This window comes from Schistosoma haematobium, chromosome 6, assembly GCF_000699445.3.
Source record: "Schistosoma haematobium chromosome 6, whole genome shotgun sequence".
Lineage (NCBI taxonomy): Eukaryota > Metazoa > Platyhelminthes > Trematoda > Strigeidida > Schistosomatidae > Schistosoma > Schistosoma haematobium.
The window spans coordinates 10,136,184-10,204,244 of NC_067201.1; the positions used below are offsets into that span (position 1 = coordinate 10,136,184).

Here is a 68,061-nt window from a genome sequence, read left to right on the forward strand (position 1 = left end):
AGCTGTAAACACAATATAAGATACAGTGCAAGGAGAATTAAGCACGAAAAATTATATATTATCATTTCTTTTTCAATGAAAAGTCGTAAATCAACAGATACAATCTAATCAGAGAAATATATCAATTATTTATCCTAATTAGGTTTCGTCTAGTTTTATGGATTGTTTTTCCAAAACATAAGACTTCTGTCATTATTTCTAAAGCTGTTAACTGTTTGAATGATTATAACACCAGTGATAAACATCAGCTATTCATTTTCATCAGTGTAGAGTTGTGAAGACTGTTGAGTTTTGACTGAGATTATGAATTAATCAATGTTAGACCACCATTGGGAACCTCGAATCCCGCGTGCGGGATCGTGGATGAGCACTTCTGAAGAGTCTCTTGCTAGGACGAAACGGCGTCCAGAACTTCCAGGTTTTTAGTGCTGGTCTAACAGTGATCGATTCATAATCTCAATCATTATTCGTTTTATTTATAAAATTCATAAAACTATTTTATATTATTATTATTAGAACAGTTCTACCTTACCCTTATTACACAATCAATTTTTTTAGTGATTGTTTCTAATCAACGATTTGTGATCGATATAGTTTTTGTTTAGCATTTTTTTGCCGATTGAATTCAATTGATCACACTACAATGTGTCCACTATTCCCAAATGTTTTGACATTGGATGCACGATATTTAAATGTTAGGTGGTTGGAGATAGTCTGCAACCAACGCTACTTGATCTGTGTTTCATGCTAGTTCACATTCATTAGCATGGTATATGCACAATCTTGAGAGAACTGATAATTTGTAGTGTATGATTTGAACCCTGACCATCAGTATCACTGTATAAGAAGTTAGGATGAAATCCCTGTCTAGACTTTCCTATCGACTGCATTTAATTACATTGGCCCTGAAGTACGTACTACCCGTAAACAATTTTCGAATTTACCTTTCTCAATTAAGTCTTTTTCAAAGATTTCGTTCAACCTTAATGTAATGTATAATGCCCGAGTTAGTGTTTTTTTTACCAATCAAAAATAATTTGTAAATGTAGTGCAATTTTATTTAGAAATTGACTATTTATCTTAATTTGAGTATGTTTATTGCGTAGGTTGAGAGGAAACATGTGATTTTTATTGAAGAATATAAAAAATTGTGATTAACGGTTCAATAGTAGTACTTTTGATGTATATTTTCTACAAAAACTACAGTGGGTGATGATAAGTAAATTTGTTAAGAGCTCAGCATCAATATATAGAGATGGGTGGTCCTAGTTCAAAAAATAAAGAAAATACCAGTTCTCTCGTAATTGCAGGTACGCCTTCCTAATAATTGTCAACCAGCATGTAACATTGATTCAGAGCTTCCTGTTATCTCCTACTAAAGGGCGGCCTGCTTGAGTATCTGAGCTACCTGTTCCTGCCATCTAGATATTTCAACAAGTTATCTATTTTTGTTTGTTTTAATATATCATTATGTTTATTAATCGCATAACCTATCCTGCTGCGTTTCTGAAAAGTATACAACCTTTCGTTGTCAAATTTACAAAAAACTCAATAAGAGACAATGTGGTTGCTGGCAATATACAACGAAAAGAATGCACATTATTCAGATGTTCATTTACTGAACTGCTAACATCTGACTGGCAATCACTCAATATTTATCGCCAGGACCGACCAAGAAGTAACAAACGGAAACTCGTTGAAATACTTTACGCTGAGAATTCTATATTGTACCAAAAATATAATACTGAATAAAGCTGATGATAATAATGATGATAATAATAATAATAATAATAACATATTTAAGTCAAAACCTAGACCATGATAATAAGTTTTATTGACGTTTGTGTTTTAATTACAGTTATACATTAAGTTACCTATTGTTCAGTGACTTTACAATAGTACATACGTGTCACACTTAACACAAAACCTTAGCCAAACATGATTTCTTGTAGACTTCCTACCTTAAAACTATGATACAGTACACACTTTGTCCATTCGCCTGAAATAGTGACCATATTACAACGTGGTCTATAAATTCGATCGAAATTAACAATTAATCAAGCATGACTTCGATCTCTACTCCAGTTATCAGATAATTTTAAAAAAATCGATTTAGTTTATCATGTATACAGCTTAACGCAATATATTACGATATGAATTTTACTCATACCGATATGTTTTTTCTGGTTTTTTTCACCTGAGTAGCCTTTTACGCGGTTGGCGAAAAGTTGGCGAAGATGCTTGGCCAGTCGGTGCTAAAGAATTGGATTCCTCTTCGAATGAGCATATTCGTGATTCCACTGACAATCCATCGAATGTATCTTCTGTCATTAGTAAACATAATCCACCTATTCCCTTACCTATCGATATGTTAAATGTAAGAAACCTTTTGTTGCCTCGCTATTGTTACTACGTTGTGTTGTTAATTTAAGCATGCAACAATTTACATATGATAATGAATAAATTCATATACGTGTAAGGGGTTAATGGAGGTTACATTACAAACCACTGACCTTAATGAAACATCTGTTGATGACCAGGAAGCATTTATACAACTGTTTCTTTTGAGCATTGGACTTTCTATTCTAATAATAACAATAATCACGTGCTCACTAGTTACTAACTTCGACAGGTAATTCCCGCCGAGTTCTAGTGAAAAGTTTTGACTAGTGTAGTTCAACCTTGTCGGGTTTGAGACGGTTATCCACCTCAGGTAATCAAAGATAATTGGGGAATATCATGAAGGTATTGAAGTTCTACGTTTGTATCTTTGGATGTGCTGGCTCAGACTTCTAAAGGTCAAGCGTCCAGTGGAAGGCCGAACTTCCCGGGTTCGGTCCTTGGTTGGGTTGTTGGTGTCGACTACTAAAAAGTCCCATACGAGGACAAAACAACTGTTCAGTACTCCCTGGTTCCCAATTGTTATCTAAGATTAGTCCATGATGTAAACTATGAAGAATTTAAATATCTCTACAAAACTAGTGTACTCATTCTGACATTTGTTGATAAACACTTTCATCTCTTTGATGATAGTTTCAGTAGTTCTCCAATTTTAAGCTCCTTACAATATAACCATATTGACGTTTTTATTGAAAATTCTGAGTTTGATTTTAGCTGACTGATATGCTGAATCAATTATCATATGCCTATTCATGTCTAAACTCTCAGTTTTTCTCTACTCTGCAAACATTACATGGATTGTGTATTAACTGAACAATTATTCTTAACTAATCGTGTTATTTTCTCTAGCTTTTATTGATAATCAGTTGATATTTTTTCATATCAGTCATCATTTTCATAATCAGTATTTGTAACCCTGCTAGTTTATCTTCCTAATTTACCGTTGCCTGACAAATTTGATAGATTTCAACGAAATGATAGGAATATGTAAATGAATAGACGTATTGTTAGGTGTTTTATATATATATATATATATATATATATATATATATATATATTACGTAATCTAGTATTATAACCTTTTTATTAACTGTGTTCACATTTCCTCACGGAATTAGTACTTTTACAAAATTTTACAAAATTTTCATATATATACGATTGTACAACTAGGTTTGTGCATCAATGTAAAGCAATAGGCTTTGTTTAACACTTAGTAATGATTATACTTAACATTTTAAATCGAATTAAGTTCAATATGATTCTAAATTATAATGGGTCAAATCATTTGGCTACAATTCGACTAACACTTTTATAATTCAATGAATTCTAAGTTGTTCAAGTTGCCTTTCAATTCAATTACTGCCTAACATCGCTTGGATACTAAATATTGTATAGTCAATTTAGGTGTAACTGGTGTTTCAGTTGTAACATCTGTGACTTTGAGGAGAGGATGATAACTCAAAAATAGTTGACAACAACTATCTTGTAAAATTGAAGTCCAGAGCCGCCTTCAGCTGATAATGATTACCTAGAACAATTAAAAACATTAAAATAATGCAGCTGTTCGCGTTTATCTTATTGACAAAACATTTTTATTTGTAATATCATAAAATCAAAGTGTTCACATTAGAAACTACCTCACTTCATGTCTCTTCAATTAAACATCAACTAAGATGAATAGGATTCAATTATATACCAGAAATTTTATGATATAATGTTATGAAATAGGCTTTCAGTACGTGGTAAACTCATTTTCGTTTATTGAATCGTTGAAAACTTACCATCCTATTAAGAAAAAAAAACAGAGTTATATAAACGAAGAATATACTTTTCAATCAACTCTCTTCTAGTTCTACATTTGTATTATCCTCAAAATTAACAATCCCAAAAAGTGGCCAGGTTTATGACAAATGCATCATTTGAAATTATAACATGAGAATTTTGGTTTATTTGTAAATTAACATGAAACTGTTAATGTTGAGATGATTATTATGAACTAGTGACTTGAATAAGTTTATACCTTAAATGAAATTGTACGATTCATGATCAGAATAAATATGGGTAACATGGGATGAAAAAGATAATAATGTAATTACAAATCAAAATAAATGTTTGTTCATGAATTACGTAATGCGTAAATAATAAGTATTGAGTAGGGATTAGTACATAGGAATGGGTGCTGAATAAATTTCTCAACATGTTTGTGAGCGTTATAATAATGACAATGATGGTAATAATAATATCATTGAAATCACGAACTAACCAAAGTAAGACAACCATTGAAAACCTAAATGAATTGGATGGCTGTTTCGTCCTAGATTGCAACTCCTTAATAGTGCACATCTATGAATGTACAAGCGGGAACCGAACTCAGGTCCTTCGGTTTCACTCTCGAACGCTTTACTTCTAAGTCGCTAAGTCAGAATCCAGTGGTTTGTAAGGCTTACTCCAATTTGTGCTTGAAGGAGGTATAAACTCATTCAAATTAATACCGAATACGAGTCATTTCAACATTAACAGTTTTATTTTATGATACAAACAATCCTAAATTTACATGTTCTAATTTTAAACGATGTAATTTGCCTTATCCATGGGTACTTTTTGGGATTATTTTTTGAATAATATGATTGTAGAACTTAAAGAGACTTAATTAAAAAGAATATTCTTCATTCAAGTAATTGTGCTGAATTTTAATTATTAGCTTATAATTTGTTTTACCTAATAATTCCCTATTTCCACATATCTTCATTTTTGCTTAGTTTTTATATTCTATTCAACTGTCTTTTCTCTTATCACATGTAGACATTGGAATTGAAAAAGTATAACGTTCTCAGCTTTTACGTGTTTTCAAGTTATTGAATTGTACATTTCTACCTCTTTCTCATAGAAATTAGTTGTCAGTTTGTTATTGTTAATTTAGCAGTAGTTGTAGATAATCTTGTAAGTTAACAGTTGACAGCAAATTGTATCCTCAGTCTTAAAAGAACTGATGATCCTTACGCAATACGAACCCCTTTCGCTCAATACCATAGTTTGGGATGTTAATACTGAACTATTCAAGTCATGATTGGTCACTTTTGGACTGAGCTTTGTATTAACGCTTCTAATTATACCATTAGTTCAAATTTCACATCAAGTCTTAGTTCTTTCAATATTACAGATGAATCTTGGATACGATTTACAGTGAGGTTCCTGTAAATTGCCTCCAATCATACGAAATCAATGCTATTATGACTTACGATTTGATGAATATCACTAGAAAAGATCCAGCACCTGGATTCAGAATTCTCTGTCTTGAGTAAACCTTTTCATCTACTTACTAATGTCCTTTTCTTTGACCAATGATAAGCTTCAGTTGATCTTGGGCAATGACGAGATAACTTTGACTCCTATTGGCCTAGGATATACCTTTCTCTTATCCCCAGTATTAAATCTTTTTAAGAGCACTTATCAGACAAAATTCTATTATTATGTTTCAGGCACCCAGTCACTGTAACTCAAACATTCATAAGTTTACGTACGTGAATGATTAGACCGTTAAAGTCACAACCTTTTCAACACTCTAATTGGTCTCACACAATTTACATTCTATGGATATGCAATATAGTCTTTTAAAAGTATTATTCGCATTGATTTTTAATTCATTTAACTTTGCATATGAGATAATCACACCGTGTATGTGTACGGTGACTTTGCTAAATCACGTGGAATTGACCGAAAAAGATAAAAAGTTCACGTGCTTTCAATTGTTCTACAAATCAATGTAAACTTTATTTTGTTGACTCAATTCTACTATGAGATATGTGAGTATATATTTATTACAAAATCGTATTTGCTTAGTGTATTTGAATAATGCATTTTTCTGGTGAACGTTGCTTAATTAAAATGTACTTCATAGAGTAATTATGACTTGTTAGAAATACTAAATGTCTTCGAAGCATTGTTTGAATATATTTGGATCACTGAGTGATCAATGTTAAGGTTAGGAGCAAAGTATCGACTGGAGTAATCGGGAAATATCTTAAATATGATCATTTACCGCTAACCTCGATGGTTTATATTGGCTAATATGGTCGGTGAGTAATCAAACCATGACATTACATCAGTCCATAAAGTCATTTGCTACTGAACTGAGCTTTGTTGGTAGGTTCAAGCTAACTAGTTAAAATCCCCCAGATTACTGGGATCAATTATTGGAAACCTTGTGTGACATTAGAATATCTATACCTAGTGTTTCCTACTTCCACTGATAGGTTTACTAATTCTACTATTCTGGTACTCTTTGTGATAATTTCATCTCACTTTTCCGATGTAATATGGCGGCTTGAACTGACGCACATATCTTTTAGGTTCTATGTTGGTGACAACTGGCTAAATCACTTTGTAGTTAAAAGAATTATTTACCACTATCACTATACCTCATTAGCGATTTGAAAATACTATGTTTATTAAACAATCAATTTTGGAGGGTTGTTAATGGCTTATATCTTTGATTTTCATAGGGTTTAAACCATAATAACAGCTGTTAATTGTCCCATGAAATGTATCCAGGGTAAATATATAATGTTCTTCCTTTGTCATTTGTTCTTTTTCTCCATAATATTTTTCTAAATTATATCATATCAATATTGAAAGCTCTACCAATCTTCATAAAATCATTTATATTTCCTTTTCTTTTGTTCGTTTATAACATTTTAAATTAAATATATTCTAACTTTTCGAATGACAGCATTAAAAGTTAGTCAGTTGTCAACTGTTTCTTAAAAGCTAAATACAAATTTTATATAATTTAACTCAATTCCTCGAGTGTGGCTTTATAACCTTTGTTTTGAAGTGATACTATTAGTCGGGGTAGGCTAGAGTATATTTGTGCACACGGTCCGAATCCGAAGCTCAAAGTATGAAATAATACTTCAACTAATGAATGATGAAACTATTTAGATTTATTCACCCGGTCATTCTATATCCCTTAAATATTTGTATTTCTACTCATATTGTTGATTATAGACAAAGATAATGAAGTGTTTGAATCGAAGACAGATTCAAACAACAGCCTTGGGAATACTTTTTCGAAATAAATTATAAGACCTGCTTACCAACTATCTCATGTCTATTATTGTATTTTATATTTGCCGAACTTTAACTATAACTAAATAATTGGACAGAATATTGTCACTGATTGATTAGTAATAGTCAAATTAGTTTTGTCATGAAAGTCCAGATTTTCGTTTATGTCCAAAACTCTTAAAATTTTCAGTATAAGGTTGTGGAAATTATTGGATTTCATTGAAGTCATAAACTGATCTAAATTAGACCACCATTGAAAACCTGGAAACACTGAACGTCCATTTCATTCTAGCACGGGACCCCTCAGCTGTACTCACTCACGACTCCACACATGCAGAAATCGAACCCAAGACATTCGGTCTGATGTACGAACTCTTATTCATTAGACCACTGAATCAGCGCTCAACAGTGTAATAATTGACTTCAGTCAATCCACAGTATTGAGGGATCATCGAATCAAAGGTGTGATCAAGACTGTAAACCGCTCAGTACTTTCTCATTTAGTTCAAACAGCCCATACTTCCAGCATAAATCAATCGCTTTTAGTGATTTATATTGTGAGTACTGTATGTACTGAAGTCTGCCAGATTCAAATCTTCTCAAATACACAAATATTTATTTATTATTTATTTGAACACGTAAATATTGGTAGAAGAGGCCACCAGATACATATGCGCCACACAAAACAATGAGAATTTGAAGAGAAGAGGGGAAAAAAAATAAGGAGCGTAAAAAAAATAACGTACAGATTAGTGTAAGTTAGTGTAATAATAATAATGGGGGAAACGAAAAGGTACAATCAGAGGAAATCTTTCAGTTAAGGAAGAAGCGACCACTTTTTATAAAGAAAATAAAAGAAGATTACTGCAGGATCGCCACTGGCTTCTGTTCTGAACCATATTTGATAACGTCTCTAGCCACTGTGTTGCGCCATATCTAGGACCCCAACCAGGTAGTCGTGATGGATCAACAGAAGCCAGCCCTTTGCAGCTTTCTTTCATACCACGACAACATGTCATACACTGACCACCTCTCCGCTTTTTCCAACTAGTCCCAGCGTCGGCAAATAATGCACGATGTGGGATCCTCTGGGATGACATTCGTAGAACATATCCAAGCCACCGAAGTCGATGTTTCAAGATGGTGACACCAATTGAATTATCATCTCTGCGCCCGAACACACGATGCCGAACCTCTTCATTACTAACATGGTGTTGCCACTGGATGTCAGCAATCCTTCGGAGACAACGATGATCGAACACATAGAGTCGTCTATAATCCTCAAGTATTCAGATCTAAAAATCGGAAATATAATTTACAAAAGAAATATATCCAACAGTTTCTTTCATTTTGACCAACATCAGACCCAATAAATAAGTAGTTATCTGGATTTTATAAGATGATGTAATATGAATAATGTGCATATAACATTCCTCTTTGTAACAATTTAATGTTGTTTGGATTATCCCTTTGTTGATATTTTGACCGAAATTTGATCATTCTTGTTTGGTATATGTGTATGATGTTCGAACTATTTCGATGTAGTCTCTATAATACAAGTGAATATAGAATAGATGGAGTATGGCTATCAGTGGAATCCAGGACGCGTGTTTCATCATGTTTAGGACTTTTCAACTGAATGGCACTTCATCCCAGATCCAATGTCGACTCTACTACTCGAACCCAGTATCGTTCGTGTCAAATTCCAGTCAAAATATCGATGGGATAATACAAGTCATTTTAATTTAAACTGGAACTCATACCCGTTGCATAAGTGAGTAACCTACTGAACTGAGTGGCTATGTAGATAATGCTATATCGTTCGAAGAGAATGACATTTGATTCGAATCCCGGATTGAACATCAAGTCGAAGATCCAACTATATTTAGCTGATTAGTCTTAAATAAGACAGAATGCTCGTCCATTCTATACAAACTTTCTCTTCGTATTTCCAAAAGTTAATCTCATTCATATATCATTATTTCTATATCTTCGTTTTGATGCCATTATTTATCTTCTCTATAAATGAAGAATTGTAAACGTTATTTACAAATTAATGTAATAAGACTCTAACACTTGTACGTAACTTCATTTTAGGAATCATAAGTAGAATGTTTGCTTACTACTTAAGTGGATAAATGTAAGTAATCTTAAGAATCAATTGACACTTTTAAACTTAAAGGGATCCGATTGCAAAGGACATTATTTTTTGTAATAATTGGTTCACTTGACTTTTTTTAACTGTTGAATTATGTAATAAAATACACTGTTTGTTTATTATTTTTTCCTTTTTCTGTCAAGGAGAGTTTATATGTATTTACTTAACTTACGTCTGTTACTCCTCGTGAAGGAGCATAGGCCGCTCACCAACATTCGCCATCCAACCCTGTCCTGGGCAATCATTTCCAGTTCCTTCCAGTTGTTATTCATCCTTTTCATATCTGCTTCTATTTCCCAACGTAATGTGTTCTTTGGCCTTCCTCTTTTCCACTTCCCTTCAGGATTCCAAGTTAGAGCTTGCCTCGTGATGCAGTTTGACGATTTGCGTAATGTATGTCCTATCCATTTCCATCGTCTTTTCTGAATTTTCTCTTCAGCTTGAGGCTGGTTTGTTCTCTTCCATAGTAGGGTGTTGGTGGTGGTATCCGGCCAATGGATGTTGAGTATCTTGCGTAGACAGTTGTTTATAAATACTTGTACCTTCTTGATGGTGGTTGTTGTAGTTCTCCAAGTTCCGGCTCCGTACAGTAGAACTGCCTTGACGTTTGTATTGAAGATTCTGACTTTGATATTGGTTGAAAGTTGTTTTGAGTTTCAGATGTTCTTCAATTGTGTATTTACGTTCTATGAAATATAGATTGCATACACCTTATCATGAACATATACTTTATGTTTGTGAAAAGCTCAATTTAACATTCTGATATTAATTTCTTGACATAATATAGATTTTCAAAGTATTATTTCCTTTAAATCATTTATAGCCAAAATTCGAAATCTGTTTATGCGAAATCTTTTAATCTCATTTTTACACCTTGTTATGTAATAGTTTTCTTGAGAGTTTACATGATTATCGTAACCAATATTTAACGAATTTGAATGATATGGCTCAAAATCGTTTGCCTTAGCAACAAGTGCATTCACTTTTTGTCTTTTTGTTTATCCGAAATTACTAAATTCCTCTGAATTTTTCCATAACAATGTCATCTCATTATGCTAATGGGAGAGGGTATGGCAACTTGAACTTATCTATACACGTATCAGGTTCTACGTTACATTTAACTAGATGGAAATCTATTAATTATTTTTTCAGAAATCTATGCTAAAATCGATGAAACTGAAAGTAGGATTTATTACCATCATCTCAGTTCACAAGTTAATTACACTGCACAAATTTGTACAAATTAAACAGTTTGATCTAATTAGAATTATCATATGAGGAAGGCATGTTAATGTGTTCATCTGACTAAATAATTAACTTCGATATTTCCAATTATTTGTATTTAATAAGAGTGTAACAATTAGTTGCCAGTTTTTTCTCTAACCTTCATTCAATACTACTTATACTTGATCATATTTTCCTTAATTTATGCTTTTTTTAACGAAAAATAATAATAATTCTAATTTCAGAATAGAAATGCTTTTCATTACAATTCCTCATATGATTGGTCACCTTATCTCTCAGAATCACCACAAATTCCAATTATTCGTCAAGATGAAGTAAGTTGTAATAATCAGTATAGACGTCCTGTATCTATAATGTTGATCATTATGAGTTATACCTTAACTGTCGATTTCATTTTAAGTAGTTCGTTCAATAGGTATTTGGTTATTAGGCTCATTCTAATGATACTACCCAATTGGCCAAACTGAAATAAACCGATCGGGACTTCGTGGCTGGAACTTGATTATCTTAGCCACTAAATCATTACTCTTTCAGGAAAGATTTTATCATTTATTGATTCTACATCTCAGAGACTTCTTGATTATTTATATACTGGAGTCATCTGATATTCGATGTGTGGCAAGCGTTACGTCGTTCTTAACTGTATTGAACATGACATGATGATGAATTTAATCGAGGAAGTCATTAGATTTACTACATACTAAAAAATTACCGCCTATTAACAAATCATAATATATACACTTCGTGTAGTCATTGCGTAGAGTAATCTCAACGTTTATTTATTAGAATTTTACTCTACTAAATAAACACTCGATCCGAATTCTTAGCCGCTTCTATTGACCTCAGACTAAACCTACACGGAAACCTGAACACAAGAAAATAGACGCGAAAACCAGTGTTAAGGATATATGAATACATCACATTTCATATATCTTATAGTTAGGTTAACAGTCAGATTTGTATAATTTGAACTGAGTTGTGTCTAACAGTAATAATTCAACCACTTACTATATGAGCACATATTTCCCATGCTATGCAACTAAGCATCTGTAATCCTTCTTAAGATTTGATGAATAAATGTCACACATAATTGGAGAAAAAGCTAATTTCATATGTCATTCGCATTCCGGTTCATTAAGTTATTACTCACCATATCACTAAATCTAATATCTGTCTTCGAATCACTTGAATATTGATGCTTTCTTTCAGGTATCGAGACCAGATATAGTCAGATAAAACATATTACAGTAAGTAGAAGTAATAGTTCAATGTTTTCTTTTTTCTTTCAAACCTTCTTAAAACACCTCTCTTTTCGTTAGTCCCATAAATAAAATATATTGTCTACAATTGGTTTTATCACTGAGAACAGACCAATGACCATATGTGTCTAATCTTTTAGTACTGATAAACTTCAATCAATTTAGTTTCAATGTGAACACTGGTCTGAATGTGCTGACATTGACACCGTGTTAAGATGCTAAATATTTTTGGAGGTAATCGACACCGAACCCTATTTAGCCATATTCCTGTGCTAGTTGGCTCTTGTCAGTATGGTGTACCTGTAGTCTTGAGGGAGTTGATACTTTCCACAGGATTCGAACCTAAGTCATCTAACTTCATAATTTTCACCATTACCACTGGGCTATTCCGATTATGGCTAGTTAGTCTCATAAATAATTAGGTATATTGTTTTCTCAAAGGCTTTAGCTAACTTACTGGTGCAGCTTATCAAAACCAGATGGGAATTTATCGATTCTCTGAGAAAAAGTTTGAATCGATTGAAAATCAAACAGTTTTTTGAAGGAATCTAGCAATAGCACTTAAAAAGAAATTATAAAGAGTTAGTAGTATATATCAAACTGGTCATAGAAGATGACGAGAACAGATCGACATTAGACTATCTACATGGAATAGTACATTCATTTTTAGTTTTAAAACAAAGATGTGTTTTTAGCTTTTAAAACTTATTCAAAAAGAGAAATTCACCAAATATTACTGAAACATTTTCAAAGCATTCCTCTATATGGACTATCCCCTAACTATTCGAAATAGATGTACAAGATAACATGACTAGGGTAATAAAAGAAATAATTTGTTGTCGAATTTGAAACGTCTCAGTATTTATTAATAGTAGATTCTTCAGTAGACGTTTAGAAAACAACTTTTTTGAATTGTCTTGGGGTATAGGGACAGATAGGGAATCGAACAAATTGCGCATCATTAAAAATGTTATTCCCCATTTTGAAGTTCACCTTCATTAATATGCGACTTTTTGGTGATCGTCTTTTTGATAGTCTCCCTTTTAGATAGATATCGGTCACTCATTCTGTTAGACTGTTAGGCTTAATACTTGCTTATCATTATATCACTGATACCCGTAAGATTTTAACTCGGACCATTTAATCTCATAATTCGAAATACGTTATCGTTAGACAGCTATTCATTCCTTAACTTTGCTCCTCGGCATTGTTATTATTATCTTCAGAACTGAGAATGAGTTTATCTTTTGTGGAAACGAAATGTCAATTTCTTGTCGTTATTTTGCAGTATAAGAATCTGTAAAGATTGTTGAATTTTAAAGTGATCATAACTAGCTCATTTTAGTTAAGTCTCTGTTGAAAGCTAGGAGGTAATGGACATCTGTTCCTTCCTTATGTTGGACTCATCAATGATCCACGTCCATGACCACACCAGAGGACGAGTCTTAAAGAAAAAGCTTAGCTTCTTTAGACTACTGAACCGACATACAATGGTTTACGTGTTCAGTATTATTTTATTCAAAGAAAATAATACGTTCTACAATGATGGTTAAGTATTTCATTTTCTCAATATCTAAGAGAAAAAAAAACACTCGACCTAAAAACATGTGACACTATTAAGAAAAAAAAACAATGTTGCATTGAAAATAAAACGTACTTTGTTTTATTCTTTGTCAGTGTACTGGTTTGATTAACCTGTGCACGATTAATATATTCGTGTTACTAAATTTCTCTTGATTCATCCTCTTTCTCTTCCAAATCTATTCAAAAAAAGAACTAAATAAATTATTGTTTCGTATGTAGTTTTGCGTGTATGTTCAAGAGCATTACTGTAATTATAGTACATACTACTTATATAGATATATAAAGATAAACAAATAATTATTTTAAGTTCGCTATGTAAATTCGATAAACTTTACATCATAAAGTAAATCGATGTATTGAAGTTAATAGTCATATGAGTTTTTGGCAATAATAATAATAATCCTATTCAAACACTTCCGGTAATTCTTCTGAATCGAATTCTGTACGAATCTCTCATTAATAGAAAGTAGAATTTATCGATCTTTGAAATAAAAAAAACTACTGTAATTTAATTTGGAAGTAGTATACTTATTGATCGTTAGTTCGATGCTTCATGATTGGGTGAGGGCATGTGTGCACATCGCTGAAGAGTGTTATACTAGGATGAAACAAGCTGTCCAGTGCCGCTTGGTATTCAATAAGTGTCAGTTTAATTAGGTCATTGATGTAAAAAAATTTAATCTATTATCATTTTGTTAAAATAATTGTAAATTGCACTGAATAATGATGAGCGATATAAAAAAGATGAAAAACTTTTGAATAACCGTCATACTGATAAGTTATTATAAAAATGTCAGTCGTGGAGGATAGTTACAAACCGAATAGCTCATTGTTAATATCTCAAACTATGATGCTGGATGATGCATACTTGAATCCCCAAAGGAGCACCTGTTCCCTCACGTTTATAGGTATGGATACTTGACGAGAGTCAACCACCACAAAACATTTGTCGAGCAGGGTCTCCTGTTGACAATCCCTAACAACCTAGCAGTAAAACATAGTACACACAATGTTGCGTCACACGAACTAGTGGCCACATTGCAGTTTGACTGATTGAATCCCATTAGTACTAAGGATTATGCGAACGTGACTTTGGTCACCACTCATGAACCCTTACACCCATAAATCACCTTGCAATGCTACTCAAACAAAAAGTCAGTGATTTCATAAACTGGCCACTCCCAGATTTTTGCAATTCATACTTATACTAACCTTTAAATCGTGTCAAGGAAAATAGTGACCTAATATTCGAAATACATAATATAATCATCTAAACCGATAAATATCAATCACTCTAATAACTTATCTGTGTTACATTTACTCAGTATTTTACGCCAAACATGAACGTTGATATCGCTTATACTACTTAAATCTTATTGTTACTAGTATGAAACTACATTTATTAATTAAATCCAATTTGTATCATTCTGTTTAGATATCTGTTGCATATATTATTAAAACAAATATTTAAATTGTTTGACCTTTAAAAATCATAATTTGTGTATTTTATTTATTTATTTGAACATATAAACATGTGTACAAGGGGGCGCCAAATACATATGCGCCACGCAGTAGCAATGAGGTCAGTGGTAGTTATCATTGATTTGTGTGAGAGCTGTGATACTGCCCGGGTGCCCGAACCGAAGCAGGTGATTTTCCTAGGGGGCCACACCCTGAGCCTTTGACCTCGAGGTCTAATCCACAAGCAACGTGTATTCAACATCAGTGTATCAACTATTAATTACCAATAAAATGAACTACTTTAGTTTCATTTGAAAGTGCCATTCATAACGTAGTAGTAATCTCAATCGAGATACCATTCAAAACCGTGAAGCATTTGACTACTGTTTTGTCCTTGCATAGGATTTTTAACCAGTGAGCATAAAAGACTTCTAAACTTCTCTGTAAATGCTTGAGACCATATAGTTAAAATTCAAATGATGTATACTCCTAAATTCAATCAATTTATGTTTTAACTGAATGCTCACTCATACTCCTCAGTTCGAATCCTCGATAGAATTTTTAATACACATTATTTTGAATTTAGAAACTGAGGCATAGTAGAGCTACCCAGTTATTTTTTTGTCCAGCTTCCTATGATATCACATCTGATGTCTATCCATAATGAAAATCATGGAAATTAAAATCAACTACATTTGATTTGCTTGGTTTGATAATCCCTAACCAATTTAGATTTTCTCTATATAATAATATTTCACATATCATTATGAGGAAGTTTTCATAAATGCTTATCTTATTTTGAAATGTAATATTATTATATAATGACTTTTTTGTTATAGTCATCCGATATTTAGAGATGAATCGAACTTCACAAGATGTGCACTACATATACATATATGCTACTTATTTCCTCCCTATATATATATCTTCATCAAATTAAAATTCTGTTCAATTCCCGCATAAACAGTAATAATCAATCATTCTGATTACCGTTACTGCTGCTTCTACTCTCCGAACATCTAATCATCATTAATCGATAGGATAATCAATCTTTGTTGTTTTCATATATATATATATATATATATATATATATATATATATATATATCAACGTTTCTCAACGTTCATATTTACCCTTTCTGATATTTATATGACAGATGTGCTTATTTGTAATATCAGATTTCTACTTTTGGTTATATCTTTAAATAAACAACCAAGAAAAAGAGACAAAATATTACAATATTTATTTGTAAATTATACACTACTGAATAAAACTAGCGAATAGTAGTTAGTAATTTTTTTTATTTTATAGAATATGATTTTGTTTTCTGGACAATCCATTATAATACAGATATGTGATGTAAGCTTAGATAGTTACCTAGTTAGTTGGCTATTCAATGTACTATTTTTTTTAAAAGATACACTTGAGATGATATGACATGTAAATGTAATCAAGATTATTATTTCTGTGTTTATTTGGTCGCCTCCACCGCTGCCTCCCCTTGCTCTTTTTTATTATTCCGTGTGTGTTCTGTATTTTGTTTAAAAAGAAACCAAAATGACTATGAAGCGAAGATTCTCAGATACTTTTCTTCTTTTCTTTCCGTTTCTATGTTCTTTAGAGTTTTCTTAATTTTCTCATTGAAAATAGAGCTTATACAGGCTATTATGATTACAAATTATTATTATTATTATTGTTCGTGTTTTTATGAATGTACGCTTCTGCATAACTGTGAAATTATTTCCAGAAATAATTAAATGAAGATATTTTTCTATTGATTTTGTATGGGCTTTTTATATTCATTCAATTTGCTGTAATATCTTACTTACTCCTGTTATACCTCGTGGAGGAGCATAGACCGTCCACCAGCATTTTCCATCGAACTCTGTCCTGAGCAATCGTTTACAGTTGCTATTCATCTTTTCCATGTTTGCTTCCAATTCTCGACGCAATGTGCTATCTTGTCTTCCTCTTTTCCGTTCGCCTTCAGTATTCTAAGTTAGCATATGCCTGGTGATGCAGTTTAATGATTTCCACAATGTATACTCTGTCTAATTCCAGCGTGTTTTCATAATTTCCTTTCGATCTGGAAGCTGATTTGTTCTCCGCCATAGTAGGTTGTTGCTGGTGGTACCCGGCCAGCAGATCTGGAGTATCCTGAGTTGATGATTGTTTATAGATACCTGTACCTCTTTGACGATGCTTGTAGTAGTTCTCGAAGTTTCAACTCTGTACAGTAGGACTGTCTTGAAGTTCGTATTGAAGATACCGACTTTAATGTTGGATGACAGTTCTTTTTACTTCCATATGTTCTTCAACTAAGAATGCTGTCCTTGCTTTGCCAATCGTTGTCCTAACGCCTGCATCACATCCTCTCTGTTCATCGATGATGTTGCCGAGGTAGGCATTTGAAAGTTTCCACCTCTTCCAGAGCTTCTTCAGCAAGTGTGATTGGGTTGGTGTCGTCTGTGTTGTCTTATTTATTATAATAGAACTAAAAGTGAATACTTATCGTATATCTTGTATCAGAGTGTTGAGATGATGATTAGATTTGAAGAAAAATCAAAATATTTTGTAAAATAAATGGATATTGTTCAATTTTCATATATTAAACCACGAACTGGCCTTTAGTTAGAGCACTATTGAAAACCAGGAAGTATTGAACAGGTGTTTCGTTCTGGTATAGGATCTAACTCAGGGAGTTATAGTATGAAACTGTGACTAATGGAGCTCAACCATGTCTGGTATGAGGCGATTATCTATCACAACCAGTGAAAGTTAGTCGAGCAAATCCAGTAAGTTTATACATGTACACCATCGGATCTCGACTCAGTGGCCTAGAGATCAAATGTTCACGCTAGAGACCTAGGGTCCTTGGGTGCAACCCTTTTTGATACCTCCTTTGTCCAAATTTCCTTTCTTTGCTTTCTTGATGAGGTGTCCTCCTTTCCAGTCCATAGGCACCTGATCTTCCTCCCAAATCTTCCTGAATAGAACGTGTAGCATACTTTCAGTTACGTCTATGTCTAACTTCAGTGTTTCAACTGGGATATTGTCAGATCCAGTTACTTTCCAGCTCTTGATTTGTCTGATAGCCATCCTGATTTTTTCGTTGATGGAGTCACATTTATAGGAAGGTCTGTGTGCTGCTTCGATATCATGTGGATTCAATAGAGCTGATCTATTCAGGAGTTCCTCGAAGTATTCTACCCATCTGTTCCTCTGTCCTTGAATTTCAGCGATGTGCTTGCCTTCTTTTCCCTTGACCGGTCTCTCCGGCTTACTATATTTCCCGACCAGTTTCTTCGTTGCTAGCCACTACTGCAAGGTATCGTGGATCGACCGAATTTAAAAATTCTCAAAGTTGTATACCAGCTTCGTGGTCTAAAATCTAAAAGTCCACATGCGAGACAGAAGGTCCTGAGTTTGATTCCCTGTGGTGAGCTCGTGGATGCACACTACTAAGTAGTCCCATACTAGGACGAAACTGTTGTCCAGTACTTCCAGAATCTCAGTGGTGGCCTGAATAATATCAGTTAGTGATTTAGCGCATGGAATAATTTAAATTTTAGAAGAGCTACAGGCGGAGTTGATGTAATATCTTAACTGAATAATTAATGTTCAACTGACTCATTATTTCAACCTGTGAAATTTCTAAAACTCTCCACAAAACCCATTCTGATAATTAATGTTTACTTTGTGTTATTAGAAATCAAATTGAATGATAGAATCAGATCACCACCAACGATAAACCTATGTGAGATTGGTTAATACTTCTATGTAGTTTGGTAACATCTTAATTTTCATCACAGAAGATCAGCTGATACTCAAACAATTTAGTAGTAGTAGCAGCAATATGACACTAAGAAGATAAGAACACTAGGATCTTTCAGAGAACATCGATTTCTTTAATGATTATAAATATGGCTTGTTAATGTATACATCAGACTTAGTTTGTGAATTCGCTACCGATGATCTCTTAATAACTAATAACAAGCAGAAAAATTATTATTTACAAAATAATAAACTTGTTCATTGAATAAGATAATTTACCATCAAATATTTATTTAAGTTGCACTTAAAATGGTTAAATGTTTGTCATATCCTTGTCGCTTATTACTTGTAATCGAAAACGAGGAACCCCAACAGTCCCCACGACGCTATGTAAGAACATAAAGGACTGGGTACAATTGGAGACTTATTCATCAAGAAAACTCGACTATAACCCTAGTCGAAAATATGTTCATTTTTATGTCGATTTATACACCCATTTGATTATTAATTAAAAGTCACATAAAATTACAACAAATTCGCCCGCTTCATATCATGGTGAATATAGTTCACGTTAATTTAATAAGATAAATATCTTATCTCGAATAAATATCATACTGAAAATAAAACAAATATTACACTAAAAAATCATCATGTTTAGTAAAACACAGAAGTGGTGTTGAACTAAACGTCACAATGAGTTAAAGATGTAATTTACCTTATCATCCCGTCATATCAATGTTATACAACAAATCACTTAGTTAGTGTACCATACAGTTATTGAAGATCATAAAATTCGGTATTCTGATTAGCAACTTTTGTCACGGGATATTTAACGGGCACTAGGACGTAACACCTACTCTGTGTCGTCTGTTTGTTCTCAGTTTAAACAGGATCAAGATATTGAATGTCCTTGGCCGAAATGAAGTAGTTTCCGCTTATTTATGATAACAAAATTAAGGAGTCTATAAATGTTTACTTCATGTTTAAAATAACGACCTCTGAATGAATTCAGCTAAAATAGGAGGAGCATCTAATGCAGTACAACAGTGTCGGCTGTGAAGCAATTACTCACTGAAGACAATCGTGGATGTTCGTGCAATATCGTGGATTAATTGAAGTTAGAAATTAACATTGTTAGATGCAGGCTCAGTGGTCTCGGGGTTAAGCGTTCACGCGCGAGACCGAAGGTCTTAAGTCGCGTCCCATGTGAGGGGTTGTGGATGCACACTGCTGAGGGGTTCCATACTAGGACAAAACGGCCTTTCAGTGCTGGTCTAACATTGGTCAATCTAAACTCAACAATCTGCACAACCCTATACTGATAATACAATATTGTTCGTAAAATGACCTGATTTTCTATCATTAAACATAAATGTACGTTGTCTGCATTCATATTTTTATTTAAGTTACTGAATAATATTCATAAATGTATTAAATTCATCTTAGTCTCATCAAATATAAACAAGAGGTAGGATAGGCTTGGATTTTAACTATTATGTAACTGAGATTTAACTCATACTTGCTTGATATAGGTTGATCGTTTTCAGTTCTGATTCAGTTTGAAAATAGATTTATCTTAAACCGTTTACTTGTGTTTATAAGGTAGAAACTTCAGTTAGAATATATTTATCCATCAACGTTAACTGACTATGTAGATAACAATTCGATATTTTTGCCATACAAATATACACACTGGAGTTTGAATAAATTTAAACTCATTGTCATTTACTATTGTGTATATGTCGTTTCACATTTAACAAACGTAAGAATAAATTGTGAACTGACATCCAAGACAAAGAAGCCAATAGAAAACACTTGATATAAAGCACAGACACCCGAGGAATATGACCAGTTTGGTTTGATCAAGTGTGAAGTAGTCAAACAAACTAATTTTCAGGGGAAAGGTTTAAGATTACATCATAAAACAAGAGTTAAAAGAAAATATCCAATAAACAGCGATTACTTATGAGTAGTATAGGACATTAAAGCAATTTTCAGTATGGGAAGCTTCCAGGTTTCCAATGCTAGCCTAACATTGATCGATTCATGAGTTCAATGGAACTCAAAAATCTCCACAAATCCATACTGAAAATTATCATTGGCTCACAAGTGAATAAAATCGAGAGGATGTTCAATTGGTTCTATTGAAAAGCCATAATCAGTAAAGCAAAACCGTTTCACGTGTGAGGCAGTTACCTATCGAAGGAAATGGAAAATGGTCCCCCAATGTTATGAATTGAGTGAAGTTAAGAATTACACTGTTGAGCGCTGATTCAATGGTCTAGAGAATAAACATTTGCACACGAAATCGAATATCATGAGTTCGATTCCCGCTTGTATGGAGTCGTGAATGTGTACTATTGAAGAGTCTCATACTAGGACGAAATGGACGTCCAGTGCTTCCTGGTTTTTAATAATGATATAACACTGATCGATTCACGATTTCAATTCAAGCAATTTGTATGAACTTTATCTACTTGGGATTCGTTAGTTTGGATTTCATAATAACCCTAATATAAGACAGAACAATCTTGATTAATCATTAAAATTTTTATTCACACTTTAACATATGATCATGTGTACAAGATATTAAATTAGAGTACTGAACTAAAATCTAAGTAATCGAAAGACATCACAGCTTGTATATACACTGAAAAATAAACTTTACAATTTGAGCATTTTTCATAATCAAAAGTAATTAGATAGTAGTATTGAGAATAATGGAAAACTAGAATGGTTAATTTGAACAATTGAAAGTATTGTAACTTAGAATAATTTTGGTATATCTAATTGTTATTCGATTAAATTCTTTAAGGTGTTCGACAACATTGTTGCTGATTAATTTCTATTGAAATATAAATTACTGAGATTTATTAGGGAAATGAAGGGAGATAGGTATAAGATCAAGAGATGTTAAGCGTTTAGACTTGAACTTATTTTTATTGTGTTCTTTTGAAAGTGTATTTTTTCAATATGTATCAACGTGAATTCATAAATTATTGTGACAAATTTAACTCTTTCTCTTCAATAGCTAGTAAGTTTAATTGAAATGAGTAGATTGGAAGAAAGCTAGTGGCGGCCAGACCAAAACATGGCACAAGTCCATGAAGTCACTAACAAGTGGACTGAGCCATGTTGGTAGGTGTAGACTACCTGGTTGCGGACCGCAAGATGATAGCAACCGATGGTTAGAGACCCTGAATGACATGGTTCAAAATCGTTTGCAATGGCTCAGGTGCATACACTCTTTGTGTTCTCTCAAATTCTAATCTTCTGAATTCTTCATGTCCCTTCTTTTTTCCTCTTTCCAAATTTATTTCACTGGATTATACTCCTTGAATAACATCTTCAAACCCTAATCTTTCCGATTACTGGTTATACTCTTACCACCTCTACGACTACGGAATTTGAGTCGACAACTGCATCTCTGTGCTAATGTGGTATGGCAACTCGAACTGATGTACGTACATACGTACGAAGTTCTACGTTGTTACTGACTGACTGACTTAATTGAAATGAACTATTCTGAATGAGGTGGAAATGTCCATAATTATGATCAGAATATTTTACAATTGTTATAATGAATTTACTTTAATGAATTAAATAATGAATCAATACAAAATTATTTGCAACTTGTAAGTATTGTTGATATACAGTTAACTGTAGGATCTTACTTAGTACCCGTTAGTTGAACATACCCACATCTCAGTATTGATCTTCACACCGAAACTCATATCTGGTAAATTACGCTTTAAACCCACAGATGCATTATCTACTGAGCTAGTGTGTATAGAAACACACGAACTTATCCAATGAAATACACGATCTAGATTCCACTGCTAGTTACATACAGAACATTAAAACTTATGACATAACGTTGCATCAAATAGATCACCTATGAACTCCGATATCGTTGATCAATTGCAGTTTTAAGTATTAACAGTGAGAAATTGCAAACTGTTACTCATATTAAATATATATTTCTAGAAATAGTCTGAATCAAAGAGCCAACTTTTATACAGAGAGTTTTATCAATAACAACAAAATCTTTTCTTTCCATCATGACTCATGTCTTAATCCTCTGGTATTTCGAATACAAAGATTATTTCCATCCGATTTCAATGATTAACTTGTGTTTCAACACCTTAATCTTCTTTAATAATTTATTATTTTTTTGTGGATGAAGTATCACTGAACAAACACAACGATCGATTTACTTCAAGATGCTAAAATAGGATTTTAATAAACTTAAACATATAAGCAAAGATGGATAGTGGTTAGCATTGAAATACAGGACGTGTGTTTCGTCCTATTTGGGACCCGTCAGCTGGATGTACCTGCATTCATCGTTCGCTTCAAACGCTATCTCATTATCTACTTAGCTACTGAGTCCTGATAGCCACCTGTTTGTCCAATGGGTTGAAGTTTAAATTCACTTGATTTGTTTGCTTGCATCTTCCCATTGACGTTCAAGACTGCTACTGACCAGTCTCTGAGATGCAGGTACATCCAGCTAACGAGTCCCAAATAGGACGAAAGGTGCGTCCTCGATTCCACTCCTAGCCACTATCCATCATTGCTTACAAAAAGCTTGTGAATTGAGGCAATATCGAGGCATACGCACAGTATGCACATATGCCAATAACAGACTGATCAATTGCAGTCTTAAACCTCAATGGGAAGATACAAGCCAAATAATACCAAGTGAATTTAAATTCATCCCATTTCACAAGCAAGTGGCCATCAGGACTCAGTATCTGAGTGGATAACGTGGCGGTGTTTGAAGCGAATGGTACTGGGTTCGAGGCCCGGAGTGAACATCAACTCTGAGATGCAGGTACATCCAGCTGACGAGTCCAAAACAGGACGAAACGCGCGTCTTGGACTCTACTGCTAGCCACCATCCACCTTTGTTTATAAAGCTTGTGACCTAGAGAAATATCAAGGCAGTCCGCACAGTATGCACATATGCCAACGAGAGACTGGTCAATTGCAGTCCCAAACATCAATGTGAAGATACAAGTAAACAACACTAAGTGAATGTGAACATATAATCTTGTGAAAAAATGAGATTAAAAGTTTAATACTATCAAAAATAGTTTCTTTTCTCATATTCTTTCTTAAATATAGAATTTCACATATATGAGAAATTCTAGTTTGTTTTTATTTATTCAGTATTCAATAAATTTGAAATACAAAGGATTTGATGGTTATATTTAACATATTGTTGTATATGTATGATATTTTCTTCTATGAGGTAACATTTATTTCATAGTTAAACACATTCAAACACTGACTTAGATCCTGTAGGACTGAAATATTTGTAAACTACTAAGTCGAACCAAATGTATAAAGCTTAATATTTAGTAAATTCTATTAAAGTCTGAGTATGATAGTAATTCATTACTTTCAATCATGAAAGATATTTCAATATAATGTCAAGTTTCTTACATGAATGATCACATTACAACTTGATTCAATGTATTAGATCATTACTAATGAACTACGCAACACAACATTAGTTACTCATAAGTAGTTAGTTCGTCTAAAAAATACTTAATTTTTTTTTTTTAAAGTTTCCAAAGTTATTATTTTGGGCATTCTAATGTAATGTTGAATTAACTTGCCTTATAGGCGATAATAAACATTTTAAAACACAAGGTTACTGAGATGAAATCAAACATTTATGATAAAGTACATTACAGAAACAATTCATCTATTTAAAAAAGCATCACAAGATTCAAATATATTTATCATTAAGTTGTATATTGTATGTCACCATTTTCAAAATACCTGACAACTAATGTCAATTACACATAAATGATAATGTTTTGTTTAACTTCATTAAAATACACAAATATAGAAACATAAAAACTTATTTTTTTATTTTTTAAAAGATACAAAATTCCAGGTTTTTACATTTTATACCCTTTGACACACATTACCAGTATTCACTGTCCGTATTCTGTATGAAACTATAAATGTCTCAGTGCTTGAATTTCACATCACTGAGAACCGCTACCTAGTTTAATTCATTTTTGTATTGGTTGTTTGAGTTTTCTTAATAATGTTTGGGACTTCAAGGAACATCCAGCTGACAAGTCCCAAACAGGACGAAACGCGAGTCTTGGATTCCACTGTTCTCCACCATCCTTCTCTGCTTATGATCATTGTCTAATTTGTTTATTTCGTTTTATTCTATCTAATAGATTAATCAGTTTATTTATGATTTAGTGTTTGATGAATTCTTTCAGTTCAGTACCTTGAAGCTTTATTACCAGTAATGATAAGTTTATCTGTAACATATCTGTTTGCTGTGTTCAAGAGATTGAGATGTCATTTAGAGCAGATGAGCGAAATAAAGGACGGTAACACAACAACAGGACAAGCTAAGCTATTCCTTTGCTTCCTATCCCTGTTATGTAAAAGAAGAAGACCAGATTTAGCAGGAAAAATTTATAAGTCCACGAGCAGCCCAGAAGAACAAACAAGAAGCACATAACATATGCGTATATTTACAACACAAAAATGTCCCTGAAAAACGTCACAAAATAGGGTATTAAAAAAGAAAGCTAATCAATGACATTTAAGGTTATTCCAAATTAAAAACACAAACGGGAGGTAAAAATGAGCACCCTTGGCACGAAAATGAGGAATTCAAATTCCATAATTAAATTACAAAAATAAGAAGTTTGCCAAGAGATATTCAAGGATTCAGTATCCCCAACACCATGGATCAAAAACTGTATACATTATGATTTTAGGAAAAGAGCTTCGATTTATTGGAATTTAAACATTCCAGTTTCATGTGGATTGTTCAGCATGAAGTTATCTTTTTTATTATCACTGATTGCCATCATGATAGGCTGAACGAGTCTAGACTTATCACATACCTGTCCGAAAATTCAGCCAGTCCACATATCACTACAAGGTCATATGATAGTTGAGAAATAGTTAATGAGGTATAATGACAAAGGACTCCAAATATGTATTTGATCAAGCGCTCAGAGTATTTATCCCTGTCTAAGTCAATAGTACACATGTATAAATATCAATGATTGGTACACATATTCAATCAATTTTGCCAGTTAAAGATTTCTAGCCATTTCATCGGTCTCACCACTCGCCTAGCTAGTTGGACGACTGTATGGGAATGGTCTGTAGCTTCGTCAAATGTCGTGGATTGTAACACATCATTTGGAGGACGACTGAAGACCAGAGGGAATCGGGCAGCTCGCTTCAAGATCTGTAAACTATTAGTTTGATTCCGCGTGGGGATATTGAAGCACATTCTTATAGGATCGAAAATGGGAATCAAAATAGTTGAACAATACAACTGTTTATCTCAAAACTGAAAACGAACAAATACATTACTCGTGTAGCTGAACTTTGATATGCTGATATAAGCACTGTGTTTGGGTAAATATTCGTGTATCTCATTTTATATGTGTAAAAATAGATACTATATTTAATGTAGATTAGAACCAATCTTTATAGCTTGATACTTTCTTCCAAATTCAGAGTGAATATTCAGTGGAATGATTGTTGAGCTCAAACAGTATGACTTAATGGTAATTTGTTTTCTGCTAACAATCCAATCAACTGATAATTCTTCTTCAAGATCGCTTTCGATAATTATATTCTTAGGCGACACATGACGTCCATTTGAAACAGTAAGGTAGTAAAAACACCAGCTAGGATATACATTAAAATCTAGGTTTGGATGCACCGTCTATCTCATGACGGCACATTTTTTATGAGTATAATTAAAAATGTTGCTGACATTTCATCTATCGCAATTATATTACATTGAAATACCTACCTTTCAGTCGGTAATAAGCTGTTCTAACAGAGACTGTCGTCTTAATGTAAACTGCAGTGATAAACTTAATGTGATTAAAATAAACTACAAAGATGGTATAATTCCATTCCTGAGTACTTTTAAAAAAAGAATGTCTGTCTACCGAGAAAAGTACTGTCATGAGTGATACAGTGCAGTGAAAATATCGGATGTTATTCGTGAAGGTTACAACTTTGTAAACGTTTGCTGTACAAAGTATTAAACATTTGTCAGTTAATTTCATCATTCACAAGACTGTAATCTACAAGCTGAATTGTTTTCAAAAGTAATGGTGAATGTTTGACTAGTTGCAGTTCTTTCTTGAAGGTCAATATTGAATTATTATGAAAATACTACATATTTTTTATCGCTTTATCTTAAATTATTTGACATCATCAGCATAATGATGTCAAGGACTGATTTTCGATCAGTCTCCTATAGCATACATTTTATCTTGATATTACCATTGGAAAACAAGTTTTTTCGTAAAGTTGGATAGTTACCAGCATTGTGATCTACAATGTGAATTCCATCCTGTTTATGATTAATCAGGTGATATTGAATGGATATCAATAATGAGATGAAGGTATATCCAACTAATGAATCCTGAACAGAATGAAATGCCCATCATGATCCCTACTATTAGTCACTAACTAACATCTCTTAAATATCTTTCGAAATATGTTTTATACATTTTCCAGGGTTTAATGTATAGAAAGCCTTTTTCTACTGCTAAAATGACATTTAGTGATTAAAGAATATTGATATATCTAATCATAAATTATTTCGAATGAATAAGAAATATTCCATTAGTAATGAATGTATTGTGTCATAGTCAATTAAGTTTTCAAATTAGGGAAAAAAAGTAGATAGAATTCAATAAAACATGAATATTGATCTATGAAATACTAAGCGGTTGAAATGGGAAAAAAATATCAAACAGATTGAACTTTTCCCATTTATAAATTGGTACAGGAAAAACACAGAAAGATGATTCATTCTAAACAGTTACAAATAACATGTTTACAATACTCTATATGATGATAATGTATATGGATGGAATAAATTATGAATACTAATAAATTACTACCCTACATATGTGTTGTATGCAGTATAAGCTATATGGCTATGTAGAACTGAAGGTCTCATATGAGGCTGGAGGTCCGTCATTGGTGTTGTGGATGGTTCGGCATCGCTTTGGCAAGTTTTGCTGACTGTTCATGCACAAGATTGGTTTACTGGTTAACCGATTTCATTCATACTGGTGGTTGCTTTTCAGTGTTCTCAAGAGCCATTGTCATTGAGACATTGTAAGGCATGTCGCCGTTGCTAACATTAATGAGTTTGACTGACGTGTAAGCGGAATAGGTCAATTTTGGCCTGTTCGTGCTGTGCATAATTAATTCAGGCGATCATTAATCGGAATAACTATACATATGATGTGAATGTGTATATGAATGGTGCGACTGGCCCACCAGGGTGCTTGGTACCTATGTGGTTGCGCAACAGGATTGAGCTGTACTGTTCAAATTGTAGCGTTAAAGCCTACACAATGTCTGGTTCTTCTATGAAGCGGGATTGAGCTGTACTGCTCGGGTTATAGAATTTAAGCCTGGGCGGTATCTGGTTCGCCTGTTAAACGGGATTGAGCTGTACTGTTTCGGTTGCCGCGTGAGAGTCTGGATGATGTCTGGTTCTCCTGAAAACCACAAGGGTATATTGTATAGCTATAACTAATTATTTTCAGAAGGGATTTTGTGGAGATTTTAGTCATTGCAATAATTGAAATGATTAGTCAATTAAAGTTAGACCACCTGGGAAACCTGGAAGCAGTGGACGGCCGTTTCGTCCTAGTATGGGACTCCTCAGCAGTGCGCATCCACGATCCCCCCGCGAGACTTGAATCCGGAACCTATCAGTCACGCGCTCCAGTGCTTAACCATTACACCGTCGAGCCGGCATCCAACGGTGTTAATGTCTAGCCTTCCAGGTTTTCCGTGGTGGTCTAGCTTCAGTTGACTAGTTATTTTGTTAAAGTCTAACTGGCTAAAGTAAAATATATTGACGATCTTGGGAAACTTATCTAACAATCAGGAGACGCTACTTATTTATAGAACAATTAACAATATCAAGCAAAGGAATAACAGCTTTTAACATATGCGCATACATAATAGAAGTCAGGCTAGTGTTGAGTGTTAGGGTTATCACTGTATCGAGTTTTCATCACCAGCTGACATTAGTTATAATACAAAATGGCCAAGGTTAGGCATTAAGAGTTAAAATGAAGTTTTGAGTAAGGTTTACAAATTAGGGTTACAGTTTTCAACATGAACTGACATCAGCTATAATGCAGTGCCTTACCACCTTCCTGTTTACAAACCTAAGAAACTTAGGGTTGAGGTTTTAAGCGGAAGTAAGAAAGGGAGAATGTTATCTGGCTTCATTAAACACTCTTTATTACTCAGTTAACGATATCTTTAACTTCAACCAACGATCTTAGGAGAAGTTTCGTTAAATAATTTAACCTGAGCACCATCTAGGATTCACTTTTTGGTTACATAACAGATAGATCAAATCCATCAAGAAGCACCATTTCCCTCAAGATTACAAGTACATCTTACTGATGAGTACCAAACAGCACGAAACCTAGGATCAGGAATACTACTTCCAACCAACACTAGAACAAATGATGATTCTAAAAACTTTACTAGATGAAGTTAAAATAACCGTTTGAAACCATATACAGACAAATTCATAATAGAAGAAAGCAAAGCATAGGAAATTATGATGCAAAATAACAATTAAAATTGACGCATACTCTACATGTTGAAGAAAAAACCAGCTGAAAAGAGATAGGGGAAGTAAAATCATAATTAGCAATAATTATTTTGAAAATAGACTATGAGATTATGTAATTATAACATGATCAATCTTAATAATGGAAACTTCACTTCTCTCCCACTTGCTATAGTTAAGTTTTTTTTTCCAACTTATGAATAAAAGACAATCTTAACCACGTTTATGATGATGATTCTCTGTCCCAGTCATTGCAATTTTATTAATCAACATATATCAAAGTTCTGAGTATTTCATTATATTGATCTTTGTAACTCTAGGCTATTTTATAGCTAATGAGAAACCTTGAAATCAAATGACAATTTCTTCTCTTCTCCGGTATATTCTTGTTGTTTTTAGCTCCGTCAAAAATTGACCAACTGAATTGAATGTACAAAAATTGATTTATTGATTAATATATCTTTCGAATTGGAATCATATCCTCTTTGTAATATCACAGTTGATAAAATCAAAAACTTGCTTCTCATATTAAATATGAGTCTGTAATAATAATAATAATAATAATAATAATAATAGCGATGATTTTCTATGAAACAACCAAGTTCATTCTATTCATTAACAAACTTTTATTAATCAAAATCATTGATGAACATGAAGTTCCAGATTTTTAAATTTGGAACTTCATATACAAAAGAAATATGTCCAACAGTTTCCTTTCATTTTGACCAACATCTGAATCAACAAATCAATAGTTATCTGGATTTTATAAGATGATGTAATATGAATAATGTGCATATAACATTCCTCTTTGTTTCAGTTTGATATTGTTTTGATTATTCCGTTGTTGATATTTCGACCGAAATTTGATCATTTTTGTGTATGATGTTCGAACTATTTCGATGTAGCCTCTATGATACAAGTGAATATAGAATAGATGAAGTGTGGCTAGAAATGGAATCCGGGACTCATGTTCCGTCTTATTTAAGACTCGTCAACTAGATGAACCTGAATCCCAGAGTTGGCGTTTACTCTGGGACTTAAACTCAGTACCTAATGGAACAAACGCCAACCCAAGTCCATCCAGCTGACAAGTCCCAAAGATAATAAACGCACATTCCACTACTATCCACAGTCAATTTGTTTTATATAATGAGCAATATCGACAAACTGTATCATTTAGATATAGATAATGACAGAACTCGATAATTCCTCAGAAACGTCCTCAAAAGCTTAATCAAATGCTGAAAATACTTCGATCAATCAGCGTTTTCAGAAACCAATAGATAATGTTTTAATCGTTTTGAGTGGACAATAAGTGGTTTTAATGGTAATTTAAGAATGCTTTCCAGAAATGTCTAGAATCCCAACATTATATCTAACTTTATAAATACCTTCATTTTCTGTACATAAGCTAAACTTTACAATAAAAACTTGTTTCATACTTATTATTTTTCTATTTGTGATTCCAGACTAAACAATCTCTACGGACTAGGAAGTGGTTAGGAAGAAATTATTTAAGTTTTTAATATCTACCAGAAAACATATCAGACAGTTAGTTCATTCGTTTTGAGTTAAATATCATTAGAAAAAGGTCTACATATAATTGAATTTTAGTAGCTAAAACTTTCAAAATTTCATCAAAGTATATTACAATTTCATTTCATCATTGTCACATTCATTTAGGGATATCAATTCGATAAATATCTACTTCGACTCTATATTCCAGTTTATCCAATCAACAGTTAACAATAAATAATAATACAGATGGAATTATTTCATGTCATTCTAAAAACCCAATCTAGTATGGAACTCGTCAGTGGCGCGCATTCACCATCCTACCCACGGGATTCGAACCCAGGACCTACCAGTCTCGCGCACAAACAGTTAATCTCTATAGCACTGAGCCGGTATCTAACGGTGTTACTGTTTTACTTCAATCGATCCATGATCTTGCGTAACCCTTCATCCATTGTCTGGGGTAGATAACTGTCTCGACTCGATACGGATAGGACTCTACTGGTCACGGCTTCCATTAAAACTCTAGGAAATCCATCTCCAAGTTCATGGTTTGATCTAAGCCACTACCAAAATACTACAATCTGCACAAATCTGCCTTCTGAATATATATACATATATCCCTTTTACATCCATTCAAATTGTAATTATTTAAAATTGAACTGACTCACATATGCGTCAGGTTCTACGTTGCGCATAATGATAATGACGACAAAGTCCACACGTTAGTTATGTACTGCCGTTTTTCAGTGACTCTCAAATATTTTGAATAACTGATTTTCATTATGTATAACTAAATTATTCGAATAGAGCCATTTTAATTAATTAAAAAGTTTGAAGATGCTATGCTGTCAATATTATTGGTGAAGACAACATTTCCGAAATCCTCATCTTGAACTAAAAATACGTCATGGAAACAACAAGATGAAATAAGTTAGGTGATGGGAGCATATTATGGGCACGAACTTTAAATAGCAGTTAAGGGAAACGTCCAATTAGTAACTAGTTCAATTAGAAAACAACTCTTATAAATGGATACTAAACGGAATTTCCATAATTATTGAATCTATTAAAGTTGTATGTAGGTTTCTCTGCCTGTTAATCTGAAAAAAAATGACATGTAAGCTCATCTGGACAAACATAGTTTTTGCGTATAATTGAACCTTTGAAACGACCTAATCAGACTTTTGAGAGTCTTCAATATTTCTCCTATTTGATGTTAGGTATTTAGGGTAAGCATTAAGAGTTTAGGGTCAGAGTAGCCATATGGACGGAATGTAAGAGATGCTACATTATCAGTTTGTCTATAAAATTTAGTGCCACTAGGTTTAAATTTATTTTTTGGTTGAGATCATGAACCTATTAATGTTAGACCACCTTTGGAAACCTGGAAGCACTGGACGGGCGTTTTGTCCTATTGCAGGACTCCTCAGCAGTGTGCATCCACGATCCCACTCGCGGGATTCAAACCCAGAGCCTTCAGTCTCGTGCGCGAACGCTTAACCTACTGGACCACTGAGCAGGCATCCAATGGTGATAGTGTCTAACATCAACCAATCAACGAAATTGCGCGACCAACTTCCATTGTACAGAGGTAGATACCTGTCTCTACCCGACATGGATTAGCTCCACTGGTCACGGCTTTATTATAGAATCATGAGTTTACAGTTAATATTTAAGGATAGTGTCGATTCGCCTGTTATTTACCATATCGAGATCAAGATTTAAGCACTTGATAAGTCCAACATTATCGTTTTTACTTTATAGTGTTAGAAGATAATTTTTCGCTATGATTTTGAACGTTTTGAGTAGTATACAAAGGATTGTACGAAATTTCGAATTTTATGCAAAAACTAAAAAGTTGCGTTCTCGATCCTCATTGGTTCGTCCTTGAAGTATACTTTACCAATTAGTTTGCATAGCAGAAATACTATATGTTATATAATATATCGGTTAACAAATAAATTTGATTGCAAAAAATTTGAAATTTCGAATTAGTGGAACTCTGAAAAACTTCAAAGAATTTCTAAAAGTATCAAGACAAATCAGTAAACAGGTTGAAATAGATCCAATCTGTTGACTCATACAGAAAAGCCCAAAGAATCATATGATTAGAGATCGGGCAGAAAAGATAGCTAACGTGAATCCAAGAACAAACGAACACAACAAAACCTACAGAGAAAATCACTCATTAATAAGGGCAGCCGAGTGAATTGTTCTAACATGAATTAAGCACTAATCCTGTTAAAAATGGCAGAAAAACTTTCACGATTAAATCATCTGACTTATGAAACACTACAATACCAACTCATCAAATAGTACAATGCTTCAAATCCAGTACAAAATATATTAATGTTGTAGATAAATTTCAGTAAACTGAAATCTGGACAGTTTGGTAGAGTTAAATAAAGGTTTTAACTATTTATAAGTAGTATAAAATCTAAAACGGAAAACTAGTCGCAACATTTCGGTTACTGAAGTCAAACGTCCTGATAGTATAAGTAAAGTCTGATGATTTTCTGTCAAAAATGTTTGATACTAGTTAATCTCGGTAGACGATTACGACTGAGTTTCAATTGAGACTACAGTAATCTCTAGTTATGAACTCTTGAGATACTTTTAAAAAGTTAGGGGAACTAATGTGAACTTGATAGTTAGGCCGTTAATACTGAACTTTAACAATTATCTCAGAACAATGACTCTCAAGTAGAATGCAGCATTAAGGAAAAACATTGATGTTCAAAGACAGAATTGAAACAAAATAACTCTGTATATGAAGCGAAAAGACACGACTTTGAAGAGTTAGCAGACTAACAGCCAATCAGAAGGCGGTATGGTAAATGAGGAAGTACCAATTGAAAAAGATGTACTAAGAGTTATAGTTACAGGTAAGAAATTAACATTTATTAATGACAAACTAAATCACTTGAGCTTTTCCTAACAGGTATATAAAGCAAAACAATGAAGTATAGTTTATCTCACTTTTCTAAATACGATGAGATTAGAATTAAAGTCATTTATTCAGTGATCGTCAATGAAAGAAATAGGAATATCGAATTACATAATTTCATCACTAAATCGTTAAGTTACAATATAAATGAATGTCAACAGCTTTGATAATATTTTACTTTACTGGAATAGTGAGGTTATACGCAGGGTATTGGGGAATGATGGTAAATCAGTAGATTAGGTTGTAAATCTTCATCGACTAAGATGGTTGCACCACATGTTAAGTATGCCTGAACACTGATTACCACGACGCACAATGCTGACTAGTGTTGGAAGAAAGTTAGGGGTGGCCAAACCATTAATTTCTAGTCTGAGCCATGTTGGTAGATGTAGACTACTTGGTTGAAGTCCACATGACTAACGTAACCAATGGTTGGAGACTCTGTGTGACATGGCGTCGGTGTATACATTCTCTATCTCCTCTTAGACCGTGAGAATAAAATTGCTCTATATCTTTCTTTCTACAAACTTATTCTTTCTTCCTGTACTAAATCCTTATACACAATTTCTCTTTTATATATTTCTACCACTGAAGTAACTACTTCAATGAATTTGATGTTCATCTTGTTATGCTAATGAGGTATGGCAACTTGAACCGATGCATAGGTATGCCTGGTCCTAAGTTGTAACTGATTGACTGACTGACTGATTAACTTTACTGTAACATAAAATCAATAATGTTAACGAATCCACATGAATAGAAAGGGAAAAAAAGAAGAAGATGATGAACAATAGACTAGATATTGTACAATCAAGTTAAGTGATATATTTTGATGAACAATATCAACTAAATAATTCAACTAATATATGAATCATTTAGTTATATTATTTAAATGACAAAAAAGAGAGATTAACTAAAGCAGATTGACTGGAAAAGGAAAGAAAGAAAATAATTGTTTTCTGAAAGTATTTTCACATTATCTAGAAATGTTTACTTATTACTTAAACGTGATATTAACATTAATGATTAGGTGAATATTGTAAATATCACATGGATGTATGGTGTTAGGTTGATATATATATATATATATATATATTGATTATGTGTAACTGTTATTTTGTTAAGCATATATTCCATTTCCTCTATTTTGTGAATGGATCATTAATTACTTTTTTTTCTTTTCTAATCATAAATAACCTTGTCAACAATTTATTTATTATCACAATGGGTTTTGTGGAGATTTTTAGAAATTTCACAGGTTGAAATCATGAGTCAATTGAAGCTAGACCACCATGAGAAACCTAGAAGCACTGGACGGCCGTTTCGTCCAAGTGCGGGACTCCTCAGCAGTGTGCATCCACGACCCTGCCCCCGCGGGATTCGAACCCAGGATCCGGCGGTTTTGCGCTCGGGCACTTAACCACTGGACCACTAAGCTGGCATCCAACGGTGCTAATGTCTAACTTCAACCAATACTAATTAAGTATAATTTATTGTTATTCTGTAAAGTTAGTTTTCATTTTCTTGAAAGATTTTTAAATTAAATTGATTGAGATAGAAATGATCTGGTACATAGAACAACTGACTCTTTTTCAATGATTCCAAAATCAGGAAAAAGCGCTGGAATTGGATAAGACACAAATTGAGGAAAGCACCCAACTGCGTCACAAGGCCTAGGGAGAAGAGGAAGACCAAAGAACACATTACTCCGAGAAATAGAGATAGACATGAGTAGAATGAGCAACAATTAGATAGAACTAGAAAGGAAGGCCAAGGACAGAGTAGGTTGGAGAATGTTGGTCGGCTGCCTATGCTCCATTAGGAGTAACAGGCGTAAGTAAGTAAGTAAAATCAACAGTCACGTTATGTGTCATTGTTCAATGATAAATGTAAATTGCTTTATTATTATTATTATTATTATTATTATTATTATCAAGATTTTCATTCGAAATAACAATATGAAATTAGGTCTAAAGGAATTAGGTGCAAAAAAGTTGTTTTTTTCACGTGGAAAGAATGAATTTTGACGCCGTGTATATAAATAATACAGTAGTTATAATATCAGGTAAATATATACCTTTTAGTTGTCAATCATAATTTCTATAATATGACGTGTTACTATGTGGTGTTTGTATCATATACTTAAAAGTGTTGTATTAAATCACTCATGGTACACTAAATTTTTTTGCATATAGTACATTCACATGAGTTCACAGGGTTGTTGTTTTGTTTTTTTGGTCTTCACGTGCTGGTTCATTCATGATTACTAGACCAAATTTTTAAATGATCTTAAAGATCTCTATTCAGTCAGTTATAATTAGTTAAGTTATTTTATTTTTTTACACTAATAGTCGGTTGTTATAACTTGTAGCTTTGTGCCCTATTAATATATAACGTAATGGTAGCGCCAATTAGAGAACAGTGACTTATCTACCAGACAAATGATGCATAAACTCGTACGAACAGTTTAGTCAGTCAGTCAGCCACTAACAACGTAGAACTTCGTACGTGATATGAATAATATATTACAAATATACTGGGTTTATATACAAGCTAAACAGACCACATCACACCATAAAATAGAAAATAATAATTGTGCAAGATCAAACCAAAAAGTAGTTGTGGGTGACTGTAATTAATAAACTCAGCATAACTTTTGAATGGTAAATCGTATAATAATAGTCTATGGATCAAAATAAAGCTCATAATAAGAGGAATATAAGTATACATAGTTTAGTTACTTAACAATTACACAATAAAAATATATGTATAGTATTAGTCTATAAATAGATCCCAACAGTTACCATTCATTATGCTCGTCAGGACATATCATAGATATCATCATTCTTTATCTTGCAATTAATCTCTTAAAATAAGTGAATAGTTAATGTGTTGGAATATGCAATGTATACGTAAATCAGATTAAATGAAATTATTAAGATAAATTTCAGGGTAGGAGAAGTAGTAAGAGTATTAGTCGTAACATAAAAAACAACATTAGACATAGAAGATATGACATTAAAAAGGAAGAAATTATCCATAAAATCTCAGTGAATGAATTTAAAGTAAATTCAATGTTTCACTCAGCAACCTGGTTCAAACTTTTTCAAGGAAATGTAGTCACACATCAAAATGATCGAATATAAATAGGTACTTGGTTCTCTGGTTCATTGTATACTAAATAGATCATTCAATCAATGTTAACAATGTTTAAAGTAGGTATTCGCTTTAGTGTGTATGAGATATGTGATGTTAAACGAAAAGTGTGTTAAGATAACAGATTGTGCATATTCGTAAGTGAATCTTAGGTGTGAAAAGAAACTTCATTCACTATGATATATATGATTCATGTTATATATAAAAATTGTATGTTTTCTTAAGAATTCACAGATCAGAGGCAACAGATAGTGAGTGAAATTTCTTCTCACACCACTTACATATACACATAATTTGTTATCTTAACACAACTTGTCGCTTACATACTAAAGCGAATACCTAATTTAAACATTGTTAACGTTGATTGCATGATCTATTTAGTATACAGTGAACCAGAGAACCAAGTACCGATTTATATTCGATCATTTTGATGTTTGATTACATTTCCTTGAAAACATTTAAACCAGATTACCGAGTGAAACGTTGGATTTAATTCAAAATTCATTCGCTGAGATTTTACAAATACATTCTTCCTCCTTAATGTCTTACATCAACTCGGCGCCCAAATACTGTGAAACTAGTCGTTTAAATTTAGACGAAAGTTCTTATGTAGAAGATATTACTCGCGAATAGAGAATTAATTTTCAAAATAAAAATTATAAATAATTGAAGATGAAGATTGAATGCATCTCTGCCGTTGCGACCTATTCTAAAATATTTCAACTACCGTTTTCCATTTACTGGTTAAAATAGTTGTATGAACCCAAACCAGATAGTTTGAACTTACCAATACGGATGAATTTAATTGTCTATAACTTTGTGAACTGTGATAACACTGTATGAATCCTGAAAATAATCAAGTACACTAAAGCTTATAGTCAAAGTTCGAGTTGTGAATATGCCTACTCAACGATCATTATCATTATACTATTCTTATCAGTGTTAAGTTAAATTTACTAAGCAAGTTATATGACCATTAATCTTACTTAGATGATCATTGAAAATTAGGTAATATTAGATAGTTATTTCGTCCCAGTATACGGCTCCTCAGCAGTTTACATCTACAACTCCATGAGTAATCGAATCCACGACGTTCAGATCTCATGGAAAGTAACATAACTCCTCAGTCGAACTTTAATCAGTTCATTATATTTTGCAGTCTAGCATCTCTAAACTCTAATTAATTAGTTCTAAAACAGATTATTTAATAAGGAAATTTGTAATCATGTTAAATAAGAATTCGAACCCCAGTGATTTGTGATAAATTTTCTTAACAAAACGGGTCTCTAAACTATAAATATCACAATTTGAAACTAATTTTCATACTTATTTCAGATATCCGTTATATTTTTGAAAAAAAAGTAGTACCCTTGTAAGAAGTAACAAACTAAAACCAATAGACTATCTAATTCTATTTTTAAAATTTATACTACTGATAATCAGCAAGTAACGATATGAAGGGTTATGTATTGATTAATCTATGAGATTAGTCTATAATTGTTAAACATACCATCCGTTTATTCAATTTTATGTACGTCAGAATCAGTTGATAAGGTTGTCTGTTTAATAATCAATAATCGAAGAACTTAGACTATTAAACTATAATCTTTAACTATGGTACATAAATTGAGACCAAATGAGATATAATGCTTTACAATCACTAATATTCTGTGATAAACATATTTTTGTCATTAAAAACTCATTGGATATTAGAAATTATTTAAAATCTCTTCTGAGTCATTTCAAGTCTCCTCAGTAGTATGCATGTATAGCTTCACAAGAGATTAAACATAGCTTCTTCGCGTCTTGCAATTAACACATCAAACAGATAACATTATGTTAATAATTGTTTTTTGCATTAGTTAGCGTAGTTAATCAAGAAGCACAAAGAATGCTTACTTCACATCTAGCTATGAAGTAAACGTTATGATCAATATGAAAGAATAAATTTTATCAAATTTGTAAATAAAACTTGTTTTATTAAATGGAAACAATTGGCTTTTAACATTTATCTATCGATTTATAAGTTTCCAGAAACTATTCCAGAATGGAACAAGAAAACACAAATTTACAAAGACAATGCCTTTAATCTAGCTGTTCTCTAATTCGAATTAGTCAATAACATGTTGATTAGTCCTGTTTACAGTGATGTTGTTTTTCTCAGTCCTTTTTTGTAATGTGAAATTTTGCAATCATTATGGGCGTTAATCAATTCCGAAAAAAAGAGCTATGCCATTGTCAAGATGAAGCAGAAAAAAAAAGAAAGAAAAACGAATGATACAGCAACACAAAACATTGTAATTCAACTGTTTTCTTAGAAGATATCTGTGTGCTTTTTGATTTGTTCATTTATTGTGGTGCTTTATTTTTAACCAATCAAATAGATTGACTTTTGTGACTTAAAATGTTTTGTTAATGTATCCTGTAATTGTTCATTATGACCTATGACGGTATATATACACAAATAAGGATGATTATCTTAGTGTTTTGATTGTTTGACAAAGAAATATTGATTTTGTATTGTGTAGTTTTTATTGTTAAAAATTAGAGTAAACTATGAAAGAACGTGAATGTTGAAAATCATTCCTTATGTGGTTTGCAACCCAACTTTAATAAAGTCTTTAAAAAAAACGTTATTATTCTAGAACAGATGGATTGTCATTAGTAGTGAAATCTAGGACGCATGTTTCATCCTATTTGGCGCTCGTCAGTTGGATGCTATCACATTTTTGTTAATATTCACATTAGGACTTGAACCTAGTAGCTTCACTTTAAACGCCAACGCGTTATTCAGTGAGCTACTAATTATAAATATCCACTGACTTGTTCAATGGGTGTAATGTTTATATTGTTATTAGTAACTATAAAACTTGCGACAAACTGGGTATTTTGAGGCAATCCGAACAGGACGGATTTAAACCAACAAAGACTAGTTCCAAAATAAATATCAACAACAGAACAACATAAAGCTGTGCCAATAATGATACAGACGGTATTGTATTCCTTCAAGAATCCAGTAATTCCAAACGATTTAATAAAATAGCCATTGATGATTTTACTGAGTCAGAAGATTCGGCTAAATCCATCTAGCACCAATTTCTATTACTTTTTACATAATATATTGTTGATACAAAATTGGAAACTACGAAATATATGCTGAGATTTTCTCTTGTCTTCAATCCAACCAATTATTAATATAAACTGATGAATGCAACCTATGTATGATGATTAGATGGAATGATACGCGATCATTGACTGTCACAGCAATCGGTGATAATACTCAAGTATGTTGTCGAAAACACTACTAATCAGTGTTATTCCATATTGTTAGAACTGTTTGCAATGGTTTATGATCGGATCAACGTATGAAGAAGCATTAAAGTCCACAAGAATCTGTATCAGTTCATAACATGACTTTATGCTCTTTTTCTTAAGCTGAGAATTAAAATGACTCAATAGTTATAGGTGTGTATTAACCCAAACCTATTGATTGAATATTGAATGTTTTCAAACTAATAACCCATGTATGTATCCAGAGACGATGAAAAAGAAATCGAAAAGAAGACGTCAATATGTAAACCCAAGTGGAGAAAAACCATAGAACAGTATTAAAAAACACACTGCGTTCGTTAATCTACATGACTATGATGACTTATAAACAGTGGAATTAATTAATAACCTACGCATAAATCAGAGTTACGAAATAATTAGTCTTATAAATCATAACCTTCAGTTACAAGTATTTTCCAATAGTGTTACATCTAGTGAGCTGAATGGTTCTCTGTATTCAAACTCAGAGAACCTTATACTCCCATAAAGAAGATTTACAAATATCTTTCCTATTATTATTACTACTACCACTAGTATTTATTGAGGAGTCCCATACTAGAACGAAACGACCGTCCAGTGATTCCAAGTTTCCAATAATGGTCTAACATCGATCAATTCATGATCTCAATCAAAAAACTTAACAGTCTCCACAACCCCATACTGATTAATAAATAAAAAGTTGTTTATTGTCCTGACTTTAATACAGAATTATTCATATTGAAATTTACATTTATCATAAACAATAACATCATAGGTGTATAATCACAACAACAACAACACAAGATATTATTAATCTCAGATAAATACTTTATAACAATATCGACTATACATCATTGAATGATAATAAAAGCAGTGTATTCAATTTCAAAAAATTTAGCATATTCATTAATGTAACATATATGTATGATCCCTCATTCATCCATTTTTATTACTGGTGACCTTGAGTACAGTACCGAAAGGGCAGAGACATGTGACGAAATGTTAAAAAATTTATGTTATTATAACCATTATTATACGTGCACATGTTACGCAAAAGATAGTCAACAGTAGATATTATCATGACTGATTAGTCACTTTTTTATGTCAATTTTGTTATGAGATATCAGCTCACTGAAGACAATGGTGTATGATGGCGCAATTTCGTGGAGTAGTTGAAGTTGGACATTAACATCGTTGGATGCCGGCTTAATTTTGTATTACGCTACTAAGATAGATGAGAAGTTCATGTGAAAGGAATATATATATATATATATATATATATATATATATATATATATATGCGTGCTACTGAAAATTCGTCATTTTCATTTTTTATTTTATTTGTGACGTATGAACCAATCGTTGGTCACCGGCTACCATGGGACTGCATCTCCTTACGATGCTCCACTGCCTTGTGGATCTGACCGTTTGGTCGAAGGCTCCGGGTGTGGTCCTCTAAGAAAACCACCTGCTTCAGTTTGGGCACCCAGGCAATATCATAGCCCCCACACATATCAAATGAGATCTGTGTGGCGCATATGTATTTGGTGCCTCCTTGTACCAATATCTATGTGTTAAAATAAATAAATATTGAAAATTCCCTGGGATTATTGTACTTGTATTGTGTTCAAATAGAATTTACAAATCCTATTATTAGAATTCCCTAATTTGAGCATTTAATAAAATCTAACTGGGAAATAATATTATCACACACATTATCATAACCGAAATGATTCAATAAACATATAATGAGATCAGTATGATTACAGTGTGTTTTGCATTCTACTAACAATGTTGAATTTTCTAATTCTCCATAAAGATTACATGTTTGTGTCTAACAATTTAATGTCAAAATATATACCATTAATCAAATCATAATTAATTTAAGATTCGGTTAATATTAAAGACTGGACAGCAAAACATTGTTACCAATCTTACTCTCAAATCTGCAGTAATTTGGAAGGCTCTCCCGGTGTCCCATATTGTACGAACATTCCATGTACCTAAATAAATGGTTGCTCTGGTTGTCAGGAACTCGGCTTTCATCATGAGGCGTCATAATTCTTCTAAATGAAGACCTTCTGATTCCCAGGGCAGAGTTTAAAAGGTTCGAATAATTTTTTCTGGTTAGCGTTTTTTTAGCGAGTTAGTTTTCTACGGGATGGGTTCGCTAACCCCATGCCCAACCCTCCTCCTTTATCCTGGCTTGGGACCGGCAGTAGCCCACGGAGGGACTCCAGGCGGAGTTTCACTCTCAAATCAGTGACCAATAAATGAAACACACAATTTACAACTATAGATATAAAGGTTTTATTGATAATTCCCAAATTATTCTTATAAATATACAATAGACGGGAAATTTATTTAATTTCTCTTAGGATCAGGGGGAATGATTGTTCACTTCTAAGAATTAAAATAGTTTGAATAAGAACTAAACGCTATTCAATTAATCTTTAGTAAGATTATATAAATAACAAAAAAAAGGGATTTATTCACATTAGGTCCATTTAAGCACTAAACTTTACCATTACAGGTTAACCCGAATATATAAGACTGACATAGATTGTTAACCAATTATATCATTATTGATTATATACAGAGAACGAATGATATCAATTCATGTCATATCTGATCTTACCAAGCAAACTAAATAACGTTGAAACAATCGATTGGTGTACTATACGTTTAAAGCATAAGGCATTAACTGATGTAGGTACATTGATAAACTAAATTGTCAACATTAAGCATTATGTTAATTAAAACATAATGAAATACAATCACTTATCATTGTATCTGTATAAGAATAATTTTAAAGACCTAATGAGAAAAACAAACAGAATTAAAAATGAACAAATAGGGGGGAAAAAATACCAATTCACCACTTTTTTTTAAAACACAAAGAAATTTGTAGCTAACCAATGTTGTATCGTCATAAGACAAATCAGAATCTTGATAATATTACATGGGTAATAAATACAGTAGGATTCATAATCTTCCATTATTTACAGATCACTATTTGAATGTTTACTACAATATTAAGTTGATTATCATTAGCTGAAATAATGACATATCACTATGTCAGCTAGTTTTATTCTGAATGACCTTGAGTAAATTACCGAATAATACAGACAGGTAACAAAATATACTATAAAATGGATAATAATTAATAATGCTGAAATTTTTATACAAACTTTCATTTTAATTTATCCTTGTATCAATCAATTTCAAGTTATTTCATAATTTTTTGATTGAGATCATTAACCGATTGATGTTAGACCACCATTGAAAACCTGGAAGCACTGGACGGCCGTTTCGTCCTAGTATGGGACTCCTCAGCAGTGCGCATCCACGATCCCGCACCCCCGCGAGACTCGAAACCAGGACCTATCAGTCTTGCTCCAGGCGCTTAGCCAACTAGGCCACTGAGCCGGCATCCAACGGTGTTAATGTCTAACCTCAGCCGTCCAGTGCTTCCAGGTTTTCAATGGTGGTCTCTAACATCAATCGGTTCATGATCTCAATCAAAGAAAAAACAACTTAACAATCTCCACAACGCCTAAACTGATCATTTCATATTGTTTTAATTATATTCAATTAAACAAGTGTAAATTATATGAAGACTACTATATGATAATACATAAGGTAATAGGAAATGAATTTAAATTATTTTATGAGCGAACCCCCTCTTCATCTCTTTCTCCGTCGCGCGCTCAAAAAGAAAAAAATTTAGCATTATTCACATGATATTCGAATATTAACAAACTATTCATTGAAGTGTAACCAGTACATGAGTTAACACTAAAAACTATAAAAATGAAAAAAATAGTGACAGTGGAAATAACAGAAAATCTTTTAATGAAGTTAGAAAATTTATGAATATTTAAAAATAAAAGTTTGTTACTAGTGTGTTTTTCTATGATCTAATTGATGTGTACTATTAAATAAACATTGAAAAGCATATTGGTATTGTTAACCAATTATATAAAGGAGTCTTTATGTCTTTAAGAAAAAAGGAGAAAGTTTGAAGAACACTTATTATTATTATTATTATTTGGACACGTAAATATTGGTACAAAAAAGGAACCCAATACATATGTGCCACACAAATCACTTGATCTGTGTGTGGGCTGATACAGTCTGGGTGCCCAGACTGAAGCAAGTGGTTTACTTAGGGGGGCACACCCGGAGCATTCTATCTAAAGGTCTAATTCACAAGGCAGTAGAGCAAAGTAAGGAGATGCAGTCCCATGGTAGCCGGTGACCAACGATTGGATCATACGCGATTTGTTCCCTCAGGATCCTGAAGACGACGTGCACCATTGGTTTGGAATGAGGGTTTACCAACTCCCCTAGATGCATCCTCCACATCCACCAACCAAGTTAAAACGACGGACATTCGCTTTTCTTCCTCTCAGTTTCATAAACAACACCCCTGGTAGGAGAAGGCAGTGAGTAGGACTTCTCTGGCAGTCGCTGTATACGCGTGGCCATTTGAGAGGGAGAGCGGACTTTCCCCATCCTCGGCCGTACCAGAGCAATACTTCCATCGATTAAATTGTTAATGAACTTACAAAATTAACGAAAACAATACAATATCTATGAATGAATCGAAAATTATACGCTAGTTATATTACTCAACATTCAACAATGAGATATTTAGTTCCAGCAGTTCTTATCACTAGCCCTCACATAAAAGTATCTGCGGCGCAGAATCAAGTATTCTTTGTATGCGAGTTTTTAAACAAGTCATGGGACACTGTTCTATGGGAATGATACCTTTAAAGCAAAGAACTGACTGTCAAAACTCACTAATCGTATTTTAATGGAAATGACTAGCAATGAAACAAATTGTTCTAAATACTTTCTTCATTATCTACTCAGTAGTAGTAATCAATTTTCCTTTTAATAAGGCTTTTGTTAAAAGTATACTATATTGACGGCCTGGAATGAGCCAATTAGATGTAAGAAGCTGCCTTTCTGATTTGTCCACAAGATTTAGTGTGCAGTGAAGGACAGTATGTATATTATAAACTAAGTAAGAATTGTCAATATCTCGTTCCTAAAATACTTATGAAAGATAATTTAAAAAGTACCTTCTATTCAATTACATAGTGAATGTGACTTGGTGCTTAAGTTAAATTACGAGAAATGCATACCTTTAAGGCAGATTATCTAATCTAAGTGCTTATTGTGATTCAATTCATAGTCAAGGGTTTTTGTGCCTTCTCTAATTCCAATTTCTAGCTCTAAATCTTAAGCTTAGCTTTTATAAATCTATAAGCCAAAACATCATGCCATTATATCTGATGTCAAGTTTTGATGAAAACCCTAAGCATTATTTATAACTTTAGCCCAACTCTTGATACTTAGACTTAGATTTTCTCCGTTTACTATTTTAAATAAAGCAACGTGTAAGGGTTTATCATCCATATCAGAGCCATTTACTCACCGAGATTTTAATGTTTTGTTGCTAATTCTTTTATAGTTAAACACTCTTTGGTTTGGCTAATAATTAGCTTAAGTTCGTCAGTATAGTAGTATACTATAACCAGGCTTTTTATTTGAACATTATTCTCTGGAGGACTTAGTATATAGTTTTTCTGGAAATCCAAGGACTTCTGTTGATCAGTACAATATTTTTTATGATTATTTCTTGAAGAACATTCGTTTAACATATCTTCTTCAAGATACAACTCACCAAGTACAGATTCATGTACTTGAACTTGAGTCACACATTTTCATGTGTATGATGGTTTATGATACTATCCCGCTGTCCAAACCGATGATGGACCAAAATTAGTGGTTAGAAAATGAATTCTTTTACCACCAGGTCCTCGCTTCACACACATTAATTAAATCACAATGAACGAAACTAATCAGCTGAACTACAATAATTATAAGTAAGCTTTATAAATAAACGTTATTACGAAAGCTGATTTATAAAGTTCATAGTTCAGAAATTGGGTTTCTATGCATTAAACCAGCTGCTTGATTTATTACACAAAATAATAATAATATTAATAATAAAACATATTTCAATTGTTGAGATCAATTGAAGCTAGACCACCATGGAAAAGTGGTGGTGATACGGTCTCAACAATTGAAATTACTAAAATCTCCACAAAACCCCCTTCTGATAATAAAACATATAATGGATGAAATCTAGTTCAGAAAAATGTTTTTCCAATGACACTACTACTAGTACTTACCCATATAACTATATAAAAGCTGTGAACATCAAAACGTGTCTGAAAAAGAGACACCAATGGTTAGAGTTTTTTGTTGACTAAACGAGATAAGCTTATCGGAGTTTGTTTGCTTGTTAATCAAAATTGTTTTGAGATTACAAATCACTAGATAATTCATACTGACAAAGTACGTTCAAATTTCATGAAACTATTGGTAATCTGACATAGATTGAGGAAATATTATTAACTAATAATCTCTACGTGAAAAACATGTATATGATCATAAAGATGCATGTAGGAATTTATCAACTAGGACACAGTGTACAACCTGTTCACAATTAGGTAAGTGAAATGACTATTTAGAAAGTGTAGGAAAATAATAACATCTGTGAATAAGATCCAAATAATGTAAGAAACATATATTCTTTTAAGTCAATCAGTCAGTTAATCATAAACAACAAAAAACCTAGGAATTATGTATGTGTATCAGACCAAAGTGCCACACCATATTAGCGCAGTCACATGAGACAAATCCCAAAGAAGTAGTTATAACAGTACTAGTTGTGATTAAAAAAATATTAGACATAGTTGATATGAAAGAAGAGAATGGATTTGCTGAGAAAAGATATGAATATCTTAAGGCAGAATAAACTAGTCGGTGCGATTGCAACCGATTCTGAATGGTGTCGCTCATCGTCTCTAAAGCTTGATAAATGCGTGGGTTCCAACCAGATAGTCTGCGCCTACCTATACGTATGGATCGGTGACCTCATAGAATGATGCCACCTCTGACTTTCTTTAAGATTACGACTGAACCTTGTTGGATTATATCGACTTCTCATGTTTAAGTTCTATGCGATTAATGGTCAATATTCAGCACATTGAAGTAGAATGCAAATATAAAGAAGAGGAAGATTCCACTTAACGAGTAATAACAACTAAAATCTATCTAAATTTACTTTTCAGTTTATCGTGGCGACACATGCGTAATCCAAAAACTAACATTTGAGGTTACCATATTTCCATAAAATAAATAAACATGAATTTACATTAATTTTTATATAACGGACTGTAGTCGAAAACCGAAAGTCCTAAATGACTGGAGAGTAAATAACCAAACTAATTTCCGTTAATCACCGATGACGTTTATTTTGTTAACATCTTGTACATGAGGATACCGGTTTCATTACATAAAAAACATACATATTCTTCTATTCAGTGGTCTTGTTTTTTTACTTCGAATTATCCTGAGGTTACATCAATCAATCGGTCACATCGTATCACTGCATATTATCATAGATTCATAGTAAATCCTGAGCTTTTTTCACATACTAATTTTAAACAGTGCATACGCAAGAAATCATCGCCTAAAATAAATCTTTTCAGTTATATGGTAATTCGATATATTTTTCTGAGAATAACATTAATTTAAAATCATTGAAACAGTTCAACTATTTTCAGCAAAGATGGTTGGTGGCTAGCAGTGGAATCTAGGACCGCGTTTCATCCTATTTGGGACTCGTCAGCCGGTATTGGTATTCACTCCGAGACTCGAACCCAGGACCGTTCGCTTATAATGCTTGTGAAGTGAGGCAATCCGCACAGAATACACATATGAAAATAAGACTGATCAGTTGTAGTCCTAAACATCAATGGGAAGATTCAAACAAACAATACAAAATATGTCCAACTGTTTATACTTTAAAAGCTGTTTAATTCTAACCATGGTAGAAAAATATGCCATGAGCCCTTGTAATTTTGAAAGTATTGCAAATATCTAGGCTCTTAATCCATAGAAGAAAACTATCAAATCAACAATAAATACTTATAAATAAATTTTTCCATATTATACTTGACGAAGGTAATAAAGTTAATAGGATGCATATTTGTAATATAAAATTTATATATTTATATTTTTAAGGAATATTTACCTCTATCTGATCAGAATATACACATACACAGACAGACAAAGTACAATAAAAATTAGACACAGTAAGAAAAGAGGCGAAAACTCTAAGTTATTATATATATCCTAAGGGGAAGATCACACGAAAAATGGGATATGATATACAGCACAATATTTATGCTAACACTACTTAAGTTATAATTAATTTAGCCGATTAACTAATATTACTTTCCACTCTCTCTCTCTCTCTATGACCAGGTTTTTATACAAATACACGAGTCCAAGTATAAGCGAGGAAATAAAGACAATAGATAGATGTTAAATATGTATGTATAAGCGTGAAACAGAAGAAAATGGTGCAGAATGCAAAAGGAAGTAATATCCACACGTCTATTTAATCTTTCAAGAACTGTGTCTTCAATGAAGAAAAATGTTGAAACTAAGATTTTTAAAATGAGTGAGTGAAGTTGTACAAAACAGAGGAAAACGGGAGTTAGAGAAGGAATAAAGTGACTTGTAAAAATACAAGATATTCAAGTTGGAATGATCAGGAAAATCCATTCTACTGAAACACACGTACACACACACACACTAAGTATAACTACTACTACTACTACTACTACTACTACTACTACTACTACTACTACTACTACTACTACTACTACTACTACTACTACTACTACTACTACTACTACTACTACTACTACTACTACTACTACTACTACTACTACTACTACTACTACTATTCATACATTCTGAAAACCTACCCTATCTACATTGATATACACATTAACTACTAACCAATCAAAAAAAAGATTAGTTGAAACAAGTGAAGGGACAGTAATAATTGCAATTAAAAAGTATCCTTTACTAATTTATTTAATAAAAAGTTAACAAAATAAACGACAAGTTTTTCTAAGAAGGCAGAATAATATTCACGAAGAAAGAACAATGGACATAAATGGAATAATGGTGTGAAAGATAAGCAGAATAGAAAGAAGGTAAAGATAAGTGGTTACACACTATAGTACACGTGTTCACAGAACATAATTCACTTGCATCTTTTCAACTGACAAGCTGCCCCTGTTCTACACGCATTGAGGAATATTTTTAGGAAAAGAATAACAAAATATCATCTTGATTAGAAGAATAACAGTGGTGAAATGAAATGTAAGTAAAGACTAATAATACAGATGCATCGATTTCGATTCATATATATAAATATAGAAAAGAAAAAAGAATTATGCTTTAAGACAAAACAACAGGTCTCGTTGGCTTTTGTATACATACACACAGCTTAGCGTTTTAATTTACTTTCTTGTTTGTTTGCAAGTGTACAGAAAGAAAAGATAAACAAATTTTAGAACATGTGATAAACTGAAGCTGTGACCAAGAGATTAAAAAATGAAATAAGAGACAAGATCAGGGGAAATATCGACAGAATTAGACAGATGCATAAGTTGACCCTCACACTCTCATGCACACAAGCAGTTGTTAGAGTATCTTTTCATACCATATCGTTAAGAAAAGAAAATGGATTTAGAAAACAGGAGGGAAACAATATATATATATATATATATATATATATATATATATATATATATATATATATATATATATATATATCTAAATTTGTGAACCATCAAAAACTACTTGACTGGGATTATCATTAACAAGTGATGGATTGGACAGCCGATTAAAGTTTGAATTAGTAGTTGATGTAGTTTCTGTAGAAGGAATCACTGTATTAGTCACAGGAACTGATACTGGAGCTGATCGATTAGTGAACAATGAATTTACAGGACCAGTAGTTCGATTATGAGATGAAAAATAATTTGGATTTGAATTCAGTTGTTGTGGTTGCTTAATTGGTTGCTGTTGACGAGTGTTGAACAGACTAGCTAACGTTGCAGCATTTGATGAATTGACCGATGGTCCAGTAGTCAGGGAATTGGCAGTAAACGGAATAAATGGTCCTGATGTATTAGGATTATGATTATTCATAAGTGTTTGATGATGTGTATGCGAAAATGTTTGCTGGCCTTGTTGCGCCTGACGTGATTGATGTTGGTAACTAACTAACTGTTGTTGTTGATTTTGTGGTAATGGTGGAGGAGGTGGAGGTGGTGGTGGAACATTACTGTGCGAACCACCAGGTAAACCGATACTCACAAAGGCACTTAATGTGCCTGAACTAAGACGAAATGCTGCTGGTGCATTATCAAGATCTGAATATAAGATAGTCATTTGATGGGTAGACTTTTGCGCTTTAACAGGATCCCAAAAATAGTAATCACCTTGTTCAGAGTTGTTATCTGACGTGAAATTGGCACCCACTATACGAGTAAGCCATATTTGTTCTTTTTTATGAAATCGCCATTCACGTTGATAGCTTAAAGAAAAAAAAGTCGAAGATAAGGAACATTTAGAGAATTATTTCGGAGGAAAACTAATCAAATAGAACTTACTAACAACGTCTATGCTGATTAAAAATACATTATTTGCATAAAAGTTAAGGAAATTATTGATAGTTCATGGCCTAAATAGACGAATTGTACACAGATAACGTAATTTATCAGTTAAATCTTAAGAATTTGGGTGTAAAACAATTTTTTTATTTGAATTATGCAAAGTATCCCCCCCCCAAAAAAAACCGTCATAAAATGACTAATCTGTAGAATACAATTTTATCAAAAAAGAGAGTTTGATGCCATTAAAATGAGCGCATATAAACAAATGTTTGGATTTACAATGAATTAAACTATAATTTTTTTTTACTAACTACGTACGACGTATCTATTATAGACAGAAGAATTAAATCAAATGTAATATAGCTAGCTAAGAATTAAAATAGCCAAGTTTGGAATTCACATGTACAGATGAAAATCACCAATGACTTTAGAAATCGACTATTTACTGAATAACTAGTTATCACATACAAGTATGGTTAGTAATCATAGATTCTGTAAATAATACTGATAGAACATGAAGAAGTAAAATCTCAGATGTTGGGGATGTTAGATCCCCAGACATCACTTGGTAAATGTTTTATTTTGGAAATTTGAATTTCTTGTTTTCGCACTAAAAGCGCACATTTTTACCTTTAGATTGTATTTCCTATTTGAAAGGATGCTTAGATGTTATTGGTTTATTGCCCCTTTTCAATGCTATTACTGTCAAGACAGTTCTACTATATGGGGCAGAAACCTGGAGAACTACGAAAGCCATCATCCAGAAAATACAGGTGTTTATTAACAGTTGTCTATGCAAAATACTTCAGATCCGTTGGCCGGGCACTATTAGCAACAACGTACTGTGGGAGAGAACAAACCAGATCCCAGCGGAGGAAGAAATCAGGAAAAAGCGCTGGAAGTGGATAGGACACATATTGAGGAAAGCACCCAACTGCATCACAAGACAAGCCCTCACATGGAATCCTCAAGGCCAAAGGAAAAGAGGGAGATCAAAAAACACATTACGCCGAGAAATGGAAATAGACATGAGAAAAATGAACAAGAATTGGATGGAACTAGAAAAGAAGGCCCAGAACAGAGTGGGTTGGAGAATGCTGGTCGGCGGCCTATGCTCCATTAGGAGTAACAGGCGTAAGTAAGTGAGTAACTGACATTCTTATTTATGTTGAGTGCTGAGAGAGACTATAAAAAAAAAATTTATAAGTTCCAAGTTCACAATTAAATTTTAATTATAAACAGGATGTATTGAAAAGAGATTAAATTGATTAAAATCAATTCCAATAATAATTTGTTCAATATAAAGTAAATTATTTCTGCAATTAGAAATAAATTTACAATTTATTTCTTTACACATATACACACACATACACGTGCGCACATAGAATGCCAATTTGTGTAATAAATTTTGTAATTTTGTTCGACAGGAACAAAAAATTAAAAAACGACAAATACGTTTGTTATTTTGTCAAATTGTAAACATTTCCCATGAGACATTTTTAAATATAAAAATATCACTAACAGATAGAAAAAAAGTGATTCCGACCGATAACATTTATACAAACCAACTAAAATGACATATTTTTTTAATTTAATTTTAATGAAATTGGACTTGAGTGCTGCCATTCTGTTGTTGTTACAGATAATACATGTTTCTGACAAATGCTAATAAATAAAAATATAGGGCCATATTTCAACAGCACATTCTGTCCAACGACTGCTTTGAATTGATAAAAAATGCCTCAATGCTTTTGTGATAATACATAATTTATAAGTAACTCATTCAGCAGATATATGCGTATAAGCCACATCATAAATGGGAGGGCTAACGGGACTAACTGGTTGCCCGAACCGCAATAGGTGGGGCGGTGTTCGAAATAGAGACTTGATAACCGAAAACTGGACGTCCTGACCACTAGGTCAACGCCCCATTGTAAAAACAGGTAACTTGTTACATGAATGACAGATTGCAATTAATGCTTTAAGTTAAAGACTGGTTACTTTCCATGGACGAATTAACACACTTTGTAGTGCAAATAAATACTTGAACTAAGAAAAATTACGGAATTATTAAAATAAAAAAATATATATTGAATTTACAATTTCTGAATTCTAATTAAACAAAAACAGTAATAAACATAACCTACAGTTCTTTCGCTACAACCAACTGTGCTTCTTCTCGACAACAATTATAAAATAACCAGAACAATGTCTCTTCTGACAATTGATTCATAGGTGGATCAGGTAGACGATCTGTAACTAAATGTCGTATAAGATATTCCGGTGGAACAGGATAATCCATATCTTGTGGACGGCCAAAACAAGAATCTTGAAGAGGTGAAACAAAGGTGGTATGAAGTTCACTAGAAGAGGAAAAATTGAAAATAGGTGAAGTGTTTTACAATTCATAACTCAATATAATTGAGTCACATGTTCAAAGTATTGAGCCATAACCTTATCACTAAAAGTTGCTACTGAGCTGTTCTTGCCTTATAAGACTGTAATGTGTACTTTCTAAATTAGTTGGATCGATGAATACCAGTTTATTCCCCGGAACTTTTACTGTGAAGTTTTTCTAGGAAATACTCAGTCAGTCAGTCATACGCAACGTAAAACCTGACACGTGAGCATAGTTTCAACTTGTCATCCCAAATTACTGCAGCATGATAAAATTATTTCAAGACAAATCCCACCATAGTAGAAGTAGTAACAGGAAAGACTAGATGTGGGAAGAGGAAATAAAAAGATATGAGATATGGGGGACCAGATTCTAAAAAAACAAAGAGTGAATGCACCTCGCCACTGCGAATGATTCTAAGCCATGACACCAGAAATTTTCTAAACATTGGTTACGATAATCACATACCAAACAAGTAGTCTACACCTATTAACATGACTCAATGTGGAACTTCAGAGGAAAACATCAGTTGGAACTCATCTAGATAGTTTAGAGCAGTAAAGAACCCAATTAAACTGGACAATTAATATGAACACTTCCAAATGATAATTTGATACTTTTACTTAGTTAAATTCCAGGTGGCCTGTTTGAATATCTGGGCTATCTGTTCCTGCCATCTGGATATTTCAACAAGTTATCTGTCTTCTTGTTTGTTTTAACACATTATTATGCCCATTAGTTGCATAACCTATTCAGGAGTGCTTGTGACAAGTTTACGGCATTTCGCTGTACAAGTTACATAAGAGCCTAATCAGAGACGTCGTGGTTGCTGGCAATATGCATCGAAAAGAATGTACATTATTCTGTGTCGATTGCTGAACTGCCAACATCTAACTGGCGACCACTCAATATTTACCGCAAGGGTCGTTCAAGAAATAAGAAAAGGAAGTTTGTTAAAATACTTTGTGCTGAGAATTCTATATTGTACCAAAAATATAATATTGAATAAAGCCAATAATAATAATAATATATGGTATTCTTAATGAATGTCTGGAATACTAGGAACTACCAATACTATAGTTTTGAGGAACAAAACAAAGAAAAACACTACTCAAACTACATGGGCTTTTACATCCGACGTCGATATACCACAAAACATCCCTTCAGTCGCCCTTAAGACCGATGTTTGCTATTTAAGTACCTAAAGCCGATTCGATTACACCAAAGAACGTTCAACTATACATCAACGACGAAAAAAATTATTAAATTTCCAAAATAGAAGCAGATTGGATCATATTTTGTACATTTACAAGAAATTCCTGTAACAAGACCTAGAATGATGTCTAGTATCTTAGTGAAAGCTTTTCAACTAACCTATTTGACTTGAGATAAAACCATTAAATACATAAACAAGTACTATAAAATGAGTTAAACTAACAGTAACAAGCTGATAGCAAACAAAAGTTTGATAATGAATGAAAGCTTATTAGTACTCATTAACTAGATGCTTTGTAGACCAAATAATATGAGACGGAAAAGTGCTATTTTGTACCACAATCTAATGTTAAACATATAAATTGATGACACGACATTGACAATGTCCGAATCCCAATATATTTTCAGCAATATTATGGATTATTAGAACAAGAAAACAATATTGTCAGGCAAATAAAGAAATTATTCAATGACCTAATGAACATCTGTTGGATGAGAAGGTGAAAACATTCCGTGTACGGTAACAAATCAGGTCCGAAGGATTAGGTAAGAGTAATGTAAACAACAGATGTCATCCTGATAGACCGTTAAAGGTAGACATGGACCATGAAAGATATTTAGTTATTTGGTTAGTAAATAAGCAGTGATAAAGTTACGTTTACTCTTTAGCTGGGGAAACAATCAACGTAAATCTATGCCTAACTCTTAATTAACAAAATCTATATTTAATGACGAGAAGTTATCCATTAATTAATTTTATCTCATTAATGAAGCTCATGAATCTTAATTTTATATGATCATCCATTCCTAAATTATTATTTATTTCTTTACTTGAAAACAAATATTGGTGCAAAGAGGCACCCAATACATATGTGCCACACAAGTCACTCGGTCTGTGTGTGGGCTGTGATACTGCCCGGGTGCCCAGACTGAAGCAAGTGGTTTACTTAGAGGGCCACACCCAGAGTATTCTATCTAAAGGTCTGATTCACACGGCAATGGAGCGACGTAAGGAGATGCAGTCCCATGGTAGCCGGTGACCAACGATTTATTTATTTATTTATTTGAACACAAATATTGGTACAAGAGGGGCACAAGATATATATGCGCCACACAATTGATTCATACTCCATTTGTTCCCTCAGGATCCTGAAGCCGATGTGCACAATTGGTTTGGAGTGAGAGTTTTCCAACTCCCTTAGGTGGATCCTCCGCATCCGCCAACCCAGTTAAAGCAACGGACATTCGTTTTTCGTTCTTTCAATTTCATAAATAACACCCCCGCCACGAGAATGCAGTGACTGCAAATGGGTAGCCGTGTGAAAGCATTTCGAGAGGGAAAGCGGACTTTACCTATCCTCAGCCGTATTTCTACGTATATCGTGTTACGTGAAATTGTGTATTAACAGTGCGGAATGAAAACAACTGACTGAAGCAGACTAGAAGACGAAGTACGGAAGAAATCCCGAGATTCGTTTAATTTCAGATCTACTAAAGAAAAGCAACGTTAAATAAGAGCAATCACTTAGATCAAAAAAATAAATAGAATCTAGGTGATGGTGTACAAGCACCATTTAGTAATGCATAAACACAGAAAGAGTACTTTTAATAAGTGATATACATTGATAGTTCTTGTGATACAACCGAAAAAATTGAAAACTATCCCTATAAATCTTCCTACTTTTTTGACAATTCTTGAGAAAGAGTGAGTAAACTACATGTTGACAAACATCATAAAGATAACTGTAAGATTCCTTTTGAAAAGAACTATTCAACTAATAGCCCCCAAATGGCCTGTACGGCCAAGGATGGGTAAAGTCCGCTCACCCTCTCGAAATGATCTCACATGTCCACGCGTATACAACCACTGCCAGGGAAGTCCCACTCACTGCCTTCTCCTACCAGGGGTGTTGTTTACGAAATTGAGAGAACGAAAAGCGAATGTCCGGTGCTTAACCGGGTTGGTGGACATGGAGGATCCACCTAGGGAAGTTGGAAGACCCTCATTCCAAACCAATGGTGCACATCGGCTTCAGGATCCTGAGGGAACAAATGGAGTATGAACCAGTTATTGGTCATCGGTTGCCATGGGACTGCATCTCCTGACGTTGCTCCATTGCCATGTGAATCAGACCTTTAGATAGAATACTCTGGGTGTGCCCCCCTAAGTAAACCACTTGCTTCAGTCTGGGCACCCGGGCAGTATCACAGCCCACACACAGACTGAGTGACTTGTGTGGCACATATGTATTGGGTGCCTCTTTGCACCAATATTTGTTTTCAAGTAAAGAAATAAATAAGGACGTTTAAACTTACCCAGGTGTCTGCCAATTACTGTGTAATGAGGATAAATCTAATCCAGGAGCTAGCATATTCAACGTAGCATCATAATCACCAACGCGAATCAGCTTCAATAAACCTAACATTCCGAACTGATCACAAATCATATTTTTAGGAATATTTGTGACTAAATGATTGGGAAGTAACTGTATACCGTTTGAGGAGCCAACAGATTTAGAGGGAACATTTGAATATCCCGGCTGATTGCGGACTGATGATGGTCCTAAAACGTGGTTGGACGTATGGCTAAACAATCGTCTAGAGTTTGTAGAAGCAGGAGTTTGGGTTATGGAACTAGCCGACAAGGAACGATGAGCAGATGTTGAATTGACAGTTAAGGCACTCGTCGTCGACACTGTCGTAGTAGTGCTAGTGGTAGGTTGGTGCGAACCAGGTAAAGCGGGGAAATCCTGCTTAGAAAATTCCAGAGGAGCTGCCTGGTTATTTGAAGAATGACTAAATTGTTGATTTAATTGATTTAAACTCTGATCTATGGTTGAAGACCCTTTCGACATAATGGAAACATAGTTCCGCAAGGGGGGCTGGTTTGAGGAGGAATGAAAGGGTGCGGAAGAATTCCCACTCCGCCCAGTAGATGTTAAAATTGGAGGGAAATCTGAAGGATCTAAAGTAACACCACGTGAAGACGAAGATAAAGAAAGGTTTGTGGAATTCGAAGAAGTATTTTCATTTCCGATTGAGTTTGAGTAAAGATTTCCAGGGTTACGAGATGCCAGGGCCATAGCAGTGTTTATAGGAACTGACGGGGTAATACTTCCGGGCCCAATTCTGTTGTTTGTTAAGTCATTCCCAGCTGTCCGATTGATGGTGGATAACGAAGAGAAAAGAGAAGGTTCAGAGAAATTTCTTGCAGGACCAGTCTGACTATTATTATAATTCAATGCATTGAAATATGAAGGACCATTTTCCAGACTAGAATCTAGTGCAGTAGGATATGTTGTTCTTCCAGAGAATGCATTGGGTATAGAACTGATGAGCTCACCATTACGCTGAGAAGACCCAGGTCTAGAATTATAACCACTCGTTGAAAGCGTTGCAATATCACTGAAACTAGGTGCCCCAGTATTCACCGGATTACCAGCACTAAACAGAGGCTAGTCCAAACAAAATAAAAACAAAAAAATGACATGGAATGGTTTCAAAATTAATCTAAGCTACAAGTATTCTACATATCCATCAACCTAAATCATGATCTTTTAACACTACATTTAAAATGGATCGGACCTAAAGAAAGCTTAGAAGTGCATATTCGTGCCGCTTTTATATCTCAAAAGTGGCGATAGATGGTGCACAATGTTTCATAAACAAGAAAAGATGTATGTATAGATATATTATGGGCGGTTAAAAAGACCTTGATTAATCAGTAGCTGAGAAGCTAAACACAAGTTTGTTTTGTATGTGTTAAGTCAGATCATTTATGGCAGTAAAATGAGTTTTTCACTGACTTCTATGACTAGTGCGACGGAACCATTAAGTAACCAATGAAGCTCACCTGTAAAGCTATACACAAGGAAAGACGACAAGCTTCCGAACTGAAGCAAAATAAGTTGATTAAATTGTCATTTGAAACAAGTGACCTTCGGTGAATGAATTAGGGTTAGGTCTAATTGCATCTAACAGTGATTACGTGTTAATAGTTACTAGTGAAGCTAAAAATCTTATTGAAGTTAATATATGGAATCGCGGCCAGAGTTATGATCCGATTAGATACTCAACAGATTCGGGAGCGCCAAACTGTAACGTAACAAGTCCAAAAAGCATGCGCAAAACCTTTAAGTGTTAACTTGTATCGCTGAATAACAGTGTAGTAGTTGGCTTAGGAGATAAGTTGTCGTAACCTCTCAAACATATAACAACATTATTCATCTAATTATCTAAGATGACATGATTTTCAGTAGGAAACGAAGTATATACAACTATTTGATAATCAATATATATTGCGTTAGTGGTGTTTGCCATCCAAATCTTCAAGTTACAAAAAGAATGGTAAGGTGTCTAACTTTAGACCGCAGATTTGTGATACGCTGGTCGAATTTCCAGGGTATACATCGACAGCTTCGTAGACACTAAACATCCAAATACCAACAATCATCAAGAATCATTATTTATCACCCTATGTCCCGAAATCAACAGTATTATTTTTACTAGTAAGAAATTTTCTGAACAAAGTACTAGTAACGAAATGAAGACAGAGTCAACCACGATGAATCGGTAAATGGATATTGTGTTGAGCTGTAGACTATCCGATTATAATCCAGGTACATAATAAAAATAACCAAAGAACTCTACACTAGGTGCTATCTGATCAAGACACTATGTGTGGAGGACTTTAAAAAAAGGTTATTAAGGAACTGGAGAGAGAACAATGCTGTTTGCTTGGAAACAAAGTTTGCAAAATTAGTATGGAAGCACAGTGAACTTGTGATTGTTCTTTAAAGTAATGAAGACGGTTATGAGGAAAGTATGAAGGGAAAAACTTAGTAAGGATCCCAATAAACCGATTAGGTACCTAACTAACACCATAATTTACCTAGATAACTCAATGTCAAGAAAAAAGGGATGAGAAGAGAACAAATGTCAATAAGAACGCTGGAAACGGATGTAAATCCGAACACATATGATGAAAGTGATTTATGAAACTTACCCTTTTTGTGAAATTGCTGCCGTAAGTGGCGACAGGTTTATTGTAATCATGTACCATAGCCCTCCCCATATTATATCTGCATGAAACATAAGTGAAGAAATATGCAACATACTGAGTCTGAGTGTTCCAAGGAACAGAGTGGTCAGCAGAAGTGAAACGCCTAAATATTTTAAAATTCGAAGTTAAGGGTGTAGTCAAGATCTTACTGTCCTATTCCTGCCATAAGCTGTATTCATTTGGTAGAATTAGCACTGTGAGTGTAAAGGACGTAATAAAGATGAGTACCCCAAATTAATCACAGTAAGACCGGAAAGTTTTATGATATTGCTTCTCGCAGTGAAGAAAGAGGACTAGTAACAGAGACAGAAAGAAATACACAAACGTCCTATTATGCAAACCCAATTGTGGAGCTGCCGCCATTCATAATCAGTCACTTAGAAGCAACGGTCTTTATGGCGTAATTTGTGTGTCGGATAAGAAAGAAAAAAGGAATGAATGGCTGAAACCTAAAACGATGATCAAAAAAAACTATTTGGGCTGATTTTAACAACAGAATTACTAAGTTTTTTTCTAGATGATGAAGCGCAAAATTTGAAAACACACTATCGATACTGGGAAATTGAAAATGACTGGTCTTAATACTATTCGTTTGTAGAATTTAGTTTCAAAATTGTTTCAACTTGAAAGAACAAGTTATAATTAGGTAATCATTAATCCCACGCATTTAAATCTAAGCAACTTATATGGTCAATTAGTTATTATTATGCCAACCACCTATATAAGATCTTGCTACCAGATAAGTAAATTTTCCTTTTTGTACACTATCTGTTGTGAGTGAGTAAATCCCAAAAATTATTACTGCTAGTGAACCACGGAGTTAGGTCCCACGGCGTCCAGTATGAGGTCAATTGTTTATCCGAATTGGAATAAACGGGTATATTCAGAAGCAATCACTTTTATTTACGATGTATGGACGTGAAAGAAAGCATATAATTCAAAGGATATTTAGAGACTTGAGGAACATCTTAATCGTTTTCAGATCCAGAAAGAATAAGTTGACTTTTGCCTTTGGAAAATGTAAGCCAGTACATCTGTGATACATTGCAACTACCCCATTTATTCTTAATAATTTATTGTTAAAAACATCTTTGTCTGGAGAAAAGTTAGGTTTTTCAGTTGCTTACTGTCTAAATCCACATCCTATCTGCTAAAATGCCCTGTAAACAAGTACTCCACTAGAAACCATGACACATATTCTGACCAGTTTAATGAGGTAAGTTTACATTTGTTTTTAATACCCTCATTTATTAACACTTGGAGTGCGTAGCCACGGTATGAGAGTAGAAATGATAAAACGAAAGTCCCACTATTTGCTTCCTTATTCTTTTTGGACATTATATTCCTTACTTCCTTCTATTGTATGATCAAATGACATTTAGGTTTGTCTAAAGTCGGTCCACTCGACTTCATCCTCATCTTGGTGAAAAAGTCTCTGATTAGGCTATTGAAGCTACTTACTGATTTTTTAATAACGATAGAATGAAGATAAAAGTAGAATGGGTCTTTCAGCTTTTTTGTGTTGACCACGATGATTGATGCTTTTGATCAAAATTAGAGGGAGTATAATTCTAAAGTCGAGAAACAATCCCGAAAGCTAGGCTTCAAACTCTGCTTTCATTACTACGTGAATTAAACAAGTATGTTATGCCCAACTTTTTCAGTGTTTATGTCCAAATTTTCTGGGATCCAATCAGACGAAAATAAACCTAACAAATAGAACTTTGCATATCGACGGAAACCGGACAGTTAACCTCGTTGCATTGGATTACTAGGTGGTTTAGTGGGAAGTATATCTCAAGTGAATAATGCATGGAAAAAATTACCATGGAAAGAATCTCTTTTGGTCTTGTCCGGTTATCTGAAGCTACCGCAGCCACAGCAAATGCTTATTGGATGGTTTTTTAAAAACACAAAGACTTAAGGTGTTTCACCTTTTGGTATCATGCTCCTGGTTTCAAACTTGGACACTAGTACTTACTGATGCATCCCATCTACTTGTTGCACCGTCACTTATTACGGTTACTGTTTAACCATTGGATTTTGCGTTGCTCAAATCATGGATCTTGATAACCTTGAAAGACAACCCGTGATGGCATTGGGCCTCAACCACAAAATCCCCAAAGCTAAACACGAGACGACTGAAGAAATGGATATTCGGTATTTAACGCGAAGAAAAACCTAGCGGTGAAAGCGGGAACAATAGATTGAATTAATTCAAATTCATCGGATGGCATGGCTCAGCCTTGCAGGCGTGGTCATTCCTGAGTGTTGTCGTATACCCTTTATTCATATGAAATATATTGTTCTATCTCTAGCCTAAGTATGTTCTTCATCACGTACTGATGATTGTTACGATGTGATGAGTTGGTTTAGTTAATGTGACTTACATGTAAGATCTTGTAGATTAGGCAGTTAATTCATGACGAATCTACAATTTCAGGATTAAGTCTATTATTAGAGCGATACTAATAACGAATTAGACCTTAATTCTACATAAATAGCACAGAATCTCTAAAGAAATATTCCACTGTTAATAATAAGTGAGTTTACTATGTCAAATGTTACTTTCCATTGTCTGATTACATCCATAAAATACCGGACAACAACAAATCAAGCCAACACGAGCGGGACCAACCAAAACAGGTAGGTGATCACCAATACATGGTTTATCGAAGTGAACAAGCAACTCAGGTTCACTGACACTTTTCAACGCATTAAGTACCAAGAAATCAAATGATTTCTTGCCAGAATCGTCCGTTTTGGACTTCGGAACGAATCCACTGTCACTTACCACTACCCATAAATATATTTCTCGTCCGACCTAGAATCTGTTGATTAGCTTAGACAACTTTCTCTCATTTGTCGTTTATACTGGATACAACGAATCTATTTCTCTCGTTATTTCTGTATAATAACGCTCATCTGAAGCCCATGATAACAATTTAACCAAAGGTTTAATCCGAAATCACTTGAGTGCTGTAGGTGGTATGAAAATTCAACAAGTCAACTTAGAAATAAAGATAGAGCCAATTTTTCTGTGGCGTAAACTGATTCTTTATAGTTTACTAGAGGCAATAAAGTGTTACACGAATCGCTAGAGAACTGAATAGCAGTTGCCGTTGAGTCATTTAGTCGGGAAACTTACATTGTAGCTCCATTAAACAAAATGCAAAAACTCCGTAATTTTAGGCTATTTTTACTTGACTCATAATACACCCATGTTGTAAAACAATTGTACTACTGAAAAGAATAAAGACGAATTATACATTACACGGCAGTTAGGATGTTTCTAGAAAATAAAAACATAAGGCTCCCTACAATTTGGCTACATCACACCCATAGGTAACGTTATGTAAATCTAGTTTAACATACAAAGCATCTCAGTCATTCAATGTTTTGCAATAGTACATTAACGAACACTTTTAATGAGGCCTTTGTTTAATGCCTTAAAGTTCACGATGTGAAGCCCCAAAATTGGGATATAACAAATTTAATCAAAGATAGAATGAGTTACATTTGGTTGGTGAAGTGGAATCAACGCAAATCCCATGTATGGCGAAATCAATTTAAAGACCTTTGAGCCTATATTTCGCTCAGTTAATACTATAAAATCTAATTCTCAAGCTTAATCAACGACTTGTGATGGCATTTGAAAGTTCTCAAGTATACTCGATTTAGCCGTAGCATGGATTATTGGATAAGACATATTAGGATCAGACAGAAAATTCATTACGAAATATTCCATGATCTGGCCAGTCAAGACAGAGATCCAGGACTTAAACCGTGATTAGGACCGTTAACATTTGAAATCGATACGAGAAATCTACAAAGTAAATTTCGTTGGCGTTGAAAATACTGATTACCTGGAACACGAATAACTAGCCGCAACATCAAATACATGAAACAAATAACACAATTGATAAGAACCATGTACCATCATCGTGAACTTTACATAACAAGTGAAAACTTTTCTTATTAAAGTACCTAAAGTTGCATCAAAATAATAAAACAACTGAAGCAGAACGCAGAACAAAACGGCATCCACAATGGCTTACTGTAATATAAGAAATAAAGCACCCTTCGCCATTAGCTCACGCCCCTCATTAGTTGCTACAAGGAGAAATAGGAAGTCAGATTTTTCATAAACTTTGACCCTAACTATTCAAGTTAGGTGTTTCAATCACAATATTCAAGGGGGTTGTGAATCATAATAATAATAATAATAATAATAATAATAATTTATTCTCAAATAACAGTTTGTTACATGAGGCATGCCAGTTTACAGGCAAGATCAAATTGATACAAATGATACAATATACACTGTATTAAATTACATAGCTGGGTTGATAATTTATAAGACATGAATGAAGATGGTTTTAATCAGTACTACAGTTGGCGCGCTTCACGAGAGTTGCGTTGCGAATGTGCGACTGATGGTCAAGGATAGGTCCATTGAAGGTATGAACTTCTAGAAATCGCAACCTTATATCCCTTTGGGATATCCAAGGCTTTAAGGATGGTGCAGGATGAAGTAACCCGTTCCATATCTCAAGGGGGCTGAAAGAGGGAGCAAGTAAAAGAAAACACGAGAGGCAGAGTAGCCAATATTCATGAAGGAATGTTTAAGGTATGATTACTCAGTCTAATTTTCTTTTATTAAGGTATTTGTTAAGAAAGAGCATTTTAATAGGTTATAGAAAATAAGTGTTAGCAAGGTGTGAGTGGACATACAACTGACAAATGGAGGCGATTCGGAAAAGAGCTGAGAGTATAAGATTATGTGTGATTATAAAATAAAATATAGTGCTAGAAACAGTATTGTGATATACAACTGGCTATCTTCCTTTTATTATCGAAGCTATTAGAGCCCCTTTCGTTTTTTTTATTTGTTTTTTTTCAGGTTTTATAGGGTCTTGAGTAGGCTTCGTATATTAGCGAATTGTCTAGTTTGCTTGTAATAGGATTTCTGAGTAGGAAGTGAAACCAATTCAACGTTTGTAACACGATTTAAAGAGGTATTTTGCGTGATAAATCAGCTTCAATACCATAAGTCCGTGACATCCCACTAAACCATAAGGAGCCGTAATTAAACAAAATGTTCTGCCCTACAGACATGGGTGGATTGAAGTTATCTCCCCACCTTCATGTTTGCTGGTCAGTAACGCCACCCTCCCTCCTTTTGTGATGTTAGGCTCTCTTACGTTTGTGGTAAGTATGATTAATGCTTTAATCAAAGCACATAGTTGGAATACACTGTCTCTACTAGGTCCATGTTACAAGCAAATCAGATATTTAAAAATTCTGTTTTATGGGTTAGATGTCCATATAGTATATCACACTGTTATGAAAATAACTAATGGTTTAAAGAAGTAAGGATTAATAGTAAATCAAAAGATATGAGAGGGTATAAAATTGTAGAAAAAAAGATTTTAGGATGAGAAAAATAAAACATTGAGAAACTCACAAGACTTTGTGGCCAAATTTTGAGCTTTGAATGATCGGCCTTAGTAGATCAGCATCCATAAGATTGAGCTATCTGTCTACTTGCAGTAGAAAAAAAAGCTTGACTTTTAGGAAGAATAATGTACATTTAACCTGTAGAGATTTGGGGACTGAAAGCTAGGGTTAGGAGCATGAAGTCATGATTAATAAGCAATGAATAATAGGAAAGGATAAGCCATATATCCTGTGATTTGGTTATATTCAGATTAGTAACAGTCGAACTTGTTATAATTTTGTTCTTTCTAGATACTAGGTGGTCCGTAATAAAGTGCCTCATTGGTGGGCGGGATTCCAAGGAAATGTTGAAGCTCTTTGGAGTCTGGAAATAGGGTTAGCTTTTTGAATCTGGTAAACGTATCACAGTTACGGATAGGCATTGGCAGCCTGTTCCACAATAAACTGTACCGTACTGTAAAGAACTTACAACGCATTTGTTTTTGGTGTTTTACGGTGTGTAGTGTATATGCGTTGTTTCTAAGTCTATAGGCTGGGTCGTGGGTGATAGTCGGGCAGGAGGTTAGAAAGGAGAGCCCATATATCGCTTTGTAGAGAAATATTAAATTGTTTTTTAGCCTACGGTGCCATAAAGGTTCTAAAGATAGATGCTTACATCTGTCTGTGTAATCGAGATTCGAGTTACATCCTAGTAGTTGACGTGTGAAACGTCTTTGAACATCTACTCTTATCTTGTCTGCGATATTCATATTAGAGAAGACAAAAGAGCAGTATTCAAGGGTGGGTCGTACACATATTTTGTAGAGAGTAAGTTTACCCTCTGTTGTGAAAAAGGTTTTCATTATAAAACCAATTAGCCGTCTAGATTTAGAAATAATAGAGGAGGCATGTTCTTCAAAGTTTAGGCTTCCTGTGTAATTAATTCCTAAATCGTGTACTGATTCGAGTGTTTGGACTCTACATTCATTTAAGTGAAGTCGCGGTTTATAGGGATGCTTTCCAAAGTGCATGATCCCGCACTTGTTGAGGTTAAATGGTAATTGCCATTTTTCACTCCATATAGTTAATTTATTGAGGTCCTTTTGGATCTGGGATACATTTTCGCTTAGTGTCTCAGGCTTATAGCTGTATACTATTTTGAGATCATCAGCATATAAATATGGTTTCCCAAATTCTATGGTGTTACATATATCGTTTATATACATAAGAAACAAAAGTGGCCCTAATACGCTTCCCTGGATGACTCCACTGGTGATTGGTCTAGGGGACGAGAGACAGTCATTGTACTTTACCATCTGTTTACGTTCTGTTAAGAACGAAGCAAACCATGAGTACAGTGGGTTGTGTATTCCGAAGGACTTTAGTTTGACGAGTAGCCTTTTGTGTGGGACCTTATCAAAGGCTTTCTTAAAGTCTAGGAATAGGACTGATACAAGGAGTCCGCTGTCTCGTTTCAGAGTTATATCATTCAGGTAGTCTACTAGGCGTGTATCGCATGATCTGGACCTAAGAAATCCATGCTGGGAGGTCGACAAGAGATTGTTAGTTAATAGATGTTGGACTACAGCCGCCTTAACTACTTTTTCCATCACTCTGGATACCACTGATGTTATGTTTATAGGCCGGTAATTTTCAACGTTTGCTTCAGGTCCTGTTTTAATTTTGGGAATGATATGTGTAGTTTTCCAGGCAGTAGGGTAACACGCTGAAGAGAGTGATATCGCGAATAGTTTGAGAAGCAAAACACACATATCATCACCTCCACGTTTTAGCATGCTAGATGGAATACCATCTGGTCCATCAGTGTAGGAGTGTTTCAATGTACTGATTGCCTTGGAGATATTTTGTACACTGAATTCTACATTAGTAATTTCACAGGGAGTTACTGGGATTGGTTCTGAATCATTAAATGGTTTTTCGTTAGTTAGTGAGAAACAAAAATGTTCACTGAATAATTCTGTGATAAGTTTGGGATCTTCGTATACTTGTTTGCCTTTAATGAATATACTCCCTCTCGATTTAGAGCGTTTAAGTTTATTTTGGAGTAGTATGGTGAGTGCAGAGGAGTTATTATTAAGTTCAACTGCACGTTTTTCCTGTGCTACTGCTTTTTGTTTACTTATTGCCTCTGTTCGGACAAGTATTTCTGTCATCGTTACTAAAGAGGAAAAGTCATTTAAGTTGTGGAATCGAGTACAATGTCTTTGAAGACGTCTTCTTGTACTGACCAGTATATAGAGATCTTTGGAGAACGTAGGTTTACAGTATTCTAAAGGTGCGATGTTGTTGATGATACTTTTGATGTTGTGATAAAATATATTGGTTAATGTGTCGGTATTGTTTGAGGTAAAGGAAGTTCTCCAATCAGTGCTTCTTAGGTAATTGTGGAAGTTATTCCAATCAACCTTGAGATAGTTTCTACGAAGTGTTACGGTTTTACTTCTATCGGTTGTGGTTTTTACATTAAGGCTGCATATGACAATGTTATGATCACTACCTGGGAACTTTTTTCCAATATACAAAGTATTGGGGATGAGGCCACTGGTAAAGACTAAGTCCAAGATGTTTTGATGTCTGGTAGGGATATCGACATACTGAGTCCATTGTCCAAGCTCTAGACATTCAATAAATGATTCATAACCTCTCGGCGCTTTGACTGGCAGCCAAGAAATTTCGGGCATATTGAAGTCACCACAAATGAGCTTGCCTGTGAATGAGAGGGATGATGCTAGTGTGAATACCTCCGATAATACTGCTATTTCATCTATTGATGCGTTAGGTTGACGATAAACACAGCCGAGCAGTAAGGTAGCGGAATTCGACGGCTTTAATACAATCCACACCGAA

General features: G+C 33.7%; 1 protein-coding gene across 1 annotated transcript; it reads right to left on the reverse strand.

Annotated features, from left to right (window-relative positions):
• Positions 1–47,251: 47,251 nt before the first annotated feature.
• On the reverse strand, positions 47,252–60,298 carry CNOT2 (CCR4-NOT transcription complex subunit 2). Its single transcript, XM_051216825.1, has 6 exons — positions 59,904–60,298; positions 59,810–59,857; positions 59,698–59,773; positions 57,009–58,147; positions 53,227–53,442; positions 47,252–51,000 (listed from the first exon to the last, which is right to left on the reverse strand). The coding sequence occupies exons 1-6, from the start codon at positions 59,918–59,920 to the stop codon at positions 50,235–50,237; spliced, it is 2,262 nt and encodes a 753-aa protein (XP_051065440.1). The 5' UTR covers positions 59,921–60,298; the 3' UTR covers positions 47,252–50,234.
• Positions 60,299–68,061: the final 7,763 nt, after the last annotated feature.

What these genes read in the sequence shown, in the direction of transcription:
- CNOT2 (XM_051216825.1), bottom strand. An exon ending in GCAGCAATTTCACAAAAAGG is followed by an intron (nt 58,148 to 59,697) that starts GTAAGTTTCATA and finishes TGTTTGGACTAG; the next exon opens with CCTCTGTTTAGTGCTGGTAA. An exon ending in TTGGTTGTAGCGAAAGAACT is followed by an intron (nt 51,001 to 53,226) that starts GTAGGTTATGTT and finishes TTTTTCTTTAAG; the next exon opens with CTATCAACGTGAATGGCGAT.